The sequence below is a fragment of the Muntiacus reevesi genome, chromosome 1 (genome assembly GCF_963930625.1).
Source record: "Muntiacus reevesi chromosome 1, mMunRee1.1, whole genome shotgun sequence".
NCBI lineage: Eukaryota > Metazoa > Chordata > Mammalia > Artiodactyla > Cervidae > Muntiacus > Muntiacus reevesi.
Genome location: NC_089249.1, coordinates 284,626,384 through 284,698,472, shown reverse-complemented (window position 1 = coordinate 284,698,472; position 72,089 = coordinate 284,626,384). Strand labels below are relative to the sequence as shown.

Here is a 72,089-nt window from a genome sequence, read left to right as displayed (position 1 = left end):
AATATAGGTGCGATAAATCCCCTCTCTGGGGGATATACCAGCAAGAAAAGAAGCTAATCATTAGCACCAGGATGAGAAGATACATAAGCAAGCATTGTCACAAAGTGTCATACTTTCCATTTGTTTCCCTAAAAGGCCATTTGTTTACTTTCCCCTAGTAAGTTCAAAGAATGTTCAAACTAATGCATAGTTGCATTCATTTTGAGCAGGCGAGATAATGCTCAAAATCCAAAAGCATTTGAGCTACATTTCAGCAGTACATGGACAGAGAAATTCAAGATGTACAAGATAGATTAGAAAAAGTAGAGGAACCAGAAATCAAATTGCCAGCATTCATAGGGAAAAATAAGGGAATTCCAGAAAAACCTCTACTTCTGCTTCATTGACTATATGAAAGTCTCTGAATGTGTGGATCACAGCAAACTGGGAAATTCTTAAAGACATGGGCATACCACTCCACCATACTTCTCTCCTGAGAAACCTGTATGGGGTCAAGAAGCAACAGTTAGAGCCAGACATGGAACAATGGACTGGTTCAAAATTAGGAAAGAGAACATCAAGGCTATATATTGTCACCTTGCTTATTTAACCTATATGGAGAGTACATCATGTGAAATTCTGGGTTGGGTGAATCACAACCTGGAATCAAGACTGCTGGGAGAAATATCAACAACCTCAGATGTGCAGATGATACCACTCTTAAGGGAAAAAAGTGAAGAGGAACTAAAGAGCCTCTTGATATGGGTGAAAGAGGAGAGTGCAAAAGATGGCTTAAAACTCAACATTCAAAAAACGAAGATCATGGCATCTGCTCCCATCACTTCATGGCAAATAGGTGGGGAAACAGTGGAAAGAGTGACAGACTTCATTTACTTGGACTCCAAAATCACTGCAGATGGTGATTTTGGAAATTAAGAGATGTTTGCTCCTTGGAAGGAAAGCTATGACAAACCCAGACAGCATATTAAAAAGCAGAGACATCACTTTGCCAACAGAGGCCCACATAGTCAAAGCTATGGTCTTTCCAGTGGTCATATACGGATGTGAGTTGGACCATAAAGAAGGCTGAGTGTCAAAGAATTGATGCTTTCAAATTGTGGTGCTGGAGAAGACTCTTAAGAGTCCCTTGGACAGCAAGGAGATCAAAACAGTCAAATTTTCCTAATGGAAATCAACCCTGAATATCCATCGGAAGGACTGACCCTGAAGCTGAAGTTTTAATACTTTGGCCGCCTAATGGGATGAGCCGGCTCATTGGCAAAGACTCTGGTGCTGGGGGACTACAGGGGAAGAAATGGTTGGGTGGCATCACTGACTCAATGGACATGAGTTTGAGCAAGCTCTGGGAGATGGTGAAGGACGGGGAAGGCTGGTGTGCTGCAGTCCATGGGGTCACAAAGAGTCAGACTTCACTTAGCAACCGAACAACAATCTCTAGGTGTTCAGAAAGCCACTGCTTATGTGCTCTTCTGTATGCACATGACTGAACTTTGTGTTTTTTCCTGTTATTTTCTCTTGTTTGTTAATTTGCAGTCACCCAATTATTCTGACCTAAAATAGTAGAAGAAAAACATTTTCTCCCAATAGAGAGGGGAAAGTGTTGAAAGGGGAATGAGGGAAACATGAATAAGGCATTATGGCCTTCTTCCTATTCATGAAAGATCTACTTTTTCCCCACACAGTTCCCCATGAAGAAGAGACTCTTACCGCTCTGACAAGGCTTACATGTTTCTTTTATTGTCACAGCAACTGGTTCCAAGCAGCTGTGGGGCTAAGCACAGACCACTCAGCCTGCAAAGTGGGGCTACTTGCAAATGACATTGGGAAGTCAAATAGGCAACCAGAATTTTCAGAAGTTTGTTTTAAAGTAGCGTTGCCTGTAAATCAGTTGATAAACATTATGCCTAAAGGGTTATTGGACAATTGCTTTAGCAGAGGTTGAGAATAATCTGCAACTAGTTTAAAAACAATTGATTCAAGGAAGCAAGTAATTATGCTCATAGGTTAAAGTGCAGTAGGAGATTTCAAAGGAGATTCAGAGTCCAGTAGAAAACTGAACCAGTAAGAGATTGGCCAGAATGCCATGCATTTTTATGGTTTTATCAGGGTATTCTGAAAAATGGTTAATTATATATGATAAATATTTATTTTCCTATTTCCATAAGATCTAAGATAAATAAGTGCTGTCAAGCATGTGAAGTGAATGTAGTATCTCTGACCATTATGTTTTTTTGAATGTCTCTAAGACAAAACCAAATGAGTAGCTTCTCACAGGATTTTGTCTTACTAGATCTTTTTTTCTGCCTGCATGAGCTCCATTCTTTGCAGAACATCCCTGAACAACACAAATCACAAATGTCTTCACTTGCTGGCTGAAAATTTAAATTCCTTAAATAGAACTGAAAATCTTCCATATCATTATCAGAGGAAAATATTAATTAATATGTAAATCCTGTCTGAAGGAACATGTTGACACAAATGTCTTCATATTAAATTGCAACTTGTCAAAACTCATCACATGTAAATGGCTCATTTTACTATCATTTCCTGTTTGGCCATAAAGAAAATTTTCAGGAGGAGGGCTTTGAGCAACTAAAAAAATGTAGTAGAAGTACTGATACTATGTTGTGAGAAGCTGGAAGCATTAATAAAAGCATACCCAAATTGCAGTGGCGCATTTCCATCTTTCAATAGCAGGATGTGATACAGGAGGTAGAAGGGTGCTGGGTGCTTAAAGCAGGAAGAGGAACGCTACCCCCGTGGAGCAGCAAGGAGAAATACAGAGCGGGAAGCTCTTGATGCAGAAGAAGTACGTTGGAGACTTTCCAGGTTTATACAGAGCTGCACTAGCAAGGGGGATGTGCAAAAGCTGTTCTGAGGGACTTTTCTCCATAATAATTGTGCAACTCAGTCTAGTGTAAGCATTACCACTGATTAACACTGCCTGTTAAAAACACCAAAATTTTGCAAGCATAGCCGCATCTAATACAGGAAGTTCTTTTCTTAAAGTATCTATTCCTTCAGTTGCATCTTAGCATGGGTTATCACTTTAGCATAAATGCACATGAAATCAGTGTGTCCCCGACATACATTCATTGTCCTTTTTCTATTAACTGTAAGCATAATGCAAAGCTCCAGCTGTGTTAATGTCTTTCATGTTCACATGTCTCTTGTCACCTTAAAAACATTCTTATTTAGATGAGTGCTTTATTGATTACTAGAAAAATTACTCACTACAAACAGTGGAAGTCCTTTTGTATTCCAAATAATTATTTAATCATATTTACTGAGGACTTAAGACACATTTTTGGCTTCCCTTGTGGCTCAGATGATAAAGAATCTGCCTGCAATGCGGGAGACCTGGGTTGGATCTCTGGGTTGGGAAGATCCCCTGGAGAAGCAAAAGGCTACCTATTCCAGTATTCTGGCCTGGAGAATTCCATGGGCTGTATAGTCCATATAGTCCATGGGGTCACAAAGAGTCAGACACGACTGAGCGACTTTCACTTTCACTATGACACATTTAGCACTGTGGTGTATGTTAGAAGCAGTTAGAAGTATAAGACATCATTCCAAACTGCATGACATATGCTACCTCAGGAGATGATACAAACTTGAAAATGAACAATAATGTAACTTATTTATGTAATGTAAATGTGCATGTAAAACATTCACAAGTGCTATATAAATAATAGAAAATCCCCATCCCTACATAACAGCTTATACTCTGTATACACACACATGAATTATTGCTCCATTAAAAACAGATATAGTTCCCAGAATGTCAAACTGCATACATGCCCATATGTTCGTATACAGCAGGCTTCTTGCCTCAAGTGCCTGCCTCACTGCCATCATCTTAGTCATCTTTATCCTTCAAACCCAACCACGTCACTTATTCCTGAAGGCCTTCTGGGGGTGATAGGATGGTTCAGGCACTTCCAGTTTTTCTCTGCAGATACTGTTGGGCCCATGTTATGTGTCCTTAGGCAGTAGTCTTCATTTTCCTCTGAAATAAGAAAGAAGGAAAAAGAAATGTGTATGTCAGTAAGAATACTTGTGAAGTTTGTGACAAGATAATGAAGTTAAAAATAAGTAGCTTTGGTTTCCTCTGAGTAGGAGCTAGTCCACTTGTTTAAGGGAAAAGGCATAGTACTTTTTTATGCACAAGGAACTCTCCTGGAAGCTTTATGTCTATTATCACATTTAATTATTATAATAATCCTGTGATTAATACTATTATGCCTGTAACTATATTATTAAGAACTGTTATCATCATCCTGAATTTATAGATGAGGGATTTTAAACACAGTAGGCTTATACACCATGTTCAAGATTAATCTGGGTTGCAGATTGTAAACCTGGGCAACAGACTTCCTCAAAAGTGTACCAGTAAAGCATGATAAAGACTTAGAATTTCTGTTGTGGAATTCTAAGAGGAAAGTGATGAAAGCCTTAGAAAATTAAAGAGCCAACTTATAAGAAAAGGCCTTGATGCTGGGAAAAATTAAAGGCAAAAGGAGACGGGGATGACAGAGAATGAGATAGTTAGATGGCATCACTGACTCGATGGACATGAATCTGAGCAAACTCCAGGAGACAGAGGAGTTCAGAGGACCCTGGTGTGGTGCAGTCCAGGAGGTGGCCATGAGTCAGACACGACCTAGCGACGGAACAGCAATAGCAAATGATGTGGCTAAGGCCAGAAGCAAGCAGTAACAGATTTCCTTAGACTTTCTGAAGTTTTTGATGTCCTGTGTATAGCATCAAAGGATGCTCCTGGAGGTGAATAAACAGTTAGGGATTAGTATGTGGGCTGGGAAAAATGAGAGTGAAGGAGACACCATGAGGTGTTTAGGCAAGGGAGTGAGCAAGGCTGAGGAAGAGTGCAAAGAGACTGACTGTAGCTAGGAAGTTTAACACGGTGGATGGAACACACTTGTTTATCTCTACTCCTTCCAAGAGCCTCTAAAAGAAATAAAATATGACCTTACAAATATCAAAAGGAGAAGCTACAGCAGAGAAAGAGATGTCGAGAATTTGGGAAGATGAAAAATGAGTGTAGAATTGAGTTAGTAGAACCAGCCAAAGCCAAACTTAAATCCCAAGAAGGAGGTCATAGTGAACCAGAGGTAAACCCAGTCTCACTACCAGCTTCCCTCATCGAGAAGATGGAGGGGTTGCTGAGGAATTCTGACATAGTTTTGGATGATAGGATTATGAGCCTTTTCAAAGTTTCTGTGATGATCAATCGTTACTTTCCTTAAAGGATAAAGAAAATTTCCAGAACAAGATTTCAAATGTGGGATGGTTTTAGATGGTGGCAAAATTCAGGCAGTAATAATGAGAGCAGGCTGTGGAATTGGGACAGGGTGCCTTCAGTTCAGTTCAGTTCAGTCGCTCAGTCCTGTCCGGCTCTTTGAGACCCCATGGACGGCAGCACGCCAGGCCCCCTGTTCATCACCAACTGCTGGAGTCCACCCAAACCCATGTCCATCGAGTCGGTGATGCCATCCAACCATCTCATACTCTGTCGTCCCCTTCTCCTCCTGCCCTCAATCTTTCCCAGCATCAGGGTCGTTTCCCATGAGTCAGTTCTTCGCATCAGGTGGCCAAAGTATTGGAGTTTCAGCTTCAGCATCAGTCCTTCCAACGAACACTCAGGACTGATCTCCATTAGGATGGACTGGTTGGATCTTCTTGCTGTCCAAGGGACTCTCAAGAGTCTTCTCCAACACCACACTTTAAAAGCATCAGTTCTTTGGTGCTCAGCTTTCTTTATAGTTCAACTCTCACATCCATTCATGACCACTGGAAAAACCATAGCCTAGACTAGACAGACCCTTGTTGGCAAAGTAGTGTCTCTGCATTTTAATCACCATCTGCAGTGATTTGGGAGCCCCCCAAAAATAAAGTCTGCCACTGTTTGCATAGTTTTCCCATCTATTTGCCACGAAGTGATGGGACCAGATGCCGTGATCTTAGTTTTCTGAATGCTGAGTTTTAAGCCAACTTTTTCCACTCTCCTCTTTCACATTCATCAAGAGGCTCTTTAGTTCTTCACTTTCTGCCAGAAGGGTGGTGTCATCTGCATATCTGAGGTTGTTGTTATTTCTCCCAGCAATCTTGATTCCAGCTTGTGCTTCCTCCAACCCAGTGTTTCTCATGATGTACTCTGCATACAAGTTAAATAAGCAGGGTGACAATATACAGCCTTGATGTACTCCTTTTCCTATTTGGAACCAGTCTGTTGTTCCATGTCCAGTTCTAGCTGTTGCTTTCTGACCTGCATACAGACTTCTTAAGCGGCAGGTCAGGTGTGCCTTAAACTTGAATAATTCAAGGAATATAGCACATTATCGATATGTACATTAAAACTGATCAAGACAATGGTAGAACAGAAAGCTTGTGAGAAAGTAAGTCTGGGAGACGGAGAGTGGGAAGGAGACTGATAACTGATGAAGGGCTGTGAACTGGGGAAAGCACAGACCCACAAACCATCACTTTTGTTATTTCTGAAGTTATCCCTGTTTTGGATAATGAAACATTTACTATTCAACAAAAGGAGCAAATGCCATTCCTAAACAATGTAAAGACCTGGGCTGCAGAGCTGTCTCCTTGGTATTTTTTGGCAAGTCCTGAGGAGGTCTCCCCACACAAACTCCAAACCAGCTCCTATGTATTTTTAAGCATTTACATAAGTGAAGAGACTGAAAAGCAGTATCTGACTTCCCATGTGCACCTTAGGCTTGCTCCAGCGCTTGCCTTTCCAAGGAAGGCACTCTAGTATTACAGTTTCATCCCTGTGTTTCATCATGTTGGATTATCCTCATCAAGAAACATGAAAGTGGACAGGGACATGAAACAACACATTCCTGAGTATACCAAGTGAACCAGGCACTTTTATATAAGAAGAAACACTGAAAGGAAACATGTCTTCACTTGACAATGCATCTGTAAACTTGCATAATCTCTGGATAATTCAAGAAGAAACACACACCTGTTAAACCCGAGTTTCAAGGACACCATTAGCTCGCTTCACTCATAACTTACTCAGCTTTTCATGTTCTCACTCTTCCCACAAATACTTTCACAACTTCCACTTTCACCAAAGGGTACCTCCTTACCAGACCTCTCATAGCTTACTCCTCTTTTCACTAAAAGGTTTGTAGCACAAGCCATCTTCTGTGTGTATAACCGATGTTTTAGTCTAGTTCAGTTAGCAAGAATGCATTGCAATATAGAGTTTTCAGTGCCATGCTATACACCGAGAGGCTTATCAGAATTTTATTAATGCAGACAATGGGAAACAAGGGGATGGAGAAACAAAGTGAAATAGAAGTATTTAGAAGTAAAATGAATATCGTCCTGCTTTTATTAGGGAATAACTGACTAATTATTGATTAGTAAGTTGGCTGTTTATGAAAGCTACTAAATAAGGAGTATGCGTGCTAACTCACTTTAGTCATGTCCAGTTCTTTGGGACCCCATGGACTGCAGCCTGCCAGGCCTCTCTGTCCACGTGATTCTCCAGGCAAGAAAGCTGTAGTGGTTTGCCATTTCCTTCTCCAGGGGATCTTCCCAACCCAGGGATCGAAGCCTCATTTCACATGTCTCCTGCATTGACAAGTGAGTTCTTTACCACTAGCACCACTTGGGAAGCTGAAAACAAGTGACACTAACTCCATGCACTTTAGCAAACACCTGTAGTTTCTTTAATCTGACCTATTTCCATTCATACATCTATATCTACTTTGACCTCAGAATGTGCCTTTATTTAGGTTATGAAATATATGTGTGTTTAGATGCTTCTAATTGAATTAGTGGTGGACTCCAGCTTTGAAGTGGCTTTCTCCAAGTTAGTGATGATGCCTTATGTAATGTTGCTATCCACTTCATCTATTGACCATGAATATGATGAGGACTCAAATCAAACTTTTAGAGTCAGTATTGAAATTTCAATAACATGGGTGATGCTGAATGTCATTTTTCTGAAATGCATTTAATGCCTTGTTAAAAGATGCTATGAGGATGTTTGCAAACTTTGCAGCTATGTAAAATTACTAAAACTGTTGACTACTTTTTTTAGCAGTTGTTTGTCTTTAAGCTAGGTGGGACAGACCTATAACCTGTGTCTTATGATCAATGAGCATCAAAGTATCTATAAAACAGCAGAATATTCCATGGATTTAATCAGATTGTGTGTGCCTTCCCTCCGCTACCTTCTAGCTTTTTTAAAGATATCTTTGTCTCATTTCTCTCAGTGTATAACTTCAAGACATCTCAAGAGCTGCTGTTGCTAAGTCACTTCAGTAGTGACCGACTGCGCGACTCCATAGACGGCAGCCCACCAGGCTCCGCCGTCCCTGGGATTCTCAAGGCAAGAACACTGGAGTGGGCTGCCAGGTCCTTCTCCAATGCAGGAAAGTGAAAAGTGAAAGTGAAGTCAGCCGCTCAGTCGTGTCCCACTCTTAACGACCCCGTGGACTGCAGACCACCAGGCTCCTCTGTCCATGGGATTTTCCAGGCAAGAGTACCAGAGTGGGTTACCATTTCCTTCTCCATCTCAAGAGTTAGAATCTTATTAACAAAATACTTGATAGATAACTCTTATTTTAGTGCTGAGACTGTGTTTAAAAAAAAAAGAATAAAGCAAAACCCTAGAAGAGATAATAAGGAAAACTAAAGCAAATGTGTATACTATGAGAAAGTAGAGAGACAATTCCATTTAAGGAGGTTTTAAGGGAATGAGTTAGTGGAAGCAGGAACAACAGGACCGCACTGAGGAGGATCTGGAAATGAATTGTGAAAGTTCAGTTTCTATTGTTGGATCAAGCAGTGAGGCGACGTCAGTCAAGGGGCACTTGGAAAGCAGGATGGTCAGCTTTTCCTGGGAACTGAATTTTTCTCCTTGGTTACCCAGCTAGGTCAGGAATGCACACACAAACTTGTAACAAGTGTCCAAAGTTGTATTACTCAGCTGCCTCCCAACATTAGGGAAAAGGCTTGTTCAATCCAGACAGTTGGGGGACTAGTAATCCCTTGCAGTCCTCAGAGATTATGCCATTATTTTTCTGCCACTGTGATTCACACATATCAGAGGCTCAAAATAGTTCATAAGAGTTTTATACAGACAGATTAGGAAGACCTGTGAGAAACGGAGTAATCACATCTTGGTAGAAGGCAAGAAGGCAATGTCTTCTTGATTATTCATTGAGGTTACTCTTTAGCCAGTTCTAGTTTTAAAATCAAAAATTGAAACAATACTACTTCCTCTGCCTTTGATTCATCTGTCTATTTATACTATTTCTTTATGCTCTAAGTACCCTGTAGGTTCATCATTTCCCCCTTTTTACCATGATCTTTCACCACAGAAGATGGGTCTGCATTCTTTTACATAGGGAGACTGGTATATTTTTGAGCTTTTTACTTGGAAATAATTTAAGGCTCAATAGAAGCTGTAAAAATAGTATACAGTCTTATGCACCTTTCACCCAGCTTTCCCACATGGTGACATCCTATACAACAGAATTTAGTACAATATCAAAAGAAAGAAATTAATATTGGTATATTCCTGTTAAACCAGATTACAGACTTTATTCCGTTTTTACTGCTTTTTAAAATTTTGGTTTTTATGTGCCTGTGGGTATAGTTGTGTGCAATTTTATTGCATGTATAACACATGTAACCACCCAGACAATCAAGATATATAGCTGCTCCAGCGCTACAAAGAGCTGCTTCATAGTATCTCTTTGTATTCTCACCTGCCTCCACCCACTCCAAGTTCCTGTCTCTGAGCAACCACTAAGGTATTCTCCATCTCTGTGACATGGACTAGTATGTTAAGCACTTTTTATGGGTCTATTTACCATCCATATGATCCCCGTGATGAAATATCCATTCATGTATTTTACCCATTTTACAACACAATTGTTTAGGTTTGTTGTCTTCATTCTACTCTTGAGTTTGGAGAGTTATTTATCTAGTCTAGTATATAAAAATACGTTGAATATGGGGTTTGCAAATATTTCCTCCCAGATGTGCAGTTTATCTTTTCATCCTCCTAAAAAGCTAGAGCAAAAGTTTTTATTTTGAGTAGGTTCAACTTATGATTATTTTCTTATATGGATCATGCATTTGATTTCATGTCTAAGAAATCTTTGCCCTCAGTCCAAGAGATGTTCTTCTGCTTTTTTTTTTAATCTAAAAGTTTCATAGTTTTGCTTTACATTTAAATCCATAACACACTTGGGATTAATGTTGATACATAATATGAAATATAAGTCAAATTTCATATTTTTCTCTATGATATTCGGTTGTTTCAGTACTATCTACTGGACGACTATCCCTTCACTGAATTGCTTTTGAACCTTTATCAAATAAAGTTATTCTTTCATTGAAAGCCCTTTTTTATATTTCCAGTTTGAACCTCTGTTTTTAGTTCTATACTTATTTAGAATTTCTGTGTCTTCGTAAGAAATTTCACATTTGTCATGATTCTTTTTTTTTTTTTCTATCTCTGCTAATTCTTTATGTTTAGAAGTCTTCTTTGTCTGATATTGATAACACCAAATCAACTGACTTAATCTTCTGTTTATGTGATATATCTTTTTTATCCTTTTGCTTTTCATGTTTATGTCATTATATTAAAGTATATGGATTGTAGAAAGCATAAACCTGGTTATGAATATTCTTATATACAGTCTGTCAATCTCTGTCTTTTTACTGGTGCGATTAACCCATTTAAACTTAACATATGTATTGTTATTTTTGGATTTACCATATTATTATTTATTTTCTGTTATTTCATCTTCTTTTTGTTCTCTTTTTCCTACTTACAAACCATTTTATTTTTTCTAGTGATATTAGCTATATTTGTTTGTACAATTTTTTAAAATAATTGTTCTATGAATTCCAGTATCCATTACAATCTTATCACAGTCTGCTTAGACTTGATATGATACTAAAAAAAAAAAAAACCCTTATCATAGAAAAAAGTGCACTAATCTCCCCCATTCTGTATTCTCTTTTCATTTATTTTATCTTTATGTATGTAAATCCCACAATATAATATTATATTTCATTTAAACAATCACTTGTCTTTCAAAAACAGCCACCTGGTGCTCCTGAGGTTAAGTCTGTGGTGAGTGCAGTTGAGAGGTGAGAGTGCCTTTCCCCCAGCCTTGGTTTGTAGGACGGTACTCTACCATGGGCCCAGAATCCTGAGAATATTGGGATCTGATTATCCTTTCAACTCATGCAGTGGTGGTTACACACCAGAAGAGAGAAGCCACAATGATGGCCACCCCCCCGCCCACACCAAGTGTTTAGCTTCCGGCATGAGCGTGTCACTCAGAAAGCAGCCCAGCACTGTCCCCACTTTCCCAGCTCCAGATCCATGGCTCGGAAGCTTTCCTGAGTGGAGAAGCATGTCATAAAAAAGACAACTCCTAGCATCTTCCCTGCAAAACTGACTTCATTTACAACAGAGCATGCAGAGGTTCAAGCTAAAAGGAAGAACCGTGAAGGTCATGATGAAAGGCAATGGGAAAGAGATTCAAAACACAGAATAAACTGCAGGTTGACTAGTTCTCAGGAGACAACCAGGGAATAAGGCATCTCCTTCTACTACCCTGTTTACATTTTATCACAATTATATCTTTATACATAGTGTGTTTTCTAACATAGACTTGTAATTACAATTTTATGATTTGTCTTTTAAATCATGTAGAAAATTTTAAAAAGTGTTGCAAACCAGATGGCTTTTAAGTTTATTTACATCCTTACCTTTACCAATGTTCTTTATTTCCTCACGTGACTTTGAGCTGTTGTCTAGTGTTCTTTCATCAAGACTTAAAGCTTCCTTTAGCATTTCTTGTAAAGCCTGGTCTAAAAACAAAGAACTCTCAACTTAAAAAATCTGGGGATGTCTTAATTTCTTTGCCATTTTTGAAGGATAGTTTTGCCAAATATGGAATTCTTGCTTGACAGCTTTTTATAAAAACAATTTTAAACATGTCATTTCACTGCCTGTTAGCCTCCATGGTTTCTGATGAGAAGTTGGGCATTAATTTAATTGAAAATTGCTTATACATGACCAGTCACTTCTCTCTGCTTTCAACATGTTCTGTTTGCCTTTCATTTGATTTAAATGTCTTAGTGTTGATCTCTGCATTTATCCTACTTGGAGTTTGTTGAGATTTTTTTTTTAATGTGTAGATTCATATGTTTCCTCAAATATGGGATGTTTTCAGCCAGTGTTTCTTCCAGTGCTAAGTCACTGCAGTCATGTCCAACTCTTGCCCCATAAACTGCCCACCAGATTCCTCTGTCCTTGAATACCAGAGAGGGCTGCCATGCCCTCCTCTAGGGGATCTTCCTGATCCAGGAATTGAATCCATGTCTCTTATATCTCCTGCGTTGGCAGGCAGGTACTTTACCACTGAGCCACAAGGGAAGTCTTATTTCTTCATATATATATGTGTGTGTGTGTGTGTGTGTGTGTGTGTGTGTATATGTATTCCTCCACTTTTGTCTCTCTTAGCTAGTACTTCCACAAAGCATATGCTGATTTGCTTAATGGTGTCCTGCAAGTCCCTCAGATCCTGTTCACTTTTCTTCATTCTTTTTCTTTCTGGTCCTAAGACTGGATAATTTTAGTTGTCTTATTTTCAAGTTCACAGAGCCTTTGTACCTGCTCAGACCTACTATTGAATCCCTTGGAAATTTTTTAGTTTTATTTTAGTTACTGTATGTTTATCTCGAGTTTTATTTGGTCCCTTTGTAAGATTTCTATTTATTGATATTCTCCTTTCGCTCACATACCACTTTTAAGATTTCTTTTAGTTCTTTGCCTGTGGTTTTCTCCATCACTTTTAGTATATTTAATGCAGTTGATTTAACTCTTTATCTAGTAAGTCGAATGTTGGGTTTCCTCAGGGCCGGATCTATCAACTTATCATTTTCCTCTGAATGGGTCATACTTTATGTTTCTTTGTGTGTCTTGTGAGTTTCTTTTTTTCTTTAAAATTAGGCATTTTGAATATTAACATGTGAAAATGTTGGAAATCAAATTCTTTCTCTATCCCAGGGTTCTCTGTTGTTAATTACTGAAGGCTGCAGGCATCCAATTGTTTGGTGACATTTCCAAACTACTTTTGCACAGACTGTATTTGGTGTCGTGTTTGGACACTGGAGTTTGCTCATTATTTCAGCTGTCAGTCAGTAACCTGGCAGATTTCTTTGTTGGAACCAGGATGATGATGACAAATACTACTGTCTCATCCTTGGCAGCTCTGAGCTCGGTTACTGCCTCCCCCCTGCCCCAGCCTCTTCTACGAGCAGAGAACAGAGCCCAGGGCACACAGGTCCGTCAGCGCAGTGAGCCTGCAGTCCTCTCGGCTCTGTTCTGATCGTGTGCCTGGCTCTGGGTCCTGCTCCTGCCTCAGGAAATGAGCTGGCTCTTCTGAATATTTGCCTTTCCTTCTGCCCAGAATTCTTTCCCAAAATAATCATAAAGCTCACCCTCTTACTTCCTCCTGATCTCTGCTCATTCGTCTCTTCAGAGACAACTTCCTTATTACAGAAATCCCCATCTGGTCAGCCTTCATTACTTTGCCTTGCTTTGCATTTCATGATAGCACTTTTCACTTTTTAACATATAATCATTCTTTATTGCTTTCTTCATCCACTTTAATGTAAACCCTATAACAGCAATACTCTTGCTTTTCACGGCTGTATCACCAGGGTCTAGAATAGTTCCCAACATGTGAGGATCCCTCAATAATTACTTTAAATGAAAAAATTAATAGAAAAAGCATCACTCATTAATGGATAATATTAATTTCTCTCAGCTATCCATATCACTTATTTATTCTTGCTGAGACATGGTAGAAAAAAGAGAACTAAGAATTTTTAAGAAAATGAAATTCTTGAAAAATTGAACTTGTATATTAGAAAATTTGAAAAATAAATAACTTGATGCATATTTTCTGTTTTACATTTTCATGCACTTTTCTTATTTTTAAAATAATTAATTGTTCAAAGTAAAACAAAATTACTTCATGTTTAAATTTTTGTAAGAATTTTTCCTGCAACATAATATATGTGTGCACTTATTTGATCACATTACATGTCATGAAGAGAATTGTTACATTCAAATTTGGTCATAACCACATATCTGTCATATGTAGTGCTTTAGTTTTCTTTAACCCTACCTTAAACCAACTCTCTCTATGATTTTTAACTTATCCTTGTTCTAAGTACCAATACTTCTGAAATCACAACTTTGATTGTTAGCCGTAGCTTTTAAATATACAACAGGCCAGGTGTGTGACTGTGAAACAGAAGCCTGTGTGTGTCTGCCCAAACCCTGCCGCGTGCCCTCAGCGCAGCGGCTGCGGCACGAGTGATGGAGAATGGTGATGGGCTACAGCCTGGGATGAGCGCCAGGGCCTCAGCAACTCTCCCTGAGGCTCAGATTGTTTGTTTACAAAATTAGAGGGCAAAACAGGTGCTCTCCAAGTGCTTCCCCTTCTCAGAGCCTTCCTTCTAGGAGTGATGGCTGGATCTAGAAAGACTTCTCAGGAAAGCAAACCTTGTTTCCTGGTATCCCAGCTCACTCATGGGTAAGTAAATGACTCTACAGGGCCTTTTCTCAACCTTGCATCCTAGACACTGAGAAAACAGGGAATTCCAACCATATCACATAAGTATTAAGTATATCTGCATTTACCACATGACACAACAATTCAAACAATTAGCTACTCTTACTATTATAAACTTCATTTCTCTGGAAATTTTCTTATACTTTTTTGAGGGAGTTGAATTATCTGAATGAATACCTTTCATTTTTCCTTCCATGTAGGGACCAGATTTTAGTAAAGTGTTCTCAGCTAGAACTTTCCTGAGGACCACACCCAGAGCAAGAAGCCCACAGAGAGCATTTCACATGCATCAGAAAATTTGCTAAATACTGTCTGGACAAGGACACTGTTCCCAAGGCTTATGCATGTTAGGGGAGACATGACCAAACTCAAGCATGTCACAGTCAGTGTGAAGTTTTCATAGGAAAACTAGCATCATGAGTCACCACCCAATGTACAGTCAGCAAGTGGTGCCTGCAGCTGGCTGCCTCTTCACGCCAGGAAATCCCAGACGCACTGCCTCCTTGCACACGGAGGGCCTGCTGCCCTGGACTTCTGTCTTTAGCCACCGCGGCAGCTGCACTGGCAGACCGCGAGCCGATTCCCCTCGCTCCAGAAGCACCAGCCTCAGGCCAGTGGCGAGGGAGGTGGTCTGCAGGCACGGGCCTCCAGCGTCCCCAGTGCTGCTCCGCCCACCACAGAACGGGCTCTGGGTAGTCCTCCGTGAATGTGGTAGGGTACTGTATGGTAATCCATAGGCGGGGGCTTGGGGGGGAAGCTAATTCCTTGGATAAAGCTTCATTTGTCTTCATTTTTTCTCTCAGAACTTTCTAGCACTTGCTCTCAGGAGCTTACCACCATGGTGTTTTATCAAATTAATTCTAAAAGCTGTTTAGTGACAGCTAAACCACACATCTGTATACCCTTCCTATTTTATATGCTATGTAAACTGTTATATTATTATTTGATGTATATACCCTTGTATTTTTGCAAATGTGAACTAATCTTCACAATATTTCTTTGTGGAGAGCAGCTATCATTAACTGCTTTTATAATATAAGGTTTATAAAAGAATACTAAAAGGTCCAAGGTAACTGCGGGGAACCTTGGTCTTCATTGGTGTCCTTTTGCCCCATGAGCATAATTACCATTTATTTCTGGGAAGAAAATGATAAAGTATGAAATGTAAAAATATATTCATAGGGAAAACAGGAGCACACATCTGAAGGAAACTGTCCTAGGAATTCTGGTCACCCAATTCTGTGGCTGTGACACAGGGAAAGATGAGCACGTGGGATGTGGGCGTTTCTTCTAATCAGTTAGTTGAGCCATTTTTAGTTATGTTTTAGAAGCTTAATTCAAATTGCCTTAATTCAAACGTGTTTTAGAAATTTAATTCAAACTTAATTTAATGCAAATGATGAAGAAGTAATTTATTGACTTGCATTAAAGAAACATGAGCAGTGTTAGGTCAGTCAGGGTAGATTCAGGAATCCAGGTATCATTTTCGGGAGGCGCTCTCTCTTGACGTCTCTGTCCATCTCTGTCTCCTTTCACACCTATACACTTTTCCCATGCACCCCGTCTCCCCGCAGTTGCCAACAGTAGCTAAAGGTTACATAATCCTGCATCTTTCACAAGGCCATCGGAAAAGCAATTTATCTTTTTTCATACATAGATTCTTACATAGATAACATTCCTGGACTTTTGTTGTTTGACTCGGCATAGAATCTCGGCAACATAGAACATGGTGCGTAACCAACCCACCCCTTGAATGCAGGAGACAGTGGATATTATCCATCTTCACCTCAACCACACACACTGAAGCTAGGGAAGGGAGACACCCTCCAAAACCCCCAGAAGAGGGAGACATGAGCACCTGGCTTGCGTCCACCGGCCCCTGAGGGTCAGCGTGGTGTCCTCGAGAAGCTGCGACTCCAGAGGGGGAATGCAAACCTCACAGGGTGCTGGGTGGACGGTGGAGAATGACAGAGGGCAGAGCACTGCGGCCTGTAATTCAGGATGTTTACCTTCACACTTTTGAACTTGTCCCTCAAAATGCGCAGCCTCATTCTGAAACTGTCCCGAGCACTCTGGATGTTGCTGTGAGCTGCCCCAGAGATGATGCTGAGCGGGGACCACGTTCCGAGACGGACGGGGGTGGTGGTCCCCCTCGGGGCGTCCGAGGGCAGGACCGCCTGCGGGGGGCCGGTCAGAGACGGGCCCTGCAGGCGGGGGCAGCGCTGGGAGCCTGAGGCAGGCGCTCCTGCCAGGGACCATCACCAGGGCTGCTGCTCGGAAGCCACTTTGGGAGCAGAAGGAAAAAACCTTTGTCCCCTTCCTCCCTACCCCCCGTCTAAACTGGGCTTTAGTTTTAAATCCTTTACTCAGGGGGCAAACCACCACCACGACAGAGCATTTCTTGGCAGCTAGAAAGTCCGGTTCACAGGTGACCTACCGGCGGCCCGTGGTGTGCTCCTGGGGAATTAATACCTGCTTTTGGATAATAAGATACGAGATACTAATAACTGATCTCAGAACTGCTGAACATTCTTTTGCAGAGTTGAGTTTCTTAAAGTTCTTCATCTTTTATTTAGCCTTGTTATACCATATGGGGCTTCCCTGGTGGCTCAGTGGTAAAGATTTGCCTGCAATGCAGGAACCCCAGGAGATGCAGGTTCTATCCCTGGGTCAGGAAGATCCCCTGGAGGGAGGCATGGCAACCCACTCCAGTATTCTTGCCAGGAGAATCCCGCGGACAGAGGATCCTGGCGGGCCGTAGTCACAAAGACTTGGACATGACTGAGGCAACTGAGCGTGCATGCTAGCTGGCATTATACCCTGATAAGTAAACGCAAGGGCCTGGCAAAGGCTGAGACCATGGTTATTTTTAAATACTATGCATTTTATTGATATCTAATTGATATATAGATACAGAGCTCAAAGACTATTTCTATGTATTGCACTCCACAAGAATCAAATTCATTCCATTAATCACTCACTCAGTTAGTATTTCTGTATCCTCTCTCAGCAAAAGATAAAATAAAAAGTTTTAACTTCTATTTTTGATCTGATTGCCATCTAGTGGAGGAAAGAAGTATGTAAATAAATGTTTAGAAAGCAATTATAACAGGAATAGTTGCAAAACATTATCTGGAGAAGTCCAAGGGAAAAAGCTGCCTTTGCCAGAAGGATTTGAGTAAAGCTTTACTAAAGATTTTATTTGATCTAAATGAAGAGAAAATGTGAAAGTTACTCAGTCATGTCCAACTCATTGTGACCTCATGGACTGCAGCACACCAGGCCTCCCTGTCCATGACCAACTCCTGGAGTTTACTCAAATTCTTGTCCATTGAGTTGGTGATGCCATCCAACCATCTCATCCTCTGTCATCCCCTTTTCAGATGAGTCAGCACTTAGCATCAAGCGGCCAGAGTATTGGAGTTTCAGCTTCAGCATCAGTCCTTCCAATGAATATTCACAACTGATCTCCTTCAGGATGGACTGGTTGGATCTCCTTGCAGTCCAAGGGACTCTCAAGAGTCTTCTCCAACACCACAGTTCAAAAACATCAATTCTTTGGTGCTCAGCTTTCTTTATAGTTCAACTCTCACATCTATGCATGACCACTGGAAAAACCATAGCCTTGACTAGATGGACCTTTGTTGGCAAAGTAATGTCTCTGCTTTTTAATATGCTGTCTAGGTTGGTCATAACTTTCCTTCCAAGGAGTAATCGTCTTTTAATTTCATGGCTGCAGTCATCATCTGCCGTGATTTTGGAGCCCAAACAATAAAGTCTGTCACTGTTTTCATTATTTCCCCATCTATTTGCCATGAAGTAATGGGACCAGATGCCATGATCTTAGTTTTTTGAATGTTGAGCTTTATTTTTTTTTTTTTTTTCATTTTCTTTTATATGTAGGTCTTTAAGAAACAAGGAGGATAGCTTTCAAGTCTAAACACTGGAGCAACCTAAATCACATTAATATAACAATCATCCTCTCCTAAAGGAAACTAAATGAATATATGAATGGAAAACAGTATTTAATATGTAGCTTTCGGAATACAGAAACACCTCAGAGAAACCGTGGCACCAGTGTCTGTATGTATGAGGTAACATCTGTGTAGTTAGCAACTCTCACAGCAATGGGGAACACTACCTTTTGGATATATTATACATAAACTTTCTATCTCAAGAATTCCACATTGTTGTAAAATAATTTCAGTTCAGTGCTATGGCAGCTATGCAAATAGATGTAAACTCCATTCCCAGATGAACATTAAAAAAGCAGAATGCCTACTAATTACGTATTAACACAAATGTCAACAAAAATAGTTTAACAGGTGCAGAAACACAATACTGAAAATATAATTATCAATACAGCTGTCTTAAAAGAGTTAACTAGTACCATCAGGCTTAAAAAAAGCACTTAAGGTCACTGTTTTCATGTTTCACTCTTTCAGCCACCATACACCAGTGTTACTATCAGTATCTAAATAAGGTGTTTAACATGCTTATATTTTATTTAAGAGCTGGAATACAGGCTTTACAATATATCTGAAACATCAATACTGTGATAATGCCATTATGATAAGTCTATGTGTGTGGCACTAAAAAAATAATGGCTGGTCATAGTATGTTTTTCTGAACTGAATTTTAAATTTTCTAGAGGCTAACATGATAACAAATTTTTCTTCTTGACATGGTATATTCACAATCTTCTTTCATAAAGTTCATAGGCATTTCTTCTCTTTCCCTGCACGATCCTGAAGTCCTGAGTGTTCCCTCAGGAGGGGGTCATCCTCTTTTGAAAGTCTCTCTGATTGCATCTTCATTATCATCACGTCATTTTGTGCCTTAGAAAGGGCATCTGAAGCCTTCTTTAATTCAATTTTCAGTTTTTCTTTGTCTTCTTCTAGTTTTTTATTTTCTGCTTCCAAAACGTGTTCTTCTTCCTTGCCATAGTTTTTCAAGAGCCGTTTCAGTCTTTCATTTTCTTCCATGAACTTTTTGGCAGCCTGGTTAATATTTTCTGCTTGATGTTTAAGTACTCCTTTGTTTGACAGCTCTTTTGCCAGCTGAGTAATAAAGGTAACCAGACGTCTCAACACTAGCCAGAAAAATAATGAAAATCCAGAAATGTAAAGATTTCTTTGAGACCTGAAGAGTTTCATTTGTGTATGTTCATAGGCAGCAGGTCTGTTGGCTGAGCTCTTTTCAATAGTATGAGTCGAGGAATATTTTCTTACTTCTCACACAGCATCTAGAAACAGAACAATCAATAGGATTATAATAGTAAGAAAAGCCTTGTTCCAGAAACTTGCAATTTTACCCCAAACGCTAAAGGAAAATATCTTCTGCCGTTTCTGAAGAGGAATAAAAGGTAGACAGAAGATTAAAATGAGTCCTATTTCAGCAGAAAGAAAAGTTGCAACTGCCGCCCATTGAAGTGTCACTGTTTTTCTTCACACCTGCCTGCGGCCGCAGGCTCCCCACGCTGCTCCGAGGCCGCCAACGCTGGGATGTCACACACCGCGGCGGGGGGCTGAATGCTGAGCTTTAAGACAACTTTTTCACTCCCCTCTTTCACTTTCATCAAGAGGTTCTTTAGTTCTTCTTCACATTCTGCCATAAGGGTGGTGTCGTCTGCATATCTGAGGTTATTGATATTGATCCTGGCAAACTTGATTCCAGCTTGTGCTTCAATCAGCCTGGTATTAATCATGATGTACTCTGCATATAAGTTAAATAAGCACGGTGACAATATATAGCCTTGACGTACGTCTTTCCCAATTTGAAACCAGTCTGCTGTTCCATGTCCGGTTTTAACTGTTGCTTCCTGACCTGCATACAGTTTTCTCAAGAGGCAGGTAAGGTGGTCTGGTATTCCCATCTCTTGAAGAATTTTCCAGTTTATTGTGATCCACACAGTCAAAGGCTTTGGCATAGTCAATAAAGCAGAAGTAGATATCTTTCTGGAACTCTCTTGCTTTTTCCATGATCCAACGTATGTTGGCAATTTGATCTCTGGCTCCTCTGCCTTTTCTAATTCCAGCTTCAACATCTGGAAGTTCACAGTTCGAGTACTGTTGAAGCCTGGCTTGGAGAATTTTGAGCATTACTTTGCTAGCATGTGAGATGAGTGTAATTGTGTGGTAGTTTGAGCATTATTTGGCATTGCCTTTCTTTGAGATTGGAATGAAAACTGACCTTTTCCAGTCCTGTGGCTACTGCTGAGTTTTCGAAATTTGCTGACATATTGAGTGTAACACTTTCACAGCATCATCTTTTAGGATTTAAAATAGCTCAACTGGAATTCCATCACCTACACTAGCTTTGTTTGTAGTGATGCTTCCTAAGGTCCACTTGACTGTATTCCAGGATGTCTGGCTGTAGGTGAGTGATCACACCGTCATGATTATCTGGGTCGTGAAGATCTTTTTTGTGTAGTTCTTCTGTGTATGGTAATCATGTTTCAAAGTGAAATATGAAATCAAATTTCACAACACCAGCTAGGAAATTATGATTGTGTATTTTGCAAAGTAAATGAAGAAATAATGCTACTAGGTCTTAAAAATTTGCAGGTTAAATGCCAGATGAATGTTTTATGAAAATACATTTAATGGATTAAAAGAATATTTAAAATGCTTGATATGTACTTTATAAATACGTAGTTTTCTCCCAAAGTTTGATACGATCTCTTCGTAGATAATGTTAATTAAAATCAGCAGATTATAACTTAGTTTATGTTTACTTTTGTAGCCTCTGTTCCTTCTCAGTCACTATTATTTTCCTTGCTTTATTCTCCAGAGCTTTGTGGCAAGCAGAGAAGCAAGGTTCCATTCCCTAATTGTAATCATTTAAGAAATTGTTACAAAGTAAATAACGTTTTCACCTCATTTGCTGAAAGTTATTATGTCATAGGCATTATACTATGCAATGTACAGATATTAAATTATTAACTCTCTTTAAATGCTTCCCCGGTGGTGCAGCGGTCCAGAATCCGCTTGTGAATGCCGGAGATGCAGGAAACGCAGGTTCAGCGCCTGAGTCAGGAAGGTCCCCTGGAGCAGGAAATGGCACCCCCTCCAGGGCCCTTGCCTGGGACATCCCACGGAGAAGGAAGCCCGTCTCACCACTCGTGTAGCGCGGTGAGTCAGACAGGACGTGGAGAGTAAACGCCAGCAGCGGCCCAGTGCTGCGAGTAAGGTGGCGTGCACGGCCTGGTTCAGTACAGAGGCCAGAGTTCATCGCCTTGAAGGAAGGACCGCACAGCCAGGGGTGGCCTCATCGCCCTACGAGGCTCTCTGATTCCGGGCGATTTAAACACCGGGAGTCAAGGAGCGGAGGCTGCAGAGCAAACGCCCGGAGAGGACTGCTCTGTCTTCTGAGCCTCGGCTCGCGGCGGAGCCCCAGACTGGCCCTCGGCAGGCTCGCGCCGCGCGGTCACGGGAGCGCAGCCCGGCACCCGCGCCTCCGGGGGCCGGGCCCAGGCTGACTCGCCACTGGCAGCCTCGGGGGGCTCGCCGTGCCGTCTGCGGGGCCGTCCGCAGGGGCCCGGCCCAGGCTGGCTCGCCACGGGCAGCCTCGGGGGGCTCGCCGTGCCGTCTGCGGGGCCGTCCGCAGGGGCCCGGCCCAGGCTGGCTCGCGACGGGCAGGTTCAGGGCCGGCTCGCCGTGCCGTCCGCGGGGCCGTCCGCAGGGGCCGTCCGCAGGGCCCGGCCGAGGCTGACTCGCCACGGGCAGCCTCGGGGGGCTCGCCGCGCCGTCCGCGGGGCCGTCCGCAGGGCGCTGAGCCGTCCGCCCCCGTTCTCAGGCTGGCCGAGGCCGAAGGCGTCCTCTCAAAGAACTTCTGGCTGGACAGGGCCACAGACGTGCAGTATTCGTCGTGAATAAACTGAAAACTCCAAAACGAATCAAAACAAAACGGAACATTTGTTTTGAGATGACTGTTTTAAATCTTCCTTAGCTTAAGAAGCATAAGTGTGCTCTCCCAAATGTTTTTCCCAGTCCATAAGACGCCTCAGTCTCATGATAAGTTTTCATGCTTATTTTCCCCAAACATCTAAAGACATGACTAAAACTGATATCATGCAAAAATATTTTTGGTGAATCACGGAACAACATAGATCCCAGATAACCAAATACTAGCCTACCCTTCCATAGATCGAGTGTATTCCTGAATATGGAAGCCAGGGCATCTTGGTTGTTTATAAGCCTTTCTAATAGCTTATTCATTTCTTCTAAATGATCTGTGTATATGAGCCCCAAATGATCCTTCTAAAGCACTAAAGAAATTGTGAAAACATAAGTTCACCTCGTTCCTAACAACCTTTATTAACATGCAGTAAGATTAAACACCCTATGAACTTGCTTATATATGCCATCTTTAAAAAGCCCCAAACTCTTGAAAGATCAGATTTGTGGTTACCAGTGAGAAGTGGACTATTTCCTGCTGCATCAGGAAACAGAGGATATCACAGTCATGTGAGTTGGTGAGCCCCAAGGAAACTCAGGATGTGAAAACACAGGATCCCAGCCTCAGATAGGTGACGCACATCTCAAAGGAATGGTTTCAGTGAGCCAGAGTCCTGCGTGTTCCCACACAAACAAAAGTGCTAAATTCCTTAACGTGGGATATCTGAATTTCTTTAATTAACAATAATCTTTTGATGTTCAGACTACCTGTCCTTTGTCGCAAAACTTCTATGTGACCTGTCTCCTCCCCTCGCCACCTCAGAGCAGTTCTCTCGGGTTACCCGGGATGCTGCCCCCAGGCTTTAAGTCCTAAAAGTTCCCACTGAATAAAACATAACTCTCAGCTTTTAGGTTGTGAATATTTTTTAAGTCCACACCAGAGATGGGGAGTGGAGGGAGGGAGCACTGCATGAAAGTAAAATGTACAACCTCCTTTACAAGCACCAGAGATGGAATGCAGAACACGGTGACTTGAAAATTCAAAGAGTAGATGCTAAGAGTTTTTATCACAAGGAAAAAACATTTTCTTCCTTTTTATATCTATAAGAAATGATGGAAGCTAACTAAACATATTCTGGTAATTATTTCACAGTATATGTAAGTACAGTCATTGTGTTATACATTTTAAACTTAAAAGTGCTGTATATAAATTATATCTTAAGAGTGGTGGAAAAAAAATTAAACACAGTTTTTACCAAGTCTCTGATACATAAAGAGTTGATGGCAGATCTGCCAATTAGGTACTGGGCTATACACAATACGACAGTTTATCTGGTTTAATAAGACACATTATAAAAATAATAATAGCACCAGTGAGGTAACAGCTGGTAGCTCTCATTACACCTCCCACTCTTATACTGCATGTTGCAACCTGAAGCTAAACTCTTGAATGTTCCCCCACTTCCTTATTTAGTGTTGGATAGGAATGGTAAACAGTCAGCGGAGTCTGATGGCAAGAGCTCTGGGAGGACAGCTATGAGAGGTGGAGGTCCAGGTCAGGTCCGGTGGACTTGCTCTACGACACTGGGCAGACAGCAGGCCTCTCTGAACCTCAGTTCAGTTCAGTTCAGTCTCTCAGTCGTGTCCAACTTTTTGTGACCCCGTGGACTGAAGCATGCCAGGCCTCCCTGTCCATCACCAACTCCCAGAGCTTGCTCAAACTCATGCCCATCCAGTTGGTGATGCCCTCCAACTATCTCATCCTCCGTCGTCCCCATCTCCCACCTTCAATCTTTCCCAGCATCAGGGTATTTTCCAATGAGTCATCTGTTCACATCAGGTGGTGAAAGTATTGGAGTTTCAGCTTCAGCATCAGTCCTTCCAGTGAATATTCAGAACTGATTTCCTTTAGGATGGACTGGTTGGATCTCCTTGCAGTCCAAGGGACTCTCAGGAGTCTTCTCCAACACCACACTTCAAAAGCATCAATTCTTCGGTGCTCAGCTTTGTTTATAGTCCAACTCTCACATCCATTCATGACCACTGGAAAAACCACAGCCTTGACTAGATGGACATACCAGGTTCTAAATCTGGTGGAGACCAAATCTAAAGGAGGCCTGGTGACCCTGCCATCTCTACCTCTAACAAGGGTGAGATCGAAGCTCGGTGCTTAATGTGAAAAGACACTGCAGTTATAAGATACCAGCTTTTTTCTTTTTCTGATTAGCCATAAATAGCTTCATTTTATCCTTCTTTCTTGATCAGGGCAGATTCGCCATCAAGGTACTGCAAAATCACTAACTAAAGGTATGAGTTACCTATCGCTATGTAACAAACCATCGCAAAGCTTAGCAGCTGGACACAACCACCCCCATTATTATCTCACATAGCTTCTGAGGGTCGGGCACTGGGGGCCGGCTTACCTGGCGGTTCTGGCTCAGGATGTCTCGGGAAGCCACAGGCTGGCTGTCAGACAGGGCTGCGTGCATGACAGTGTTTGGCCAGAGTTAAAGGATCTGGTTCTAGAGTCTCTCTCATGGCCGTTAGTAGGTCCTGGATCCTCAGCAGCTGCTGACCAGATAACAGTTTCTCAGTATAAGGCCCTTTCCCCTCCATGGCCTTATGGTACGGCAGCTGGCTTCCTCCAGCTGGAGTGGGAGAGACTTATTTCATTAGCATAAGATCCTCCAAGGCAATCCATGTTGCAAATGGCAAACTTTCATCCTTTTTCTATGGCTCAGTAGTATTTCACTGTGTATATCTTCTAAAGATTCTTTATCCACTCATCTGGTGATGGCCACTTAGGTTGCTTCTGTATGTTGGTAATTGTCAATAATGGTGCTGTCAACATTGATGTGCATGTATATTTTTGAATTATTGTTTTCATTTTCTTCAGATATATACCCAGGAGTAAAATTTCTGAGTCATACATAGTTCCATTTTCAGATTTTTGAAAAACTGCTCTATGATTTTCCACAGTGGCTGCCTCGATGGGCATTCCCACCAACAGTGTACAAAGTTCCCTTTTTCTTATGTCCTCCCCAACATCTGTTATTCATATTCTTTTTGATAACAGCCATTCTGACAGGTGTGAGGTGATATTTCACTGTGGTTTTAATTTTTGTTTCTCTGATGATTAGTCATGTTGAGCATTTTTTCATGTACCTGTTGGCCTCTGTATGTCTTCTTTGAAAAAAAAGTATATTCAATTCTTCTGTCCGTTTTTAATTGGGCTATTTGTGTTTTTGATGCTGAGTTATACTAGCTGTATGTATATTTTGGATATTAACACTGTATCGATTAGATCGTTAGCAAATATCTTCTCCTATTCAGGGTTGTGTTTTCACTTCGTTGGTGATTTCTTTGGCTGTGCAAAAGCTTTTAAAGTGTAATTAGGTCTGAATGTGATCCTGATATATTTCCTTACCAAAAACATCTGATTATTCTTAGTCTGTTCCAACAGCTTAAACCCTGACAATGAAACTAATGTTATCTTTGGGAGAAACATTTTAATAAAAGTATCTATCCACTGGCATGGTATTTTTTTGTCATCTCTCATTAGGGCATATTTATGACCATCTCCATGGACATGAGTTTGGGTAAACTCTGGGAGTTGGTGATGAACAGGGAGGCCTGGCGTGCTGCGATTCATGGGGTCGCAAAGAGTCGGACACGACTGAGCGACTGAAATGACGGGCTGGCTGATGACATGTCATAGATTTGTAACAGAACGTATCTCCGATTAAATACTTTCCTTCTCATTTCTCTGAAAATTGAATAACCCATACAGAACCTTATTTTATTTATACATTTATATACATTGTTTATTACTTCCAAGCTCTGTTGGACCTTATCTCGTGTTCTAAATAGCAGGGCAACCAAGAGGAAATTGAAATTTCTATTTGATCCAAACTATGTTCTGTATTTATATGAAACCAAACAAAGTCTTTATTTTAAGAGTTGACAGCAGCTTGGGGAAAGAACTATCTTTGGGAAAAATATCCTCACACGTCACTTGTACATCAAAGAAGATTACTGTATAGATAGATATATGGTATAGATATCATTGATATGTATAGATATATGAATATTGGTATGTAATTTATATGATACATTGAATTCAGGAATTCTCTGTTGTAATTCCCTTTTTTTTTAAATTGAAGTGTTGTTGATTTACAATGAGTAAGTTTCTGGTGCACACCAAAGTGATTAATTATAGGTTAATTCAAGATATTGAACATAGCTCTCTGTGCTATGTAGTAGGATCCTGCTGTTTGTTTCATACATAGGAGTTTGTATCTGCTAATCCCAAATGCCTGATTTACCCCTCGCCACCCCTTCTCCATTGGTAACCCTGTTTGTTTTCTATGTCTGTGAGTCTGCTTCTATTTTGTAAAGAAGTTCATTTGTATCATATTTTAGATTCCATATATCATATGACATTTGTCTTTCTCTGTCTGACTTATTTCACTTAGCAGTATAATCTCTAGTTCTACCCATGTTGCTGCAAATGGCATTATTTCATTCTCTTCTCTGGCTGAGTAATATTCTATTGTATATATGTACCATAACTTCTTTATCCATTCATGTGTCGATGGCCATTTAGGTTGCTTTCATATCTTGACTATTGTTAGTAGTGCTGCAATGAAATTGGGTTGTTTGTGTTTTTTTGAATTATTGTTTTCTCCAGATATATGCCCAAGAGTGGAATTGGAGGATCATATTGTAGGTAACTCTTTTATTTTTAGCTTTTTAAGTAACCTCCATACTACACTCCACAGTGGCTGTTCCAATTTACATTCCCACTAGCAGTGTAAGGGGGCTTCCTGGGTAGCTCAGCTGGTAAAGAATCCGCCAGAGGGATCAGGTGGAGAGGGAGGTGGGAGGCGGGATGGGGATGGGGAATACATGTAAATCCATGGCTGATTCATGTCAATGTATGACAAAAACCAATGCAATACTGTAAAGCAATTAGCCTCCAACTAATAAAAATAAATGAAAAAAAAAGATAAAAAAAATAAAAAAGAATCTGCCTGCAATGCAGGAGACCCTGGTTCGATTCCTGGGTCAGAAAGATGCTCTGGAGAAGGGATAAGTTACCCACTCCAGTATGCTTGGGCTTCCCTGGTGTCTCCGTTGGTAAAGAATCTGCCTGCAATGCAGGAGACCTAGGTTTGATCCCTACATTGGGAAGATCCCCTGGAGGAGGGCATGGCAACCCACTCCAGTATTCTTGCCTGGAGAATCCCATGGACAGAGGAGCCCAGTGGGCTACAGTCCAGTGGGTCACAAAGAGTCGGATACGACTGAGCAACTAAGCCCACAACAGTGTAAGAGGGCTCCCTTCTGTTGGACTCCTTTATAAAACACTTTAGAGATTATTCTTGAGAAACTTAAAAGATATTTCTTTCTGCAGAAGCTGGTTATAGATAAAGCGACAAAGATTGAGTTGCTTATTTCCTTCCCTCTAATCATTAATGAGAACCAGTTAATGCCCTTCAATTTCTTACTTTCCAGGGAGATGCTTGAGAAGCAGTGAAAATATCAAGACTGTACCCATGTGAGCCTTCCCGGAGGAGGCAGGATAAGACATTGGCTCAGTACCTAGAGGCACCCACAGCCAGCCTGGAGACAGAGAGCAAGTAGAGCTTGAGCTCTTAGTGAAACAGGTGAAGAGGCATATCTCAAATCATCGTAACAGCAAGCAGTTTCTCTTTTTCTACTTCTGCATGCTCATTCTCCTTTCCTTTCACAACTGAGCTGTTATAATGATATATGTGAAAATCGCAGCAGATGGAGAACTTTAACATTCTTTTTTTATAGCTGTATAGAGGTCATAAAGACATGCCATTATTTACTCAAGCACATTCCTTGGCAGAAGCATTTGGTGACTTTTAATATAATTATCAACAAGCAATCATGAATATATGTATTTTCATTTTGTGACAGAAGCATCTTTGCAGGAAATTACTAGATATGGGATTGCTGAGCTACATAGCAAACACATATTTAGTTTTTTGTTAGGTATTGCCAAGTTCTCCCCCAAAAGAGTTGCAACAGTTTTATTTCCACCAGAAATGCATGAGAGTGTCTGTTTCGGCAGTATTTAGCCAAAAGATGTTGTCACCCTTTTTAATATTGCTATTCCTCATGTTTGGGAAATGTATCTTAGTGTGATTTTTTCAAAAACTTTTTTTGGAAGTTATTTGTAGTAAGGGTTTATTTGTTTGTTTATTTATTATAATATAATTGCTTTACAATGCGTGTGAGTTTCTGTTGAACAGCAATGTGAATCAGCCATATGTATACATACATATATATGGTAGTTCTGTGTTTCATTTTTTAAGGAACTTCTGTTCTCCACAGTAGCTGTACCAACTTACATTCCCACCAACAGTTTAAGAGGGTTCCCTTTTCTCCACACCCTTTCCAGCATTTATTGTTTATAGATTCTTTTTTAAAATATTTATTTAAGTGTTTAGTTAAAATATTTATTTTATTTATTTGTCTTAGTTGCAGCATGCAGGATCTTTTGTTTTGGCATGTGAACACTAGTTGCAGAAAGTGGAATCTAGTTCTATTACCAGGGATTGAACCTGGGCCCCTTGCTTTAGAAGTGCAGAGTCTTAGCCACTGAACCACCAGGGAAATCTGGTGATCCCTGTTTGTAGATTTTTTAAAGATGGCCATTCTGGCTTGTGTGAAGTCAGTTCAGTCTCTCAGTTGTGTCCGACTCTTTATGACCCCATGGACTGCAGCACACCAGGCTTCCCTGTCCATCACCATCTCCTGGAGCTTGCTCAAACTCATGTCCATTGAGTCGGTGATGCCATCTAACCATCTTATCCTCTGTCACCCCCTTCTCCTCCTGCCTGCAATCTTTCCCAGCATCAGGGTCTTTTCCAATGAGTCAGTTCTTTGCATCAGGTGGCCAAAGTATTGGAGTTTCAACATCAGTCCTTCCAATGAGTATGCAGGGCTGATTTTCTTTAGGATGGACTGGTTGGATCTCCTTGCAGTCCAAGGGATTCTCAAGAATCTTCTCCAACACCACATTCCAAAGGATCAACTCTTCAGCGCTCAGCTTTCTTTATAGTCCAACTCTCACATCCATGCATGACTACTGGAAAAACCATAGCTTTGACTATTTGGAGCTTTGTCAGCAAAGTAATGTGTCTTTTTAATATGCTGTTTAGGTTGGTCAAAACTTTTCTCCAAGGATCAAGCATCTTTTAATTTCATGGCTGAGTCACCATCTGCAGTGATTTTGGAGCCCAAGAAAATAAAATCTGTCACAGTTCCCATTGTTTCCTCATCTATTTGCCATGAAGTGATGGGGCCAGATGACATGATCTTAGTTTTTTAATGTTGAGTTTTAAGGTAGCTTTTTCACTCTCCTCTTTCAGTTTCATCAAGCTCTTTAGTTCCTGTTCACTTTCTGTCATAAGGGTGGTGTCTGTGAAGTAGTAGTGTGTGTGAAGTAGTATGAGGTAGTACCTCATTGCACTTTTGATTTGCATTTCTCTGATAATTACTGATGTTGAGCATCTTTTCATGTGCTTCTTGGCCGTTTGCATTTCTTCTTTGGAGAAGTGCCTGCTTAGGTCTTTTGCTCATTTTTTGATTGGATTGTTTGTTTTTCTGATATTAAGCTCCATGAGCTGTTTGTATATTTTGGAGATTAATCCTTTATCTGTTGCTGCATTTGCCAATATTTTCTTTCATTTTGAGGGTTGTCTTTTCATCTTGTTTATGGCTTCCTTTACTGTGAAAAAGCTTTTAACTTTAATTTGGATCCACTTGTTTATTTTTGTTTTTATTTTCATTATTCTAGGATGTGGGTCAAAGAAGATCTTGCTGTGGTTTATCTCAACGACTGATTTTTCTGCATTTTCTTCCAAGAGTTTGATAGTATCTGGTGTTACATTTAGGTCTTTAATCCATTTTGACTTGATTTTTGTGTGTGGTGTTAGAAGTGTTCTAATTTCATTCTTTTACATGCAGCTGTCCACATGCAGGGCAACGGTGCTGTCCATTTCCTAGGACCACTTACTGAGGAGGCTTTCTTTTCTCCACTGTATATTCTCGCCTCCTTTGTCACAGATTAGGTAACCACAGGGGCACGGGTTTATCTCTGGCCCTTCTATTTTACCCCATTCATCTATATTTCTGTTTTTGTGCCAGTTCAGTCTGTCAGTCAGTTCAGTCACTCAATCATGTCTGACTCTTTGTGACCCCATGGACTGCAGCCCACCAGGCCTCCCTGTCCATCACCAACCCCCAGAGTTCACTCAAACTCATGTCCATCGAGTCATGATTCCATCCAACCATCTCATCTTCTGTCGTCCCCTTCTCCTGACACCTTCAATCTTTCCCAGCATCAGGGTCTCTTCAAATGACTCAGCTCTTGGCATCAGGTGGCCAAAGTATTGGAGTTTCAGCTCCAGCATCAGTCCTTCCAATGAATATTCAGGACTGATTTCCTTTAGGATGGACTGGTTGGATCTCCCTGTGGTCCAAGGGACTCTCAAGAGTCTTCTCCAATACCACAGTTCAAAAGCATCAATTCTTCATTGCTCAGCTTTCTTTATAGACCAACTCTCATATGCATACATGACCACTGGAAAAACCACACTTTAGACGGACCTTTGTTGGCTAAGTAATGTCTCTGCTTTTTAGTATGCTGTCTAGGTTGGTCATAGCTTTTCTTCTAAGGAGCAAGCGTCTTTTAATTTCATGGCTGCAGTTACCATATGCAGTGATCTTGGAGCCCAAAATAATAAAGTCTGTCACTGTTTCCCCATCTATTTGCCATGAAGTTATGGGACCGGATGCCATGATCTTAGTTTTCTCAATGCTGAGTTTTAAGCCAACTTTTCCACTCTCCTCTTTCACTTTCATTAAGAGGCTCTTTAGTTCTTCCTCACTTTCTGTCATAAGGGTGGTGTCATCTGCATATCTGAGGTTATTGATATTTCTCCCAGCAATCTTGATTCCAGCTTGTGCTTGCTTCATCCAGCCCAGCATTTCTTATGATGTACTTTGCATATAAGTTAAATAAGCAGGGTGACAATGTACAGCCTTGGCGTTCTCCTACAAAAGTAGGAAGTCAGGAAATACCTGGAGTAACAGGTACATTTGGCCTCGGAGTACAGAACGAAGCAAGGCAAAGGCTAACAATGTTTTGCAAGAGAACACACTGGTCATAGCAAACACCCTCTTCCAACAACACAAGAGAAGACTCTACACATGGACATCACCAGATGGTCAATACCAAAATCAGATTGATTATATTCTTTTCATCCAAAGATAGAGAAGCTCTATACAGTCAGCAAAAACAAGGCCAGGAGCTGACTGTAGCTTAGATCATAAACTGCTCATTGTCCAATTCAGACTTAAGAAGAAAGTCTGAATAAGTGGCTGAACTGGAGCCCATTATACAGAGTGAAGTAAGCCAGAAAGATGAAGACCAATACAGTATACTAACACATATATATGGAATTTAGAAAGATGGTAATGATAACCCTATATGCAAAACAGAAAAAGAGACACAAATGTACAGAACAGACTTTTGGGCTCTGTGGGAGAAGGTGAGGGTGGGATGTTTTGAGAGAACAGCATCAAAACATGTATATTATCTAGGGTGAAACAGATCACCAGCCCAGGTTGGATGCATGAGATAAGTATTCAGGGCTGGTGCACTGGGAAGACCCAGAGGCATCAGGTGGAGAGGTAGGTGGGAGGGGGGATTTGGATGGGGAATACATGTAAATCCATGGCTAATTCATGTCAATGTATGGCAAAAACCATTACAATATTATAAAGTAATTAGCCTCCAACTAATAAAAATAAATGGAAAAAAATAAAATAAAATAACGTGGCCAAAAAAAAAAAGAAGAGGTGGCAAGAATACACAAAAAAACTGTACAGAAAAGATCTTCATGGCCCAGATAATCATGATGGTGTGATCACTCACCTAGAGGCAGTCTTTGTGCCAATACCATACTATTTTGATTATTGCAGCTTTGTAGTATAGCTTGAAATTAGGGTGCCTGATTCCTCCAGCTCTGTTTTTCTTTCTCAATATTACTTTGGCTATTGAGGATCTTTTCCACACAAATTGTAAATTTATGTTCTAATTTTGTGAAAAAGTCATTGGTAATTTGATAAGAATTGCAATGAATCTATAGATTGCCTTGATAGTATGATCATTTTTACTATGTTGATTCTGAGATGCCTGGGTGTCTCCAGATCTCTTGCCCACTTTTTAATTTGGTTGTGTATTTTCTCATTATTGACTTTCAACAGTTCTCTGTATATTTCAAGTATAAGTTCTTGATTTGATACATATTTGTAGACATTTCCTCCCAGTCTCTAGTTTGTCTTTTATCTTTTGAAGGTATATATTTCAATAAAAAAGCAGAAATCAGCAGCATCATCAAAATTTGCCCTCTTTGGCCATACTATCTACATAGACATATGTCCCTGTAAACATTCTAGTATTAATTAGGATTAGATATTTTACAGAGCCATCATGAATGGAGTCTTTTTGTTGTCTTTGGAAAGAATATAATTTGGCTTGAATCTCATTCAAGAAAATGCTACATCCTAAGTTACTTAACAGAAACTTTTGTACTTACCTTCTATAATATTGTGATTTATAATAAATAGGTATTTAGTCCTTATCACTGTTTCTAGCATGCTGCTGCTGCTGTTGCTGCTAAGTCGCTTCAGTCGTGTCCGACTCTGTGTGACCCCATAGATGGCAGCCCACCAGGCTCCCCCGTCCTTGGGATTCTCCTGGCAAGAACAATGGAGTGGGTTGCCATTTTCTAGCATAGAGTTCCTAAAACCCCTGGAATTTCCTAAGGGATGAGAGCCTTTAAGGTGTCTTGTGCTGTTAATGAGGTGACTTTTGCAGCCCGCATAAGAATGGGATCTGGTTCCCATGAGCCCCTGCCATATAACGGGGGGATTGGAACTTGCAGTCCTGTCCCCTCACCTCTGGGAAGAGGAAATGGGCTAAGAGTTGAATCAGTTACCAATGGCCAATGATTTAATCAGTCAGGGCTCATTTGATATAAAGCCTCCATAAAACTCAAAAGGACAGGATTCAGAGAGTGTCCAGGCTGGTGAACACGGAGGTGCTGGGAGAAAGCACAGAACTCTGTGCCCCTCGGAGAAAGCACAGACGCTCTGTGCCCCTTCCACACACCTTGCCCTCGGCACCTTCTCCATCTGCCTGCTCCTGAGCTACATCCTTTTATGGTAAACCAGTGATCCAGTAAGTAAACCAGCTCTCTGTGCTCTTTGAGCTGCTCCAGCAAATTAACCCAATCCAAAGAGAAGGTCACGGGCATCCCCAACATGTAGATGATGGGTGAGAAATGCAGGTAACATCCTCGGCTTTCAGACTGGCGTCTACAGTGTAGGTGTGTATGGTGGGGAGGGCAGGCTTGTGGGGTTGCATCCTTAACCTGTGGCATCTGATGCTATTTCCAGGTGAATAGCATCAGAATCGAGTTGAATTCGCCGATGCTCTGCTGGTATGCAAGAGTTATTTGTTTGGTGTGGTGACCCATGTTGGAATTGGGCCCAGGGAACTGAAAAGGTCTTCCTCTTGATTTACAGAAGATTGGGAATGATGTCAGTGTTGTGGGTTTTTCAGTAGCTATTTTGGCAGATGTTGTAACAGAGAATGGGCCTCCTTTTTTATTCAAGGCTTGATCCTGCCAAGTTTATCTTTCCCAGGCCACAGATCTTTCTTTTCTGCTTGGCTCAGAAGTACTTCAGCCAGTCCAAAGAAGTATCTGCTCAGTAGCTACGGCAGATCATAGTCTTTTTAAAGAAATAAAATGTACTTGGGCCCTCTGCTTCCATTGTTGGAGGCAGGAATCTTATGACTAAATCAGTAATCAAAGAAGTTGCTATTTCAAACACATATTTTCCCTAAGCACTGGTGTCAAAGGGGGTCATGGAAAGTTTTCCTCTCTCAATAGGTTAGATCAGGCGAATAAGATTTTACAGCAGCCAGAAATGGGCTTTGTTTAGCACACATTATACTTAAAAGTCTATGTCTGTTCTGAGGCTGTGAGCCATTCATCAAGGCAGACCTGGGGATGCGCCTTAGCCCCAGGGCTGGGTTTCAGGGCAGTTGCTGGAGTTCTGAACTCACTTTCTGGATTTGAGAATTTTAATCAAAAGGCCTCTTCTACCCTGTAAAATTATGATCTTAACAAGCTACGTGCTTGTAGTAAATACAGTTTGTATTTTTGAATAGTTCTATGTACTGAGAGACGTGCTAGGTGCTGGAGTGGGATGGAGCAGTGAATCTATTTCTCACTTGAGATGTTTGAGAGGTAAAGAGAGTAAGGGGTCTGTAATTAGCCAGAGCTTCTGCTACCTCAGGTGCTTGACCGATGCGTGACTCTGGTCGAGTTATGAGTATTGTTAAGCTTCAGTTTTCTCCTACTGAAAATGATGTAATAATATATAGTATATTAATATATTATGAATAGTTATATTGATATAATTGTTATTATATGAAATTATGTTACCATAATAATTATTTAATAATATAGAAAATAAAATGAGGAGGATAACCCTCATGGGGTCTCAGGAAAGACTAGATGAGATAACGCTTGTAAAATTTGTAAGTAAGATTTGTAAAGTATTTAATACAGTGTTTGGCATACATCCAACCCTCAGTAAAAATTAGGCATTATTGCAATGGAGATTACAGTCTTGTCAAAACCGTAATAAACATAGTTATTAAATAAGAAACCCATGACACCTGCCAGAGGTGGTCATGTCTGTGATGCTGGGAAGGATTGAAGCAGAGCGGGGAAGGGGCGGCAGAAGATGACCCGGTGACGGCGTCCCTGCCTCGATGGACATGAACCTGAACAAACCCTGGGAGGCCGTGGGGGGCAGAGGGGCCTGGAGCTACAGTCTGTGGGTTTGCAAAGAGCTAAGCGCCTCCGCACCATTTCCGTGAGGCTGCAGGAGGGGCAGGACCAGCCTGAGAGAGCCTGGCGAAAGCCCCTTGCGCTGGACGGCCTCTCATCCTCGCTCCGCTCCTGGGTCAGAGCGGCTGCCCGAGAAAACGCGCTGGGAGGACTCGGGCCCCTGAGTCACCGGGATCTGAGCGGCAGCGGAGCCGAGAGGGAGCAAGCGGCGAGCCGAGCAGCGAGTGGTGAGGGAGCCGAGGCAAGCGGGGCGGCCGGGGTCTGGCTGCCCAGGCTGCGGGGCCTGGTGTCGGGGCGCCACGCAGAGACAGCAAGCCTTTGGGGGGGCAGGAGCGTCCGGATGCGGAGGAGGGGCTTAGTTTTATGGGCCTTGGGCGGCTGATGGAAGCAGCGGAGCAGGGAAGCAACGCAATAGAACCAAAGGAAGAGTGACTTCTCGTCGTCGTCTGCTGCTGCTGAGTCGCTTCGGTCGTGTCCGACTCCTAGCGACCCCACGCACCGCAGCCCACCGGGCTCCCCCGTCCCTGGGACTCCCCAGGCAAGAGGACTGGAGTGGGTGCGATTGCCTGCTCCGCTCGTCCTCTGTAGAATTCTCAAAACGGGAGGCTGTAAGGAAATCCTGCTACACACATGTGAGACAGTGAAGGAAACTCCAGGGGTAGAAGAGAGATTGGAGATGGGAATCCTCGCAGGATTTCAGGTTATTTACACACACGGTTTCACTTAGCCTTCAGGGAGGTACGTCTCTCCTCGTTTCACAGGCAAGGAAACCGAGGCTCAGAGCGTGCATTGACATGCCATGGCACCATAGTTCAAAGCCAGGCTCGGAGCCAGTTTTCCAGGCTCCAAGGCTTATTCTTTTTGATAGGCTTCAATAATTGATTGACTATGAAATATCTAGGAAGATATGAAAGGTTTCAGGTTCATTCCATATGACTGGGAAAATGTTAACATTCTTCAAAGCAGAGAGCCAGTTTTGCAAAAAATACTGAATTTAGCTTTCAGTTTATTCCATTTGCAGAAACAGTAGGAAACGCCAGTGCCAATAGCTATGAAATAGAGATGTGGGTCTGGAGTTCACAGAACAGACGAGGGCCGCATAGAAACACGGGGAAGTCGGTGGAAACAGTGCTGGTGGATTATGTGTCCTAGGCACGAAAAGGGACTTCCCTGGCCCTGCAGTGGTTAGGACTCCTTGCTGCCACCACAGGGGCCCAGGTTTGATCCCTGGTTGGGGAGCTAAGATCTCCAGGCCAAAATGAAGAGATGATAATAATAAACCCATAGAAAAGGGTCAGAAAAATCCTAAGGACAAGATTAGAAATTGGAATCAGTGAAGAAGACAAAAGTTGGAGCAAAAACAGTTAACAAATGAAATAAGGAATGTGTAAGTAAAAAGAAGTAGGGTCTACCAAGTGCCGTGGAGCCCCAGGAGATCAGGTGCTTGTTTGCACACACGTAGCAGGGAAGGAGCAAGTCAGCGCGGGGTGAAGGTAACCGGAGAAGCTGACGAGCCTGGGAGAGGGCGACGCGGGCTGCAGCGCCGGCTCTGTTTTCCTGTGACCTTAGGAAAATCACCGAACAGCTCCAGGACTCGGTTTGTAAATTTGTGAAATGAAAGGTTTAGTTGAGATGATTTCCAAGGTTCACCCTCAGTGTTGACATTCTAGGCGAAGAGAGAGTAAGTTTCAAAATATACAGACAAGGTTAGGTACACAAGTTTACAACATTCATGAATGCATGCAATGTCTATTATGCCTACGTAATTTATTATGTCTGTGTATAGTGGGGCTGGGGTATGTGGGCTGAAAGTATGATCTCTAGCATAAAATTATAGAATTTAAGACATGTTCACAGATAACGATAAGCTAGAAAGTTCATACAGTACAAGAAAGAATTAAGAGGGTGGTTATGAAAGCTCAGACAAAAAGAAGAAAGTTATTTTCACCCTGGAGAAGGGAGGGGAAAGGTGAGGATGGTAGAAGACCCAGCAAAGAGCTCTCAGCAGCCTTCCAGTGAAGACTCCAGTGCGGATTAAACTGAGAATTACTCAAAAGCAAGGCAAACTTTGGCCTGGTGACCAGCCTAGGATTGAGTGAGGTGTAAATCACACCTGAGCTATGCTACTTACTAACCTAATGGTCTGTTGTTCACTTTCTCAGTCATGTCTGACTCTTTTGACCTGATGGACTGCAGCACGCCAGGCCTCCCTGTCCATCACCAACTCCCGGAGTTTGCTCAAACTCATGTCCATCAAGTCAGTGATGCCATCCAACCATCTCATCCTCTGTCGTCCCCTTCTCTCACCTTCAATCTTTCCCAGCATCAGGGTCTTTTCAAATGAGTCAGCTCTTCGCATCAGTTGGCCAAAGTATTGGAGTTTCAGCTCCAGCATCAGTCCTTCTAATGAATACCCAGGATTGATCTCCTTTACGATGGTCTGGTTGGATCTCTTTGTGGTCCAAGGGACTCTCAGGAGTCTTCTCCAACACCACAGTTCAAAAGCATCAATCCTTCAGCACTCAGCTTTCTTTATAGTCCAACTCTCACATCCATATGTGACCACTGGAAAAACCATACCTTTGACTAGATGGACCTTTGTTGGCAAAGTAATGTCTCTGCTTTTTAATATGCTGTCTAGGTTAGTCATAGATTTTCTTCCAAGGAGCAAGCATCTTTTAATTTCATGGATTCAGTCACTGTCCCCAGTGATTTTGGAGCCCAAGAAAATAAAATCTGTCACTGTTTCCACTGTTTCCCCATCTATTTGCCATGAAGTGATGGGGCCAGATGCCATGATCTTAGTTTTCTGAATGTTGAGCTTTAAGCCAGCTTTTTCACTCTCCTCTTTCACTTTCATTAAGAGGCTCTTTAGTTCTTTGTTTTCTGCCATAAGGGTGGTGTCGTCTGCATATCTGAGGTTATTGATATTTCTCCCAACAATCTTGATTCCAGCTTGTGCTTTATCCAGTCCAGTGTTTTGCATGATGTACTCTGTATATAAGTTAAATATGCAGGGTGACAATATATAGCCTTGACGTACTCCTTTCTCAATTTTGAATCAGTCTGCTGTTCCATGTCCAGTTCCAACTGTTGCTTCTTGACCTGCATACAGGTTTCTCAGGAGGCAGGTAAGTGAAGTGAAGTGAAGTCACTCGGTTGTGTCCAACTCTGTGGGACCCCATGGATTGTAGCCCACCAGGCTCCTCTGTCCATGGGGTTTTCCAGGCAAGAATACTGGAATGGGTTGCCATCTCCTTCTCTAGGGGATCTTCCCAGCCCAGGGATTGAACCCAGGTCTCCTGCATTGTAGGCAGACACTTTACCATCTGAGCCACCAGGGAAGTCCATAGAGGCAGGTAAGGGGGGCTGGTATTCCCATCTCTTTAAGAATTTTCCACAGTGTGTTGTGATTCACACAGTCAAAGACTTTGACATAGTCAATAAAGCAGACGTAGATGTTTTTCTGGAATTCTCTTGCTTTTACTTTGATGCAGTGGATGTTGGCAATTTGATCTCTGGTTCCACTGCCTTTTCTAAATCCAGTTTGTACATCCAGAAGTTCTCGGTTTATGTACTGTTGAAGCCTGGTTTGGAGAATTTTGAGCATTACTTTGCTAGTGTGTAAGATGAGTGCAATTGTGTGGTAGTTTGAGCATTCTTTGGCATTGCCCTTCTTAGGGAATGAAAATGGATCTTTTCCAGTCCTGTGGCCACTGCTGAGTTTTCCAAATTTGCTGGCATATTGGGTTCAGCACTTTCACAGCATCATCTTTTAAGATTTGAAATAGCTCAACTGGAATTCCATCACCTCCACTAGCTTTGTTTGTAATGATGCTTCCTAAGGCCCATTTGACTTCACATTCCAGGATGTCTGGCTCTAGGTGAGTGATCACACCATCGAGATTTTCTCGGTCGTGAAGATCTTTTTTGCATAGTTCTTCTGTGTATTCTTTTTTTTTTTTTTTTTTTCAGTGGGTTTTGTCATACATTGATGTGAATCAGCCATAGAGTTACACGAATTCCCCATCCCTGTCTCCCATCCCACCTCCCTCTCCACCCGATTCCCCTGGATCTTCCCAGCCCAACAGGCCCGAGCACTTGACTCATGCCTCCCACCTGGGCTGGTGGTCTGTTTCACCACAGATAATATACATGCTGTTCTTTCGAAACATCCCAACCTCCCCTTCTCCCACAGAGTTCAAAAGTCTGTTCTGTTCTTCTGCGTCTCTTCTTCTGCCCTGCATATAGGGCCATCGTTACCATCTTTCTAAATTCCGTATATATGTGTTAGTATACTGTAATGCTCTTCTGTGTATTTTTGCCACCTCTTCTTAATAGCTTCTGCTTCTGTTAGGTCCATTCCATTTCTGTCCTTTATTGAGCCCATCCTTGCATGAAATGTTCCCTTGGTATCTCCAATTTTCTTGAGGAGATCTCTGTTTCCCATTCTGTTGTTTTCCTCTGTTTATCTGCATTGATCACTCAGGAAGACTTTCTTATCTTTCTTTGCTATTCTTTGGAACTCTGCAGATGGACATATCTTTTTCTCCTTTGCCTTTCGCTTCTCTTCTTTTCTCAGTTATTTGTAAGTCCTCCTCAGACTGCCATTTTGCCTTTTTGCATTTCTTTTTCTTGGGGATGGTCTTGATCCCTGCCTTCTGTACAATGTCATGAACCTCTGTCAATAGTTCATCAGGCTCTCTCTATCAGATCTAATCCCTTGAATCTATTTGTCACTTCCACTGTATAATCGTAAGGGATTTGATTTACGTAATACCTGAATGGCCTAATGGTTTTCCCCACTTTCTTCAACTTAAGTCTGAATTTTGCAGTAAGGAAATGATCTTGGGCAAAGCTTAAAACTGCCAGCTTCGGTTCCTTCATTTATAAAGTGCAGATACTATCCGTAACTACTTCACTCATAAGGTTACTATAGGGAATATATAAGATAATACATTTGAGTTAATGATCAGGCTGTGATTCTGAGTGCTCAGTAAGCGTTAGTCATTACTCTTTTACTAAAGGGCAGATATTATTAGACCATCTACTCCTGCCTGACTCTGAGAGGGCCTGTTATGGCAGGCCACTGAACTAGACCATCAGACCTAGGTCTGATTTCTGGCTCTGTATTTAGTTTGTTTCTTAATATGGTGGGCTGGTTCTGTATTGGGGTAACCCTTTAATCCTTAGCCTAGGCTCTTTACAGTTTTGCCTCAGCTTTCACTTCCTGCTTGTACTGAGTTTTTAGATCATCCAGGAATGAAAACTCAGGGTCTTCTCAGTGTTTTTCCGAGCCCATGTCCTTTCCTGGGCATGTGAGTGGCTTTCTAAATTCCCTCGTGTACATAACCACTTTCAAATGCCCAAACTTTGCAAAGAAACCATCTCCCTGACTGTTCCCCCGTGTCTTAGGGGAGTTTCTTACGTTTCAGTGAATTGTTAGCTCTTGTTAGCTGCTGGTTTTTCTGATTATTTTAGTATTTTCAAGCAATGCCCACCACCTGTATCTATTTCCTCCCTAAACAGCACTACTCAGAAAATTGCCTGAGGACAGCTTTAAGGATCAAATATGGGTCTCTGTAAGAACCAAAGACAACACATACGCAATTTTATGTAAGAAATATGGTACTTGTTTTGCACACATCACAGGCATCAGAATGGTTTTTACATAATGGGCAAAACGTTTAACTTTACACAGATACTCCTCTTGATCTTCACTTGTTCCTACAAAAGTGTAACTTTTCCTTCACCACTGTCTGTAGGTGTAGGACAACCTTCCCTTCTAGGTCTTTGGCTGGTCTCATAACTCAATTGACATGAGACAGATTAACAGGAGAAAAGCTTTTATATGTGCAGGAGCCGCCATGCAATAAGCCTTCAAGGAGGGAACCGGCATTAAAAGCTTTTAAAATTTTTAGATGAAAAAACAACTTATGAAGAATTGACAGGCAGAGGAGTTTGTGGTAGGGGTGGTGAATGGTGAAGAAGTAACAGGTTTATTCACACAGCTTCCTCAGCCCTACAGGCCCTCTTTCCATACAGGCGGGGCAACTTTCACACGAGCAATTTGCTTTCAGCGGAACAAAGAAGGGTCTGAGTGTCCTTTTGCACTAGCTGTCTCTCAAGTACCTTTAATTCAAAATCATATGCCAACATCACATATTTTGGGGGGACATATTCTGAACCTCCTCACCACCAGACTTAGTAGTTTTCTAGCATGAGTAAGAGAAAATTAGTATTTTATTTCAATGTTTTATTTAACCTTTTCATATTACACAATTTGCTGAAAACATTTAAAATACCAGTGAGACAAAAACAACTTTAAAAAAGAAAAAACACACAGACCAAATACCTCTTCTAGCTGAGGTATACTGCATAAGATTCATTGTCAAATCACAAGTTTTTGTTACTCAATTATACAACTTGGAAGCATATCAATGATATTCAGTCACTCAAAAGAAAAGACATTATATATCCAGTTTATATGAGAGAAAGAGAAAAGGAGAGAAATGTACAACTACCTGAAAGAGAAGAGAAACCAGAAATGCCAAAGTTAAGTATTACTTAAATTCTAGTGCAATGTGAGTTGTTACCAACGGGATTTTATTTCCATGTATATTACTGAAAATAACTAATTCAAACCTATCTTTTCAAGAGCTGGCAGATTGTTCATTTTTTCCCCATAAGATCTGGGAAGCAAGCTAAGGGCAAACGTCCTGCACAATGTCAGTTGAAAAACCAAATATCCAAGCAGTGTGTTTTGCTTCCTGGGCAGATGTATGAATACACGGGAAGACCGAAGTGCTTGTACCCAGTCAGCTAAGCGAATGCTGTGTGCGGTTTTAACAAGCCCAGTGCTGAAAACACAGCTGTGGACAGGCAAGCGTACCTTGCAAAAATGAGCAAGACCTCTAGTCTCTCAGTTTTATTTCTGAAAACACTATCAAACCCCACGGTCCACAATTATTTTGAAATTTAGTTTGTTTTGACTCATAACATCTAGTGCTGGAGTTTAAAGACTTATATTATTTACACTTAGAGATTATTTTGCAAGAAACCATAAATAGTCCCTCAAAGGAAAGAGATTTATAAACAGATTTAGTAAACCAGTTCATAAACTCACTTAACACAGTTAAGTAATATTAACCAGATTTTTCCGTTTTTAATTCCATTCATTTCAGACTATAGGACTTAAGAAACCCAACAATGTAAGGCAAGCGTATCACACTTCAGCTCCATGGCCAAACCTAGCTTATATAAGGGGACCATTGGGACTGTGAAATATTTTAATAGAATATTATTCATGATACTATTAATCACACTGAATTTAAAATGTTATTTTAAGGTATTATCATATTAAGAACTATAGCCTATGGGTATTTGACTTTGGCACCTAAAGAAACAAAGCAATTTTTAAAAGGGAAAGAGCATGTCTAATGTTTATTTTGCTTATTCCTTTCTAAATTCAGTTAAACATATTTGGCCAACATTTAAGTGCTTCAATTTTAAAGATTTCTTTTTATATTTCAACTAATTTGGAATGGTAATAAAAAATTAGTATTTTACTTGCCACATTTCAACTTTAGTTTTAAGTTGTACTCACTCTCCAAAGAGAAAATAAACACCTACTTGTGTGTGGTTCAGCCTATCAGTCTTATAATGATTCCATAATGAGACAGTACTATATAACTGAATCTTCATGATAACATCCATAAAATAATCTTGAAATATCTAGTTTTTAACTAGATAAAGGATCCTAGATTTTCACTAGTAGATACTTGATTCCATTCAGATTCTGTTCTATAAATTTTCTAAAACCTGTAATTTTCAGTTTACTCTTTTCTGAAACCATCTTCTTTGATTACAATAAAAATGAAAGGTTTTTAGGAAGTTGGGCATATTATAAACATCTAAAAATTTACTTAGTAATTAAAAGGCAATGAAAACAATTTATATGCTGCAAATTAGACAAATCATTATCTGAAAGTGTATAACTTATGTTTAATTTTACTTTCCCCCTCTTGGTGGAATGGGAAAATGGAAAACCTGTGTGCTTTAGTCATCAAAAAAAAAAAAACCACATTCACAAGATAATTGAGAGAGTTGCCACATATATATTGTTTGATACTTTTTGGATATCATCTTTTGGTTTCAACATTATTAATCACAAAAAGTAACCATTTCACTGACACTCAGTAAGTAAAATACACCTCAGTTTGTTTGCATTCTAGGTTGGACAACATCAGTGCAGTCACCATACTCCAGCTTGCTAAATGGATCAATCAAATGCATATTATTTTACTACACAAAGAGCCTCACCCACCAAATTCAATTTAGGGACAGAATTTTTATTAAACTGATTACCAACATTTTTGTTTATTATTTGTTGAAATTCTTTTCTTCACCCATAAAAAGCAAGGATAAACTTCCTTTGAAGTTTCTATTTTTCATCAGTATTCATCCAAACATATTTCAATAAAGGGTGATAAACCTACATTTCCCTTTATGTATATCTAGTTTGGAGAATACAACTATGAACAAAAACAAGAAAAAAATAAAAATTAAAGCCATTATTTAATGATGACTCTATGAAAGGCATGAGGCACAAATTCCCAGGTAAATTTTAATCGTGTCTTCTCTAAGACAGGTCATTCAGAAATGAAAGGCAAGTGACATTCCCTTTAGTACACAATTTGTAAATGTGGAAATAGGAATCGTTGTCATGATTATTTTCTGTCTCTGTTAATGAGAGTGGCTCTAAAAACAGTGTGATGATTCATAAAACTAGGTAAGCAACTCAAACTTGATAAATGTATGACAGATTATAAGCTGCTGGCACTGAAGTGGTGGGTTTGATATGGACGAGTATGCCGTTTGCCTTTAATCTTTTGGGTATCTTGGCTTTTAATGCTTTGTTCTGATATTCACACAGAAAGTACATAACTTCATTTTAGACAGTAAGCTGATCTAAGAGTGGAAAATATGTAGGGATGAAGGAAATTCCAAGTTATATGTATGCATATAAATGGCTTTATAATAATAAATGTACAGCCATTAAAGTTCTACAGGGACAGTGCAATTTAAAACTCTCAGCTTCTGCTTACAGATTGCCAAACCTAATCCTTCTTGTCTTTATTACTGACAACATAATTTGCTTAAAGGTAAACTATGCCCTCCTGCTACTATATACTATATTAAGAATGACATACCAGTATCAATGCAGAAGGTGAAATAAACGTGTGATAAATATTAAAGTCAGATGAAATAAATTCAGCTCTGTGAAATTTGGTTTTCAGTTTGCTGACAAATATTTGCTTCTTCCCAAGATTCTTTTTAGTTTGGCATTAGTACTATACTAGCTAGAATTTAATTCATATGAGTGTTTTTACTGAGTTTTCAAATTTGGAATACTCTGAATCCAAAATATGTATCTATGCCTTTTTTAAGAGGTGGAGAGTCAATATAATCATCATGGGCTGTTCCTGCCAGTTTCGGCGCCTATCCATTTTGAACCCGTTTTTCACTCTTGTCCTTCATAATTTCATAACAAAGCATTCAGAGGACGTCTGCCAGACTAGGCCGGGCTCTGGATCTCAAGCGCTGTTCTGAAGCAGCGTGGAGTAAATGGCCCTGGTAATCTGCAGCACCGCCGCGTGCAGCGCGTACTGGACGCCCACGGCGCCGAAGCCCTTGTAGAAGCCGAGCAGGCCCTCCTCCTGCCGCACGGTGCGGACGCAGTCCCTCAGGCCCTCGTACTGCGTGTTAATCGGGAGCACCTCATACCCCAGGTCTGTGTTGTCGATGATCGTGCGGGTTCCCTGCACGTGCAGGCGGTGCAGAACCGTCTCCAGCGGGTACAGCGTGACGTCAGAGCAGAGGCTGGCCGCGAAGTTGGCGATGAGCTCCGGAAAGTAGGCGTCCAGCACGCTCTGCACCGGGCTGGCGCTCTCGGCGAGGCGGCCGTCGTAGGCCTTTCTCTTCAGGATGAGCAGGACGACCTTCTGGACCACCGAGCTGATGACGTAATGGAGAACCCCGTGCAGCACCGTGGGGAAGACCAAGGACAGGAGCGGAAGCAGGCGCTTGCTGTGAGGCACGCCCAAGCCGACCGCTCTTCCGATCCCCTCCTTCACACACTCCAGAATCCCGGCGCCGTCTCGGATTATCTCACTCTGCGATGAAAAGGAGGAAACAGTAAACGTCATCAGCTGTTGCTTCTGTCACAGAGGATTTTCAGGTCCATTCAAGTCCCTTTTAAATTAATGTACTGACTAAAGGGGAGAAACATCAATGGTTTGCAAATGACAAATGTTATCTAGGCATTAGATCCTTTTTTCAAATAAAATTTCACAAAACAGCAGCGAAACTGGGAGCTGTTCCAATTGGGGAAGGGAGACAGGGGAAGAGGCGTGGCAGAGGACACACCAGGTGCCCCCACCTCAAGAAGCTCCCTGGGACTCATCCTGAAAAGCAACAACTACCGTTACGAGGAGGCGCAGTGCTTGGGTGGAAGGCATGGCCTTACCCCTTGCTCCAGTAGGACTTGCTGGCTCTGTGATCATGGGCACGTGACTTTACTTCTCCTAAGAGAATTACTCTTCTACAAAAGTGGGATTAGGCTGACCTACCTTTATGCACAGAGTTGCTGGGAGCATTAAATGCAAGAAGGCCTGGTGCAGAGAAAGCCTCAGGAGGTGTTAAGTCACTATCATCTGCAATGTCTCTACTTTTTACAATTATGGGATGTGTACAAGAAGTCGTGATACTGGTTACAGAGGCGCAGACAGGCAGAAAAGCAATTCCCTGGTGGCTCAGTGGTAAAGAACCCACCTGCCAACGCGGGACACAAGAAGTTCGATCGTTGCATCAGGAAGATTCTCTGGAGAAGGGAATGGCAGCCCACTCCAGTATTCTTGCCTGAGAATCCCATGGACAGAGGAGCCTGGCAGGCTACAGTCCACGGGGTTGCAGAAGAGTTAGACACTTGCCGACTAAACAACAACAACAAAGAGGCCAATTCGGCCGCAGCAGTGACTGAAGAGAAGAGCAAAAAGTGAAGTTAAAAAGGTATTCTGGGGCCACAGCATGCCACCGTGCAGACTTTCGTCTTTAGTCAGATGGGAAACGACTAGCTGGTCTGAAGCATACGATGGGTAAGATGGAATTTGTGTTATACTGGCTGTCGTGCAGAGGAACATGAGAACGAAGACTGAGAAACCAGTTAAAGATATGATGGTGGATTGGAACAGCAGGTAGTAAAGGAAATAAAATGATTCAACTGTGCTTTTATCATAAAATTACAGCCAACAGGAATTCCTGGTGGACGGGACGTGCATTATGGGAAAGAGAAGACAAGGATGAGCTCAGAGCCACCGGCCAGAGGCGCTGGAGGGATAACAGTCCTCTCGCTGAGCTGGGCTGCACTGCCGGGCAGCAACCGGGCCAGGGGTTGGGGGGGGCGGGCGGAGATCCAGAGTTCAGAAATTCGGAGTCTAGGGTGTGAGCTCCAAGCGCAGTTTACAGTCTAGACTAAAAGGAAAAGGTCGGAGCCGGACACATAAACGTGCAAGTTGGCAGTAAAGCTAAACCATGAGACCAAGATGAGCCCACCTAACCTCGGTCACTTCCCTGCCTCTGTCTCCCTTCCCACTCCAGCCTATTGTAATGCAGCAGCCAAAGAGATCCCATTCAGGACCTACGTCAGATCATGTCATCCTCCTGCTCAAACCCACCAACGACTCCCCGTCTCCCTCAAAGCAAAGCCAAGCTATCACAGTGGTCTTCAGTGTCCTGCATGCACTCTCGCCCTTTTCCATCTCAGACCTCATCTCCTCCTGTTCTCCTGTCCTGAGTCAGCTTTAGCTGTACCGGCCTTCTCTTTGCTTTGCAAACGCAAGTCGGATGCAAGCCTCTCGCAGGGTCTTTGCACCCGCGTTTCCTCTGCTTAGAACGCTCTGCTCCCAAATACCCGTGTAGTTCTTATGTTCACACCTTTACTCAAAGGACTTTTGCTTCTGAGAGAGAACTTTCTGGATCTTCAAAAAATAGTAATCACTTCTCTCTACCCATTACACCTCTTAATTTCCTTGTTTTATTTTTATCCTCCTTGGCACTTAGCACCATGAAGTATCCTTTTATTTGTCTTGTTTACTCCGCTGAGAAGTCTGAAATTCATCTCAGAGATGAGATGGATCCTTACTCAGCAAAAGGATATGAGCATTGCAGCTTAGAACGCTAACCCTGCATGACTATGTAGAATGGCCTTTAAATCCAGGAAACAGAACAAGCAGTCTTAGTAAAAGACAAGTCACTAGGAAGTTTATATGTAAGAGCTTCAGGAAGTGTCCTTTAGGAGATCTATGCATAAATGTGTGATTTTCAAGGCAAAGACTGTTCTCAAAGAGATCTGAGCTCCCCAGACAGGCAATCCTGCCCCCGCGCCCCCCCCAGACTATCAAGTAGGAAGAAAGCAGCCATGTGACGTGAAGGGCTGGGAATGGGGGGCCTATCAGTGGGAGCCATCTCAGATACTCCCTGAAGTCAGAACTGAGGACAGGATGACTGATTAGTTACAAAGGATGAAGGAAATATGAAAATCAAGCCTTCTCTACTTTTTAAACTCATAGAGATGGGAGAGTTAAAAGGAGTCACGGGAGTACTGAGCTCTCCCGGCCGTGACTGTGTGATACGGAGCAGAGGGCCCCGGACTGCGCCCTGGACTGCGCCCTGGACTGCGCCGCGGAGCACAAGAGAAGGCGTGGTAAGGACGGCATGAAAAGCGGGGAGGGCGCTCAAGAGAGAACCGGGAAGTCAGGCGGCAGGGAGGAAGCAGCAGGTGGCAGCCCGAGCAGGAAACACATCGGAGATTCTGGGTTAAAGAATCACAGTGAACCGCTAGTGAGCTAGGAACTCTACACAAATAACACATTTAATCTTTGTAATTCAGTTAATAAAATACTGTTCCCATTTTATGGATGCGAAAAGTAAGATTTAGAAAGGCTAAGACATCAGCTCTAAGTTACAGACCTAATTTGAGCAGAGAAATGACTGTGATACGGGGCTGTCTGAAGCTAACACTTGCTTTCCCCAAGATGTCACCCTGTTTGTTTTTCCTTCATTATCTTCCTGCTATTGCTTTCCTTATCTTTGAAATGATGTCATCTTATAGTGACAACTCTTTAAGCTGCAGCCCCATACAAGGGTTATATCATTTTCACACTGTCAAGTGCAAGGGGATAGGAAATACCTGGGTAGCAAGACATTTATGTCAAGCAATAATTCTACAAAATACATAAAGAAATCGATGATGTGGCCAGAAAAGCACCTTAGTGGAAAAAGAGTAATTTGAAGAGGTAACACTGATCCAGTGAGGCTTTTACAGAGAAAACTCATACACGCCAAAGACAGAAATACGCTAGAGTATCTGCCACTGGAGACAGAAGACGGGGGGCAGACAGCTGGACTGTGTGAAGAGGGTAGAGGAGGCTCGCTCACAGTTTTAAGTGTAGGATTGGTGTGAGAAAGGACCCCAATTCAGTTTACCTGAAGCGCCACCACGTGGTTAGAAACAGTGAAACAATGTAGAATGTGAGCAGGAGATTGCTTTAGCTTCTGTAGTACACAGGATCAAATGCTCCCTAAAAGGAATATGTAAAAAGAATGCTACCTACTGGTAAACTAGCTATGGGAACTACTCTTCTAATTGTTTCATGTTCAAGCAGTCATTTATTATCTGATAGGCCATAACCATTTGAGTTATACATAAGCATCTTAAAAAGTTGGGGGGGCACTCTATAGATTTTTTTCTTTTTAGAGCAAGTCATAGGCTGGGTTCTGAGACATCTGAATTGAGAGTACATCTGCCTATCATAAGGGATAACAAGAATTAACACTAGAGGCATAAATTAAATTTGCAAAGAAAACTGACACACTGGCAATGTACCTAGCATATAATCTCCAATATATGTATGATATCTGTGAAACATTTTGTTTAGGATATTGTCTTAAATTTTTATTACACTATCAGACATACACAATCTACTGAATATCCCAAAAGACATTTTTAATGAAAAAAGTGACAATAAAAAATAGCTCACCTGTACTGTTTCAATTAGACTTGCTGAATAAAAAGGCATTGCCACTATGTAAGTTAGGCTGTAGAAATTAAAACAAACTTATCAGTACACTGAAACAGGAAGCTTACACTAGAAATTTTAATACCTATTTTAATATATCAACATAATCTATATCAAGCTTGAATAACAACTTCAAGGTTTTCAACTATTAATACCTATAGCCTTAAGATGCTTCAGAGACCTATAACGTAAGATGCTTTACTCAACAATTAGAGATGAAAATCTATGTATTAAAATAACACAGAGACAGCCTGCAAGAAAATAACTTATTTTGGACCAGTAAAACGTAGGCTTGTTTATGATTCACTATTGGAACATCTACCTGCACACAGCTAATGTAGCCTATGAATCAGATACTTCAAATTTAAGACGAGGAATCCATTCCATTGCTTGCCTTTTTAGTGACACCTGAACAAGGCTACTGTTCTGCTATTGTCCTATCTATTATCATTATTAATTCCCAGATTTCCCACCCAGCAGAGCTAAGCCAGTCTTCCATGGTGAGTGAAGTCCCCTTTCATTATTAAAAAACAATATTGTACAGCTTTGCAAAGTTGCTTCCTATTGCCACTGCTGAGACATACAACTTTGCAAGCCTGCAAAATATAGTCACTTAAAATGATGTCAAGGTGGGACTTACCTAACCCCATGGGCCAGGTCCTGGCAAGTAGTGGTTTTCAAGGTGAATGGAACATCACTAAGTAATAATGTGCTGGAATGTCCCACAGAGGGAGCCAGCAAGCTGGGGGGTTTCCAATTCACAATCTTCAAGAAAAATTAAAAAGTGAAGAGTAAAATTCTAATCTATAAAAGTGGTCAGTGGTGTAATGTCACTAAGTGCCTTTAGGACTACATTTTAATGACACTAAGGTTTTGAGTTTGCTCATCACCATACAAATAAATTTGTATGTCTGCTTACCAATAAAATAATGATAATAATTATAAGAGTAATAATTTTCCTGGCAATTTAGGTTTAACAAGTTGACAATCCTTGCTAACTTCCTAAGAACACAAAGAAAAATTAAGTTGTGATTTCAACTTTCCAAATTAGGAAGATTTGAAAGATAAAATACATTTCAGGATTTTATTCCTAAACTTTGTTAATTTTCTTATTAAGTTTTAGTCCCATAAATATTTCTTTTGCTCTTATTTTCCTTAACTTTTATTTAATAAGCTTTTTTAAGTTCTAACACTATAAAAACTGGTTAAATTTCAATACAAATGCTGCTTTTGATACTTACGATTTCAATAGAAGGTGTTCTCCTATTTGTTTAGGATTCCATTTATGTGAAATCTCCCTAAAAAAATAAACAAAAGCCATGCTGTTTAAAACATCCTGAATTAACCCAAGTTTCAAAAAGTTAATCAATTTTTAATTTTTTTTAAAATCTGTAGCAGAAATATATTCTAATGGTGAACAATTTTCTTTCTGGGAGCTGTCAAACAATTACAGTGGGTTGGAAAGAGAAAAACACAGGCGGTCTTTCTGTATGCACTGGCAAAGGAGGAGGCGTCATAACCAATGACAGAAACGGACACGGGGCGCTCCCTGGTAGTCCAGTGGTTAGGGCTCTGTGCTTCCACTCCCGAGGGCCTGGGTTCAATCCCTGAAGCCATGCGGTGCGGCCACAAAAAAATGGCAGACAGGACAATGGATGGGGAAGGGAAAGGCAGACAAGGAAACAGAATAAAGGAAGAAAAGCTTAATTAACTGCTGCGCTGAATGACACATTTGTGTAGCACCTAATTTTCAAAGTGCCTCTACTTATTAAGATGGCATTACTTTTGTGATTTTTATTACATTCTATTATCTTTTTAAGCTCCTGCTGTATGCCAGACATTGTGCAAAGCACTTCACATAAATTATTTCTAACCCTCACAATGAACCTATAACCCTCATTTCATAGATGAGGAAACAGGCTGAGACGGTTCGTAACTTACCCAGAGCCATGCAACAAGTTAGTGGTGGAACTGGGTCTAAACCCTGGTCCACATGACTTGAAGTCTATACTATCTGCCTGTACTGCCTCTCATCTCACTCGATACAAGAAGGAATCCTGTGAGATACACAGATATTGCCTTGCATATCTTACTGCCTTGTAACACCTATAATAAGGTACTACCTTTTACTTATGAGAAAAAGAACGGTCAAAGAGATCACAGGGCCGTGTTCCAAGGAAAGGGGCAGAATGCCACGTCTTGGGCCAAGGCCTAGGACTCTGTGCGTCCTGCAAGTTAGGTTACTCTGGGAACCCGAGAAGAGGAGAGAGGCGGGCTGAATGAAGACGACAAAGGGAGAGAGTTATATCAAGAGTAAAGTAAAAAACAAGAAAACATGGAGAATAAAGGGGAAATCAAAAAAGGAGGCAGAAAAAGTGAAAAGGCAGACAGAGAGGATGGAAGGGAGGGGAGTGAGGAAGGTGGCATAACAGAGAAAAGGAAAACGTAAAACCAAGTGGAGACTGGCTGCCACCAGCTTGCCCGGTTACACTGGCGCACACACAATACCCTACAGGCAGAGCAGGAACCCCAGAAAAACATTTTCTGCTTGAAATGAATAAATATGACATAAGGAGACAGAGGCATACATTTTATATTAAAAAGGCGAAGGAAACCACTAATAATATGAGTGTTCTAAAAACAAACTCAGTACACTTATGGCATGTGTGATGCATGAATATTTCTACATTTTCCTAGAGACTGAAAGGTCCGTAGAGAAAAGTTGAGAAAACAAAACAACCATCTCTGATTTATAAGACCTTAGAGGGTGTTCTGGGTCACATTCTGATGAAATTATTACCAGGATACAATACTAGCTCTGAACAATTGTAGAATAGCTGGAATGACATTTAATGATTATGACAAAAATTCTAAAAAAGACTAGGCTACTTATCTTACTGACTTTATGATTATAAAACAAAATATGCTAAAAGGTTTGTAAATCTATTACTCTTGCCTGTGTGCCAAGCTGCTTCAGTCCTGTCCGACTCTTTGCAACACTGTGGACTGTAGCCCACCATGCTCCTGTCCATGGGATTCTCCAGACAAGAATGCTGGAGCGGGTGGCCATGCCTTCCTCCAGGGGGTCTTCCGGACCCAGGGGTCGAACCCACGTCTCCTACATCTCTTGCACTGGCAGATGGATTCTTTACCACTAACAGCACCTGGGAAGCCCTCCATTCTCTTATATGGCCTCAAACAGGGTTACCACAGGTTATTATGATGTTAATTTTGAGCATTTCATTAACATTATGGATACGTGGGTCTGTAACCTGCCTTTCTGTAAGGACTGGGACACGTTTGCTTTGAACACTAATTGTTGTTCAGTCGCTAAGTCTTGTCTGACTCTTTGTAACCCATGGACTGCAGCATGCCAGGCTTCCCTGTCTTTCACCATCTCTTGGAGTTTGCTCAGGCTCACTGAATACTAATTACTGCTGCCAATTCTTAAGATCATTAGGATTAAGGTAAAAACAGCAAAAAGAGAAATTTAAAACCAAGTATAAAAAAAAATGAGACACTCTTCCTGGTATCTATTCCTTTATAAAATGTGTAAAACTTACTGCCACAGCTCTAGAAATTTAAAGTAGCACATTTAAATGCTTCATGAAAGAGGGTAGTGTAAAAATATACTTGTGATTAAACCTTTTTATAGTCCATCACCAAGTACCAGGATATGTAGCTATTATTAATTCACTATCTTCACAAGCAAACACTGCCCTTGCTTTTTATCAGACTTTTTGATATACACACACTCCCATGCACAATCAATATACGAAAGCAACAGGATTTTGAAATAACACTGTATTTGTGCAGCCTTTACTTTTTTTAAAACAATAATTTATTTACTTATTTAATGGCTGTGCCGCGTCTTGGCTGCTGTGGTGGTTTTTCCCCAGTTGTGGTGTACAGGCTTCTGATTGCAGCCACTTCTCTCGTGGTAGCGCACAGGCTCGAGAGCAGGTGAGCTTGGCATTGCAGTTCTCCAGCTCTAGAGCACGGGCTCGGCAGTTATGGTTCGCCGGCTCTAGAGCACAGGCTCGGCAGTTATGGTTCGCCGGCTCTAGGGCACATGGGCTCGGCAGTTGCGGTTCGCTGGCTCTAGAGCATGGGCTCAGCAGTTATGGTTCGCCGGCTCTAGGGCACATGGGCTCGGCAGTTATGGTTCGCCAGCTCTAGAGCACGGGCTTGGCAGTTATGATTCGCCGGCTCTAGGGCACGTGGGCTCGGCAGTTGCGGTTCGCCGGCTCTAGAGCACGGGCTCAGCAGTTATGGTTCGCCGGCTCTAGGGCACGTGGGCTCGGCAGTTGCGGCTCATAGGCTCTAGAACACCAGCTTGGCAGTTGTGGCTTGCCGGCTCTAGAGCACTGACTCGGGAGTTGTGGTTTGCCGGCTCTAGAACACCAGCCCAGCAGTTGTGGTTTGTTGGCTTTAGAACACCAACTCAGCAGTTGTGGCTCGCCAGCTCTAGAGCACTGACTTGGGAGTTGCGGTTTGCCGGCTCTAGTTGCAGCTCACTGGCTCTAGAACACTGGCCCAGCAGTTGTGGTTCTCCGGCTCTAGAACACCAACTCAGCAGCTGTGGTTGGCCGGCTCTAGGGCATGTGGGCTCGGCAGTCGCGGCTCGCCGGCTCTAGAACACCGGCTCAGTAGTTGTGGCACACAGGCTCAGCTGCTCCATGGCATGTGGGATCTTCCCAGGCCAGGAATCGAACCTGCGTCTCTTGCACTGGCAGCAGATTCTTCACCACTGAGCCACTGGGGAAGCCCAAAAGCAGTACAGCCAGGAGCAACAGTGTTCTGACTGCAAATACAGAATTCTTTATACTCCATAATACAGAAATCACTGAATTTTGTTAAATTTTTATTTACCTCATATTTCCTGAATTCCTACTATGTGCTCAAAAGCAGGTATACAGTAAGGGGAAGAAACAAAGGGAACCGTGACCCTAAAGGCTGGGACCTAGTGTAAGGGACATACGTTAAAATAAAATAATCCCACTAATGAATGAATAATGACAAGCTGAATTTTGTGTTTGTAGGACAATGTCAAGGACATTTGATGACAAGTACTACATTTTGTGAACTTCCAGATGTTCAAGCTGGTTTTAGAAAAGGCAGAGGAACCAGAGTCAAAACTGCCAACATCTGCTGGATCATGGAAAAAGCAAGAGAGTTCCAGAAAAACATCTATTTCTGCTTTATTGACTATGCCAAAGCCTTTGACTGTGTGGATCACAATAAACTGTGGAAAATTCTGAAAGAGATGGGAGTACCAGACCACCTGACCTGCCTCTTGAGAAACCTGTATGCAGGTTGGAAGCAACAGTTAGAACTGGACATGGAACAACAGACTGGCTCCAAATAGGAAAAGGAGTACATGAAGGCTGTATATTGTCACCCTGCTTACTTAACTTATATGCAGAGTACATCATGAGAAACACTGGGCTGGAAGAAGCACAAGCTGGAATCAAGATTGCCGGGAGAAATATCAATAACCTCAGATATGCAGATGACACCACCCTTATGGCAAAAAGTGAAGAGAAAAAAAGCCTCTTGATGAAAGTGAAAGAGGAGAGAAAAAAAGTTGGCTTAAAGCTTAACATTCAGAAAACTGAGATCATGGCATCTGGTCCCATCACTTCATGGGAAATAGATGGGGAGACAGTGGAAACAGTGTCAGACTTTAATTTTTTGGGCTCCAAAATCACTGTGGATGGTGATTGCAGCCATGACATTAAAAGACGCTTACTCCTTGGAAGGAAAGTTATGACCAACCTAGACAGCATGTTAAAAAGCAGAGACATTACTTTGCCAACAAAGGTTCGTCTGGTCAAGGCTATGGTTTTTCCAGTGGTCATGTATGGATGTGAGAGTTGGACTGTGAAGAAAGCTGAGTGCTGAAAAATTGATGCTTTTGAACTGTGGTGTTGGAGAAGACTCTTGAGAGTCCCTTGGACTGCAAGGAGATCCGACCAGTCCAACCTAAAGGAGATCAGTCCTGGGTGTTCATTGGAAGGACTGATGCTGAAGCTGAAACTCCAGTACTTTGGCCACCTCATGCGAAGAGTTGACTCATTGAAAAAGACCCTGATGCTAGGAGGGATTGGGGGCAGAAGAAGGGGATGACAGAGAATGAGATGGTTGGATGGCATCACAGAGGCAATGGACATGAGTTTGAGTAAACTCCGGGAGTTGGTGATGGACAGGGCGGCCTGGCATGCTGCAATTCATGGGGTCACAAAGAGTCGGACACGACTGAGCAACTGAACTGACTGACTGACTGACTACATTTTGACATTATGTGTGATATAAAAAGCAATGGGGTAAAATTAAAGGTCAGAAATTCACATTTTTTTAAAGTGTGAGAGGAGCAACTTTTAGCTGATGAAATGTTTTTGTCTGAAACATTTAGCAAAGCTATGTTAAAGGAACTTCAAGGCTATGCGGTCCTTTGAAAGCACTCACAGTGGCAAAAAGCCTGATATCAGTCTCCTGTCTTTATTTCCTTCCCTATAAAGACTGAATCTCAAGTCTGCGATCTGAGTGGCTGCACCTTCAACTCCCTCAGTTCCTTGTCAATCCAAAAAATTAACCCTGCCAGGGGCCAATTCTGGATTAACAAACCATTTGGTCTTTAACTCCACCCCCGGGGTTTACTGTTGATAAAGAAAATCAGAGTCCTGCTAAACAACACCTATCCAAATTTACGGGATCTCCAACACTATCTCCTAACGTCATTTCCATAATCCCTTGCAAAGTTCCCCTCTGTCCCTCAGAGCTGTGACTCCCAAACATCTGTCACTGGTCTTACGCGCTTTGAGCCCCGTGCCTGCAATGTAGGAGACCCGGGTTCTATCCTTGGGTCGGGAGGAGCCACTGGAGGAGGAAATGGCAACCCATTCTAGTATCCTTGCCTGGAAAATCCCACAGAGGGGCCTGGCGGGTTACAGTCCACGGGGTCGCAAAGAGTCAGACACAACTGAGTGACTGAACTGAACTGAATACATAGCAGTAGGAGCTGAAAGACATATCTCAATAGATACTAGACCAGGAAGGGTTTTCTCCATCACATACCAATTCCGTAAGACATAATTATTTATTCTGTTTCTTCTCTTAGCTACTTTAAGCAAGTTTTCAAATTCAAGGTATTTTTAGCAACTATCATTTTTTCATATTTTTAATATGAAGCTAATAATGAAAAATGCCAAAAAAGGTACCTTGGTAAAGGTGTGAATTCACTGATTATTCCCTCTGCTCCAAGTGTGATTCCCTGCACGATAAATGTACTTCCCATTCCTTTCCAAAGGGCCCTTGGTCCCTAAAATGACCAAAATTTATTATTATTTCTGTTAATGCCTAAAAAGGAAATACAAAAGTTCTTAATAAAACTTGACATTAAATGTTTTCTGCTATTTTCCAGTAAGACATTATTCTAAGAACATTTCAGTAAAGAATGACAAGTAAGTTACCTCCTTTCTTTAATATTTGCTGTGTGAGCTACATTTAGGCCAAGATAAACACTCCAAATTAATAATCTCTAATATGGATCAAATACCTTTAATGTTTAATTAATTTTGGCAAAAGTGTGACATTACTGATTATTCAGTGATATCAAAAGGTATCATTACCCAGTTAAGTTACTTTTAGTATAAGAGTTATAATATCTTCAGTAACTAAATTAAAAGATTATTTCTCACCTGGGTTTTGTTGAAGCTGTACATAATATTGATGACTGTAAATGGGGTGAGATGATAGTGCCGAGCATGGTAGTTAACCTGTGAAAAAGATATTTTATGATTATTTTCTGTTATTGTTTTGTCAAAAATAAGAGCATGAAAGATACACAGTGGAGTCATAACATAAATAAAAGTTCAATTGTAAAGTCAACATGAATTATACAGAAGCAAAATTACTTTAGAAAATGCTTTAAATAACTTAAAAGTAAAGAACATGCGCTTATATACACACAACCCTGAAAAACCAATGTATAATATATCCAGGCTTCCCTCATAGATAAGTTGGTAAAGAATCTGCCTGCAATAAAATATATAATAAAGAAGGCTTTGTTGTTTGATATTTATGTTTCCTTAAACATCAGCATGAAATTCACTGTGGCAAAATGCTCATGCCATTTAACACACAGGAACCATGAAGAACTCTGGGAACAGATTTCTGTCTTCCATGGCAAGCAGTAACAAGCTATAAACAATTGGTAAATTATGAAATCAGTATGGGGGATCAGAACTAATACTTAATAAGTGACATAATAAAAAAGTATCAGAATGCATCATACACTGTGAAAGTATTACTTTATAAAACATTTTTAAACATCACTCATATATGTATACACTGGATCACAATGCAATATTGTCACAATGTAAAAAATGTGTCTAAAATTCGCTATTCTAGGGCATATACACTGTTCATGCTACTTAAACACTGATTTCTCTCTATATGCTTACATTTTGGTGCTAAGCATAAAAAATTTATTTGTTTGAAAAACTGGCTTATCTTTTCTAACTCAATTTTCAAAGAAGATGTTATACTATAGGTACTTTTGCCAGTGTGGCCCATTAGCCCTCAAACGCCTTATTATCCTTTCAGGGGATAGACATGTTCAAAATTATTTTCTTGATACTAAGGCATCATTTTCCTTTGTTATTGTGTTGACATTTTCAATAATAGTGCCAAAGCAACAGTGGGTAAAATTGCTAACTCTGGCATAACTGAAGGCAGTGGCACCAAACTGTACTTTTGTACTTATTGTATTCTTCATCTGACTCACGTGTGAAGAGGCAAAAGCCACTTTCCCTAAAAGATGCCCTTGGTGAAGCAGTAAGATATACTAATTTTATAGAATCTTGACTCCTGAGTACACATCATCTTTCTAATTTAATATTTTGTGTATTGCATATTGAATATACTGTCATAAGAAAAAGAACTTGTCTGATGGAGCTGTGAGTCTGAAAATAGTCACTTTTTTCCATGGAATACCATTTTTTTTTCTGGAAAAACTAACAAGACTATAGTTACTTGGGACAAACATATTTTTAAAACTAAACAAAGTGGCTCATTGATTAGAAAACAAGAATGTTAGCTGCCAATGATAAATTTGAGCCTATGAGCAAAAATTAGAAATCTGGAAACCCTATATCCACTATCATGAACCTACCAAAACTCAAACACTTTTCTGGTGAGATTTATAGTGATTGTAATGGTGGTGGTTTTTTGATACAGTATAAGCAAATGTCATAACATTTAGAAGATCTATATAATCATAAATCAATATTTTTCAATTAATCAATGCATGATGTAATAGAATCATACATGGGTAAAAAGAAACCCATTCAACATGAAGGACAGATCAACAGGTTTTAATGTAAAAGAGTACAAAAAGATTTAACCTGTGTGGTTTCAGATTTCACAATGCAAATAACTTTATCTGCCAATTATCTAAAAAAATATAAAACTCCCATTTTTAAATACATACGTATATAAGGCTAGGCTTTCTTGTTTCTTTCAAAAACATGTGCTGCAACAAACTGACTGCAGAAACAGATGTGACAATCTGGTTGCTTTCTATTATGCCAGACATTAAAGATATTTTCAAAAAAGTTCTATAAAAATGTTATTTATGCTAATACCTCATCAATTTATTGTTATTTTAATGAATTAAACATATATATATGTATATAAATTATCCCAGTTTGGGATTCTGAAATGGCAAATATTGGTAGATATAATCGATATAAACAATCATTCTTTGGGGATCTCAATAAATTTTAAGACTTAGCTTTCAAAGAGCAAAAAGTTTGAGAACTGATATATTACACATTTTGGTATACATCACGTGGAATAATGGTTACATGGTCTCAGCCATTTATCTGAGGCCTATATGTCAAATCAGGGTTAGGATCACTGTTTAGAAAACCACATAAAGTACATACCTGACACTGGCGGCGCAGAACGATGCAGGGATGGGCCAGTACGTTTTCTGTAAAAAGACTATAAAAGGACAATTCATATTTACAACACATGTAAAACTGAATTTATTCTTAAGGAATCATGTATTACTTAAGTGATACATTATTCTTAAAAGTAAAAAAAATAGAGTTTTCAAATGTTTCGATGTGTTTACAAATCATTGTACCAATAACAAGATTCAATATGAAAAATAAACTAAAGTCAGATTTGCAAACTGGTAAGCAAAGAAACAACATATAATATGTGCAGTATAAAGATGAAATTATCGATACACTTGTAGGCCTGATATGGAAAATTTACTTCCTAGACAATTTAAATGCCCCTTCCCCTTTCTTTCAGAGGATGTGCTGTGAACAAAGTTCAAAATCAAAAGAGCCCTCCACCCCACAAATTTTGGCGTGGATGGACTTTGCACTTAAGTTACAGGAATTTTAATGAACATATTAGGGGAGACCTAGATGCCATGCTCTTTTTTCCTAACATCAACTCTAGCACATCAACACTAGTTGAATCAAATATCACAAAATAAACACTAAAGGTGTCTCAAAAAGTATATTTACACAATATTTTGCAGTATATGGAAATGTTGATTCTACAGATGCTATGCTGCTAAATATCTTGTCATAATTCTGATGTTCAGGAAAAAGGTTCAATGCAAAATTACTTGTTTTGGGGGGGAGATAAGATTACATTTTATTTTTTGGACAGACACATGAAAAGTTCTTACAATATTCCTTTAAATTATTTTGTGTTTATAAAATTGAATGAATTTTCACTATCCTTATGGGAGAAAATTGTAGGTTTTAAATAATTTTTCTGCACAGAACTTTTTAATATTTAACTACTGCTCCAAAAATCAATCTAAAGGAAGTAATACTAATTATTTAACATTATAAAGAAAAAAACTTTAAATAAAACTTGAATTAAAAATCTTTAGACAAAACATTACCTTGCAAGTCCAATACCAAATCCAGCAAATCTATTCAACTGCTCTAAAATAGAAAGAATAAGATTACTCATAACCATTATTTAGGTTTACCATAGAAAAGAACAAAAAAAATCTTTTTACTAACATGATATTCATTTAAACTCCATGTCCCCAAATCGAATTTTGACAGGGGCCGAAGGTCATTTGAACGAGTGAAGAACTCCATTGAAGCTTGTGGCAAGTTGCAAGGGGTAGACTCCCTAACTGCTTTTCAACTCCAAATCATTGTTGCCACATGGAATTCTGAGTCCAGAGTTTCAAAGCTGTGATTTTCCTAAACAGATATTCTCAGTTTTATATAGTATCTTCCGGTTTTAAAATATTGGCAACTATTTTAAAAAGGATTAATTTCATGTAGACTAAATCAAACATGTTTTGCAGGTAAATGTCAAGGGCTACTAGTTTTCAACTTCTAATTTTTTTTTTTTTCTAGTGAAGACTCTGACTGATAACTTTCATCAACCACACCTCCTGTATTGTAATCAGTCATTCACTGTGACTGGTGGAAAGTATCTGTGTTAAACCAACAGTTGCAAGCAAAACATCTCATGAACGTAATTAAGTTGAAAGAGCACTTATGGTAGCTAAAATGGGGAAAAAAAGGCTCTCTTCTCTCTCTTCCCAAGTTTTAAAGACTTTGATGTGTTGTTATTTAGTTGCTCAGTTGTGTCCAACTCTTTTGTGACCCCAGTGACTGTAGCCCACCAGGCTCCTCTGTCCATGGGATTTCCCAGGCAATATTGGAGTGGGTTTCCATTTTTCTCTAGAATAGTTTGATAGTAGCTGCTTAATACCTGGAGAAGGATATGGCAACCTACTCCAGTACTCTCGCCTGAAAAGTCCCAGGAACAGAGGCCACCTGACACCCGACAGCCCATGGGTTGCTAAGATTTGGACATGACTGAATGACTGAACACGCAGCTAAACCAGGTCTCTCTGATGTACTACTGTGTACATACGTGCTGCTGCTCATGGCACAGCTATAGTCTGATCAGGAGGATTTACAGCTGGAAAATTCCTACCCATGTGTCAAAAAAGAAAACAAATTTTTTTCTAACTGAAAAACTTAAAATCGTAAAGATGAAATATCAAACCCCGAGAGACTAGACATTAAATTTCAGCTATAATGTTCACAAGGGATTTTTCTCCCATTCTCTTTTCACTACGCTCTTCTCCAATCCCTCCCTCTCATCTCTGCTCTTTTGAATGAAGTAATGCCCTCACTATTCCCTGAGAGCCAGAACATGACCATGTCAACAATCTCTGGGGAAACCACCCTTGCCTTGGAAAATGTACAAGGGCAAGGGCTTCTTTGCCCAATTAAGATACTTTCCTCCTTTCATCTTTTCCCTTTGTGTTTGTATAGGTCCTCCAATAAACTAACAAAAAATACCACTGGCGTTCTCTGGAAGGTGTCAGGAAGGTTTACTAGTATTAACTAAGTCTCCCAGGCGTCTATCCTCTTTGCAGAGTTTTTCACCAGCCTCTTAACTGCTGCAAAACACCCCCCACAAAACCCTGGATATTAAAGATCTCCTCATTTTAACTATCAACGCATAAATTATGAAAAGATAAAACGTCAGCTTTACTGCCTGAGAAGGTAACTGTGAGGCAATCACATATGCATTTTGAATAATTTATAACTTTCCAGTACTCCTTCTGGGACCTATGGGAAAAAACAGCTCGAGAGAGTGAAAATCTAACTGTATATATAACACTGAGTAAGTCACTGATCCTCCTCTATCCTCACTGGATGATAGTACAGTCTGTTCCTCCCTGTAACCCAAACCAAATGTTACTGTACTTCCTAGTCAAAGAAATGAGACTAAAATTTATGTCTAGAATGTACATAATATTTAAGGGTATGATCTATTATTCTAACACTTTTAGGAGAACGGGAACATGCAGCAGCCATTATCTCCATTTGATGAATCCAGACGATGTTGAAAATATCTAGATTACATAGAGCTGCAATTAAAACATCTTTGTCTTCTGACAAGGAGGCCTGGCGTGCTGCAGTCTATGGGGTCGCAGACTCCGACACGACTGAGCAACTGAACTGAACCGATCTTCTGACATTGCAAATAATAATTATGTCTTGATTCCAAATTCTTATCTTGAAAATGTCTTAAGTGTTTTTCATTCTTTAGTGGAATTTTTATGTTAAAAAAAAAAGAAAGGAGGAGGTGGGAAAATACAGGAGTATTTTGGGATCTAGAACACGAACACAACTCCTATGATTACATGGAAAAAAGAAAGGTTGACTTTTAGCCTACTGTGTGATCCACACTGTATCAGGCATTACTGACACCTCATTTTGTTTGTAGGTCTTTTTTTTCCCCCCACAAAACCCTTAATTATTCTTCTATACACTTTAAAGATGAGGACAGCAAGAGAGCACAGAGGTTAAGAAAGTCTCAGCTTTCAAGAGAGGTAGAGAAAGCTCTGAGCCGAAGGCTGCCTATGGTCTCCGAGAAAGTTATCTGCACAACGCAAAGCCACCACAGATCAATGGAATCAAGGTGATACGGCGGCCGGTCAATCAGCTACTTCTCACGTGAGTCCCGATACACAGCAGGCCAGTCTCCTTTGTGGATTCTGGGCATGGGAGGTAGCGTGCCGAAACCTTCCGTGGTCGCTGCCACGCAAGGCTAAGGCAAGCCTCTCCAGAAAACCCTGGGGCAGGGAGAGGCCGGAGGCCCGCTCGGGGGCAGAGGGCGAAAGGAGCGCCGAGAGGCGGCGCGGCGGGCCCGGTGAGCGCCACCCCGCGCGGGGCCGCTCCGCGCGGACCACCCCCGGACCCCACCCCTGTCCGCCCCTCCAGCCCCCGAGACCCCCAGGCCCTCACCGTCGCCTCCCACCCCGCCCCTCAGGCGCCCGCCCTGCAGGCCCTCACCGCCTTCCCTCAGGCGCCCGGCCCCTGCACGCCCCCCAGGCCCTCACCGCCGCTGCGCCCCGCGCCGCCGGGGCAGGGCCCCTCCGCCGGGGCCTCGGGCGGCGTGCAGGGGGCAGGCGCGCCGCGGGGCGGGCTCTCCTCGGCCCAGTGCAGGTTGCGGCTCCCCGGGATGTCTGGGGGAGAGGTCACCCAGCGGCTCAGGTCCGACGCGGAGCTGAAGGACCTCGCCGGAAAGGCGCCGCCAAAGCCCGGCTCGTCTCGGGCCCCACCCCGGTAGCCCAAGCCGTCGAACCCGTCCGGGCGCCGCGGATGCATCGCGCACGGGGGCAGGATGAGGCCAGCCCGCCCCGGAGCCCGCCGCCACCCGGGCCACACAGCCTCTCCTCAGCGGCCGCGGCGCCCCGGCAGCCTGACACCCGGAAGTCACCCGGCAGCCCGGACATGCAGGGAGCACGTGACCCTACCACTTCCTGCGGCCGCGGGAGGCGCGGTTGCTAAGGAAACGCGGCAGCACGCAGAGCGGCGGCCCGCGGGGAGGATGCCGGGAAGTGGGAGGTGCTAGGGGTTGGGAGGGAGGCCTGTGACCCGGCGAGAGGAGCCTGCAGCGAGACGGCGCGCGGTGGGCGTCTCCGCCGGAAGTGCCTCGCCCCTCTCAGGGGCCCGAGGTCTGTTTCGCCCTGGTTAATGCCCCGCCAGCCACGAAGGAGCCCGTGAAGGTTCCAGTTGCCGGTGCCCGCAAGGTCGCACCTGGCTTTCCCTCCTCTACTTGGCGCTCTGAGTGAAATTACTGAGATGCCTGGCTCGGCCCAGTGAACCCGGAAGTGTGTGGACGGCTGGACCTCCTGAGTAAGGTCGCAGGAGAAAGCCCTCCTAGTTCCTGCCCTCCTGGCGCCACCCCAAGAATACAAACTGTTCTTCAGGACCTAGGATTAAGCATCTTCCTTTGCTAAGGCCACAAAACGACTACGAATAGTTTTCTGTAGTTTTCTTTTTTTCTCCTTGTGCATCTGAATCAGGGGCGTATTTAAATCCCAAGCGATACTGTTCAAGATGGAGACCTAGTTGAAAAATTAAGAGGACTTCTAAAGAGTCATCTACTACCTGTTTTTATGAGCTCCATGGGCTCTTTTGGCAGCATGTGTCTCCCTAGATCTCAAGGAGCCCAGCATGGGTTCTTCCTCGGTCCTTCTTCCCCCTGGCCGCCCAGGATTCTGAGGGCTTTCAGAGGAGAACTCTGACGCGCTATTCTCAGGCTTCCACAAGCGAACCTTTTTTTCAAAGTGATCATCTGCTTCGTCTTGAGTGGACTGACATTCTTTAGTTGTAATGTGGCTGGGAAAATGTATTCCTTAGTAAGTGTATTCAGTATTACACCAACACTAGTACCTAATTACTGGATATCTAATATCCAGTTAGTTACTGAACGTAATAAAAATATATCTGTGTTGCTTAAGAATGGTGGCTCAAGATTGGGATTGGCTCAGGTCCAAAACTTATTTATTAAAAGGAGGAAAAAAGGCCTCTCTGTGTGTGCATATATATATATATGCACTTTTAATATAAAAGCAAGGGCATCTCACAATTTCACATCTATGTCACCGGAGAAAGGATGCCTTATTAAAAGGAGGATAAATGGGTAGCCACTTGAGAGGAAGAAACAACAGCCTCACCTCACGACCTACTGTTAAATGAATTCCAGCTGTAATATATTGCTTTTTTTTTTAGTTTTTGAAGATTGAATATTGGAAGAAAATACTTGGTGAATATTTTTCAGATTGTGAATTGGAAAACTTTGTGAAGGTGACAGCAAAGTTAAAAGCAATGTAGAGAAAGAGTAATCAGTTTGACCATACAACATTTAAATTTCTACATGAGGTAAAAAAGTAAAAACACAATAATCAAAATTTAAAGACAAACCACAAACTGGGGAAATGACACTTTAACATGGTTTGGACAGTGGGTTACTTTATTGTAAAAACGAACTCTTTATCAGTAAGGGGAAAGCAGTAGAAATATAAGCAAAGGACATGAAGAAGCAATCTATTTTTAAAGAAATACAAATGGGTAATACTTAGATGAACAAGTATTGTGTAACAGGAGAAAGGCAAATTTGAGTTATAACCATTTTTCCTCTATAAAAATAACAATGTTTAAAAGGGCAATCCACAATATTGTACAAAGTGAGAAAAAAAAGTAACTCTTATTCATTTCTGGAGTGGTATAAAATATAACAACTTTATGTGTATGTGTGATTGTGCGTGTGTGTGCACACGCTCAGTTGTCCAGTCGTGTCGAACTCTTGTGACCCCATGGACTGTACTCACCAGGCTCCTCTGTCCATAGAATTTCCCAGGCAAGAAAACAACTTATGTATTTCTTTAATTTATTTGGCTGTTCTAAGTCTTACTTGCAGAGTGTAGGATCTTTGATCTTTGTTGAGGCATGCAGGATTTTTAGTTGGGGTATGTCGGAGCTAGTTTCCTGACCTGAGGTCAAACCTGGGCCCCTTGCATCAGGAGCTTGGAGTCTTAGCCCTTGGACCACCAGGGAAGTCCTAAAATATAAAAACTTTTCCATAGAGGGCAGTTTGGCAGTATGTATCAAAAAAACATAAAAATAATCATAGCTTTTGACTCCTAAATCTTAGGAAACAAACATAGGTTGTAAATATTTACTTACAGACATATTCATGATATAATTGCTCACAATAGGAAAAATTGTTAGGATTTCAAATAGCAAGTAATTATTACTAATAATTAAAATGGTGCATCCCCACGGTTCTTTAATCAAAATATATTTATTGAGCACCTAACTGTACCAGGTACTATTCTAAGCAATGTGGATAGAGTAATGAATAAACAAGATGAAGTCCCTACATTGTTGAACTGACATTCTTATTGGGAAGCAAATAACAGATAAATTTATCATGTGAAATAATGAAACAACATCTACATTGTCAGGTAATGACATGTGCATTATATTTTAAAACTTAAATGATAGAGGCAGAATTTTTTGGCTGGTCAAGGAAGCCAATAATCTTTGAAATAATCTTTAAACAGACATAAATGAAGTGAAAGAATAAGCCATGTGTGATTCTCTTGGAGAAAATTTTTCAAAGCAGAGCTAAGTATAAGGTCTGATGACAAACTAGGTAGCCAGTGAGCAAGGATTCACTGAGAGCTGAAAGGATCGCAGGGGCCAAGTTGGACAGGGCCTTGTTGGTGATAGATAAGAATTTAGATTTTTTAAGAGTGGGGGGGGGGGGGCGGTGTGTGACCTTAATGATGTTCTAGAAGGAGAAACCTGGCTTCCTTTGGGGGCAAAGGTGAAAGTCTCTTCTACTTGGTAGGAAGTTGCAAGCTGCTGAGGTAAGTGATAGTAGTAATTTGATCTAGAATGATAGTGGTGATGGAGCTGAGAAGGGCTTGAGGTATCGTGTTGAATGATGACATCAGAGGTAGATAGTAAATGACAAGTGAATGTGTTCATATTAGATTAAAACTATTGTGCATGATATGATTTCATTTTTGTAAAAATAACAACAAAGAGACACAATAAAAGGATATATGTTATGTCTGTGTGTAGGTTTACTTATGTTTTATTTTTTTACTCTCCACTTTCTAATTGTTCTAAGATAGCATTTTATGGTTTTTGTTTTTGCTAAGAAGAAAAATTATTTTAGAAAAAATACATACACTAGATTTAGCTATGGGACACGGCAGTAAAGTTTTTTTTTAGATTATTAAATCCGTTCATAGCAGTTAACAGTCTCTAGAGCACTACCAGGCTTCCCAGGTGGCTCAGTGGTAAAGAACCCACCAGCCAATGCAGAAGATGCAGGAGACTCGAGTTCCATCCCTGGGTTGGGAAGATCCCCTGAGGAGGAAATGGCAACCCACTCCCAGTATTTTAGCCTGGAGCCATGGACAGAGGAGCCTGGTAGGTGGGCTGCAGTCTGCAAGGTCAAAAGAGACATGACTGGTGATTCAGAATTCATGCAAAGCACTAATAAAGCCCTTCCATCGTATATTACTTCAAAACCTTTCTAAAATAACAATGTTGAAAAGGTACATAATGCAAGGCTTCAAACTAGTTTAAGAAAGACGTCACTCAGAAATTAATGTACTTCATTCTCTGTAGCATTTAAAAAGAATAGCCAGTATGTGTTTTATGAGAATATCAGTGTAATATTTGTACTGGTTCTATGTTTTGTTAAAACAAATTACCCCCAAACAAAGCAGCTTAAAACATTTATTGTCTTGTAGTTTCTGTAGTTTGGGAGTCTGAAAGTGGCTTAGATTAGTGGTTCTGGCTCAGGGTCTCTCATGAAGTTGCAATCAAGACTTCAACTTGGGGTCCAGTCATTTTAGACTTGACTGGGCTTGATCAGAACAGGAGGATCCATTTCTAAGGTATCTCGGTCGGCTAATTGTGGAATTCTTGGTGGTTTGATATCAGAAGGGCTCCGAATACCTTGCCACGTGCATCTCTCCATAGAACTTCTTGGGTGTCTTCATAACAAGACCACCTAAAGCCTCCTTAAAGCAAGTGATCTGAGACAACGGAGACGAAGCCACAGTCTTTTATGACCTTATCCCACCTCATCACTCCTGCCACATTCTGTTATCCAGAAGTGAGTCCCTAAATCCAATGCAAGGGGAAGGGTTTGACTTCCTCTTTAGAAGGGAGGGTTTTCAAACAACTCATGTCCATATTTTGAAGTCACTATATTTAAACCATCATATAACAACTAGTGGATAGAAGATACTGTAAGCACTAAACATTAATAATTAGGAACATTTTCACACAAACATTAATAGAATCATATAATTTTTACCTTGTTCCTTAGTAAATAGTTGTGAAGGATTTGTTTTTTGGAAAAGAATCATGATAGAAATATTTATAACCATGAAATAGTTTAATTGATATTTTGAGTCCACTTATCATTCACCTGGAGCTTCTCTGGTGGCTCAGAGAGTAAGGAATCTACTGGCATTGCAGGAGACCTGGGTTTGATCGCCAGGTCAGGAAGATCCCCTGGAGAAAGCAATGGCTGCTCAGTCCTGTATTCTTGCCTGGAGAATTCCATGGACAGAGGACACTGGTGGGCTAGAGTTCATGGGGTCACAAAGAGTCGGACACGACTGAGCAACTAATTTTTTTTTTTAAATTATTCACTTAGATGTGAGTCAAAATGCAAGAGAAGCTTAGCAGACTATTTTGACAGCTTTCAAGTGCTGGCAAAATATTCTGCTAAACAGAAGTATACAACAAGCAGGTCATTCATTTCTATTAATATTTTCACTCAGGAATTCTGACACTCAATAAATTTGGCTCATAGGATGAAAGGAAAATCATCTACATTTCCATTCAGGAATTCACCCAACACTATTTATTAATCTGTACTACGTTTGAGTCACTGAATTAGGTACTGTGATGCAGCTACCATTTTTGAGGATGGAATTTGAAGATGTTTAAAATATTTTCTTTCTAATGTATTATGTGGACTAATAAATAATTCTCACAGTAAGTTTTAATATGCACTAAGCCAAGCCCGCCGGTGCTTGCTTCCTTTTTGTAATCTTTTTGGCTCACTTTCCATTTAATTTTCCAAATGAACTTTAAAATCACTTCATTTTTCACTCTCTCCTAAAACACACACACACACATTCACGCATTTTGAGCTTTGAAGTGTACTTGCATAAAATTTATTTGATAACCCTAAGAGGCTTTTTATTTCATGAAATATATCTTTCTTTACACCAAAAGTGTTCTCTTCCAAAAACATGTTTTTATTTGTTGAGATTCATTATTTCATGTATAGTTAAGGATCTAACTGGATTCCCCAAGCTCACAAGAGTGGAACATCTTTATTTTACTTCCCTTTTTGAGTGATTTCTTCTTCTTCTTCTTTTTTTTTTTTTTTACTGTTTATTTATTTATTTATTTTACTTTACAATATTGTATTGGTTTTGCCATACTTTGACTTGAATCCACCACGGGTGTACATGTGTTCCCCATCCTGAACGTCCTTGCAATCTCCCTCCCCATCCCATCCCTCTGGGTCATCCCAGTGCACCAGCCCCGAGCACCCTGTCTCATGCATTGAACCTGGACTGGCGATTTGTTTCACATGTGATAATATACATGTTTCAATGCCATTCTCCCATATCATCCTGCCCTTACCTTCTCCCACAGCGTCCAAAAGACTGTTCAATGCATCTGTGTCTCTTTTGCTGTCTCGCATACAGGGTTATCGTTACCATCTTTCTAAATTCCATATATATGCGTTAGTATACTGTATCGGTGTTTTTCTTTCTGGCTTACTTCACTCTGTATAATGGGCTCCAGTTTCATCCATCTCATTAGAACTGATTCAAATGAATTCTTTTTAATGGCTGAGTAATATTCCATGGTGTATATGTACCACAGCTTCCTTATCAACTGGTCTGCTGATGGGCATCTGGGTTGCTTCCATGTCCTGGCTATTATAAACAGTGCTGCGATGAACATTGGGGTGCACGGGTCTCTTTCAGATCTGGATTCCTCAGTGTGTATGCCCAGCAGTGGGATTGCTGGGTCATATGGCAGTTCTATTTCCAGTTTTTTAAGGAATCTCCACACTGTTCTCCATAGTGGCTGTACTAGTTTGCATTCCCACCAACAGTGTAAGAGGGTTCCCTTTTCTCCACACCCTCTCCAGCATTTATTGCTTGTAGACTTTTGGATAGCAGCCATTCTGACTGACGTGAAATAGTACCTCATTGTGATTTTGATTTTCATTTCTCTGATAATGACTGATGTTGAGCATCTTTTTGTGTGTTTGTTAACCACCTGTATGTCTTCTGGGAGAAATGTCTGTTTAGTTCTTTGGCCCACTTTTTGATTGGGGTTTTATTTTTCTGGAATTGAGCTGCAGGAGTTGCTTGTATATTTTTGAGATTAATTCTTTGTCCATTGCTTCATTTGCTATTATTTACTCCCATTCTGAGAGCTGTCTTTTCACCTTGCTTATAGTTTCTTTTCTTGTGCAGAAGCTGTTAATTTTAATTAGGTCCCATTTGTTTATCTAAACATAAGACCAGAAACTATTAAAATCCTAGAGGAAAACATAGCAAAACTCTCCGACATAAACCACAGCAGGATCCTCTATGACCTGCCTCCCAGAATATTGGAAATAAAAGTGCTTTCCTTTTGAAAATTGAGAAATGGCCCTACTACTTTCTCACACTTCATTATTTTAACTTGAATTATAAAAACTATAAACATATCATCTAGTTTAAAATGTTTTTGTCCATTTCATTTTGTGGCTAAGGAAAAATTAAGTTATTTAGGTACACCTTGTTTTAGGGTTCAATATCAATTCTTTCTGTGCTGCCCTTGTGGGTCAGCTGGTAAAGAGTCTGTCTGCAATGCGTGAGACCTGGGTTTGACCCCGAGGGCTGGGAAGATGCCCTTAAGAAAAGAATGGCTACCCGTTCCAGTATTCTGGCCTGGAGAACTGTGCAGACTGTATAACCCATGGGTTTGCAAAGAGTCGAACACAACTGACAGACTTTCACACAATCACTCACTCATCAATTTTTTCCATCTTTTACCTTTTTAGTTCTTAATTTTGATTAATGTCTAAGTGAGCTATCTGGTTAATTTTGAATGGCTTAATCTTAAAGAGTAAAAGTAGGGAGAGTGTGAATACTTTCTTATACAGTCATGTTCATTAATTATCTTTCCTGTAGAATTCTGTGGATAGTGGCTTTTTTTGTAAATGATTTGTAGAATCAACTGACTTTTATATTAAAGAATGTTTTAACTAACCTGCTTTTTATTTCTTTGAAAGTAACCCATTTAACACTTTGTATTTTTTATACTTTTAACATTTTTCCAGGATCTCTTGAAATAAAATTTTAAAAAACTCACCAAACTATTTTTAAGTGCAACAGTCTTACATATTCATCTTATTTGAAATATGGTAGGCACTCTTGATTTGCTATTTCAAGTTTGCTTGTTTTTTTTCTTTTGTCTTTAATAAGTTTCCCCCATACTAATTTTTTGATATTTTTATATTTTCTCTCTTTTGGAAACATGTACTGTGTGAGTTAGCACTCCAGGATCTGCTAAGAAATGCCCTTTACAGTCTCTCTCAATTTCACTTTTGTTCTTATCCTCAACTAACTGCTTTATTAGGAGGATGTGTTTCTGAGAAGCCTGGGATCAGAACTGCTTTTTAAGTTATTATTTTCAAACGCTTTATTTTTGCAGTCTGTATTATTACCATTTTTAGAGTGTTTCTAGGTTCACAGCAAAATTAAGAGGAGGGTAGAGTGATTTCTCATATACACTCATCATTTCCACTAATGGATAGTCACCCCCACCATGAATGCCTTAATAAGATTGGTAATTTGTTACAAGAGTTGAACCTATATTGACACATCATAATCACAATCACCCAAAGTTGATAGTTTTATTAGAGTTCACCCTTGAGGCATTCTATGGATTTGGACCAATAATTTTTGTTTCAAATATCAAAATGTAGTTTAAAATATTAAAA

The 72,089-nt window shown here is 41.0% G+C and overlaps 1 protein-coding gene and 1 pseudogene across 1 annotated transcript; both read right to left on the bottom strand.

Moving 5' to 3' along the window:
- Window positions 1-18,850: 18,850 nt before the first annotated feature.
- Window positions 18,851-21,899, bottom strand: LOC136158736 (B-cell receptor-associated protein 29 pseudogene; annotated as a pseudogene).
- A 19,868-nt stretch (window positions 21,900-41,767) lies between these two features.
- On the bottom strand, window positions 41,768-63,979 carry SLC25A46 (solute carrier family 25 member 46). The gene is made up of 8 exons (XM_065923819.1): window positions 63,589-63,979; window positions 60,607-60,649; window positions 59,621-59,678; window positions 57,371-57,448; window positions 56,891-56,991; window positions 50,912-50,968; window positions 49,632-49,689; window positions 41,768-45,707 (listed from the first exon to the last, which is right to left on the bottom strand). Exons 1-8 carry the CDS (start codon window positions 63,854-63,856, stop codon window positions 45,129-45,131), a joined length of 1,242 nt encoding a protein of 413 aa, XP_065779891.1. The 5' UTR covers window positions 63,857-63,979; the 3' UTR covers window positions 41,768-45,128.
- Between the last annotated feature and the right edge of the window lie 8,110 nt (window positions 63,980-72,089).

What these genes read in the sequence shown, in the direction of transcription:
- SLC25A46 (XM_065923819.1), bottom strand. Translation starts at nt 63,856, where the DNA reads ATGCATCCGCGGCGCCCGGACGGGTTCGACGGCTTGGGCTACCGGGGT. An exon ending in TTCTGCGCCGCCAGTGTCAG is followed by an intron (nt 57,449 to 59,620) that starts GTATGTACTTTA and finishes TCTTTTTCACAG; the next exon opens with GTTAACTACCATGCTCGGCA. An exon ending in GTCTAATTGAAACAGTACAG is followed by an intron (nt 45,708 to 49,631) that starts GTGAGCTATTTT and finishes TTTTCATCGCAG; the next exon opens with AGTGAGATAATCCGAGACGG.